Here is a 72,089-nt window from a genome sequence, read left to right as displayed (position 1 = left end):
CCGAGAATATACCACATGCTGGGTCACAAATCAGGTCTCAAACGATACCAAAAGATTGAGATTCTCCCCTGCATATTTTCAGACCACAGTGCTTTGAAACTAGAACTCAACCACAAGAAGAAATGTGGAAGGAATTCAAGCACTTGGAAGTTAAAGACCATCTTTCTAAAGAAGGATTGGGTTAACCAGGAAAGTAAAGAAGAATTGAAAAAATTCATGGAAACTAATGAGAATGAAAACACATTGGTCCAAACCCTGTGGGATAATGCAAAGGTGGTCCTAAGAGGGAAATACATAACTAACCAAGTCTCTCTCAGAAAACTGGAAAAATGCTAAATTCACCAATTAACCTTACACCTAAAGAACCTGGTGAAAAAAGAGTAAATAAGGCCTAAACAAAGCAGGAGAAGAGAAATAATAAAGAATACAGCAAAAATCAATGAAATAGAAACCAGAAAAACTGTAGAACAGATCAACGAAGCTAGAAGCTGTTTCTTTGAAAGAAGTCATAAGATTGATAAACCGCTGGGAGACTTATCAAAAAAAAGGGGGGGTGGGGGAAGGACCCAAAATAACAAAATCATGAATGGAAGAAGAGAGATCACAATTAAGACAAAAGAACTAGAAACAATTATTAAAAATCATTACCAGCAACTCTATGCCAAAAAATTAAGCAAATCTTTGCAGATGACATGATACTTTTTGCTGAAAATCCAAAACACTACACCCCCAGGTTATTAGAACTCATACAGCAATTCAGTTATGTGGCAGGATACAAAATCAATGCACAGAAATCAGTTGCTTTTCTATACACTAACAATGTAAGTGAAGAAAGACAAATTAAAGAATCAATTCCATTTAAAATAGCACCAAAAATCATAAATATCTAGGAATAAACCTAACCAAAGAAGTAAAGGATCTCTACTCTAGAAACTACAGAGCATTTATGAAGGAAATGGAGGAAGACACAAAGAAATGGATAAATATTCCATGCTCATGGATTGGAAGAATAAACATTGTGAAAATGTCTATGCTGCCCAGAGCAATTTACACTTTCAATGTAATCCCTATCAAAATACCACTGACATTTTTCACACAGCTTGAACAAAAAATCCTAAAATATGTATGGAACCAGAAAAGACCCAGAATTGCCAGGAGAATGTTGAAAAAGAAAACCAAAGCTGGGGGCATGACAATGCCTGACTCCAAGCTATATTACAAAGCCGTAGTCATCAAGACAGTATGGTATTGGCACAAAAACAGACACATAAATCAATGGAACAGAATAGACAGCCCAGAATTGGACCATAAACTCTATGGTCAACTAATCTTTGATAAAGTAGGAAAGAATATCCCATGGATAAAAGACAGTCTCTTCAATAAATAGTGCTGGGAAAACTGTACAACCACATGCAGAAGAATGAAACTCGATCATTCTCTTAGACCATACACAATGATAAACTCAAAATGGATGAAAGAACTCAATGTGAGACAGGAATCCATCAAAAGCCTAGAGAAGAACATAAGCAGTAACCTCTTCAACATTTGCCACAGCGACTTCATTTCAAGATACGTCTCTAAAGGCAAGGGAAGCAAAAGCAAAAATGAACATTGGGGAGTTCATCAGAATTAAAAAAAAATACTTTTGCATAGCAAAGGAAACTGTCAACAAAACTGAGAAGCAATCCACGGAGTGGGAGAAGATACTTGCAAATGACATTTCAGATAAAGGGGTGGTATCCAAGATCTATAAAGAACTTATCAAACTCAACACCCAAAAAACAAATGATCCAGTCAATAAATGTTCAGAAGACATAGACACTTCTCCAACGAAGCATACAAATGACTAATAGACACATGAAAAAATGTTCAACATCACTAGCCATCAGAGAATTACAAATCAAAACCACAATGAGATACAACCTTACACCTGTTAGAAAGGCCAAAATTAACAAGACAGGAAACAACATGTGTTGGCAAGGATGTGGAGAAAGGAGACACTCTTATACTGTTGGTGGGAATGCAAGCTGGTACAGCCACTCTGGAAAACAGTATGGAGGGTCCTCAAGACGTTAAAAATAGAGCTACCCTATGACCCAGCAATAGCACTACTGGTTATTTACCCCAAAGATACAGATGCAGTGAAAAGTGGGGGAACATATACCGCAATGTCCATAATAGCCCAAACTTTGAAAGGAGCCAAGATGTCCTTCAACAGATGAATGGATAAAGAAGATGTAGTATATATATGCAATGGAATATTACTCAGCCATCAGAAAGGATGAATACCTACCATTTACATTGACATGGATGGAACTGGAGATATGCTGAGTGGATTATGTTAAGTGAAATAAGTAAAGCAGAGAAAGGCAATTATCTTATGGTTTCACTCATATGTGGAACATAAGGAATAGAGCAGAGGACCAAAGGGGAAGGGAGGGAGAATGGAATGGGAAGAAATCAGACAGGAGACAAGCCATGAGAGACTCTGGATTCTGGGAAACAAACTGAAGGTTACAGAAGGGAGGGGGTGGGGGAAAGTATAACTGGCTGATGGGTTAAGGAGGCCACGTGTTGGGAAGAACACTGTGTGTTATATGCAACTAATGTATCGTTGAACACTACATCAAAAACTTATGATGTACTATATGCTGGCTAACTGATCATAATAAAAAAAAAAAGAAAGTTAACATCCAAAAAAAAAAAAAAAAGGAAGTCCCATCCATATGCTATTTACAAGAGACTCACTTCAGACATAAAAACACCTCCAGACTGAAAGTGAAGGAGTAGAGAACAATTTACCATAGTAATGGACTTCAAAAGAAAGCTGCGGTGGAATCCTCATATCAGACAAATTAGATTAAAAAAAAAAAAAAAAGACCGTAGTAAGAAATGAACACAGACACCGTATCATACTTAAAGGTATCTACCCAACAGGAACATCTAAGAATTATAAATATTTATGCTCCTACCTTGGGAGCAGCCAATTGTATCCACCAATTAATAACCAAATTGGAGAAATACATAGATACCAATATAATATTAGTAGGGGACTTCAACACCCCATTCAGCAAAGGACAGATCAATTAAGCAGAAGATCAATAAGGAAACAAGGGCTTTGAATGACAAACGGGACCAGATGGACATCACAGATATATATAGAACTTTCCATCCTAAAACACCAGAATACTCATTCTTCTCATGTGCACATGGAACTTTCTCCAGAATAGATCACACACTGAGTCAAAAATCAGGTCTCAACTAAAAGATACATCCAGACTGAAAGTGAAGGGATGGAGATCCATCTTCCATGGCAGCAGACCTCAAAAGAAAGCTGGGGTAGCAATTCTTATATCAGACAAATTGGATTTTAAACTAAAGACTGTAGTTAGGAACACAGAAGGACACTATATCATTCTTAAAGGGTCTGTCCAACAAGAAGATTTAACAATTGTAAATATCTATGCTCCCAACATGGGAGCAGCCATCTACATAAGCCAACTGTTAACCAAAATAGTCATATTGATAACAATACGTTAACTATAGGAAACCTCAATACTCCACTGTCAGTAATAGATAGATCATCTAAGCAGCAAATCAACAAAGAAATAAGAGCTTTGAATGACACACTGGACCAGGTGGACCTCATAGCTATATACAGAACATTCCCCCCTAAAACAACAGAACGCTCATTCTTCTCAAGTGTACATGGAACTTTCTCCAGAATAGACCATATACTGGGTCACAAATCAGGTCTCAACTGATACCGAAAAATTGAGATTATTCCCTGAATATTCTCAGACCACAATGATTTAAAAATGGAACTCAATCACGAGAAAAAATTTGGCAGAAATTCAAATACTTGGAAGCTAAAGACCACTCTGCTCAAGAATGTTTGGGTCAACCAGAAATCAAAGAAGAACTTAAAAATTCATGGAAACCAATGAGAATGAAAACACATTGATCCAAAACCTATGGGATACTGAAAGGCGGTCCTAAGGGGGAAATACATAGCCATTCAAGCCTCACTCAAAAAAATAGAAAAATCCCGAATTGACCAACTAACTCTACTCCTTAAAGAACTAGAGAAAAAGCAAAAAGTGATGCCTAAACCACACATTAGAAGAGAAATAATTAAGATTAGAGAAGAGATCAATAAATTAGAAACCAGAAATACAGTAGATCAGATCAACGAAACTAGAAGCTGATTCTTTGAAAAAATTAATAAGATCGATAAACCACTGGCCAGACATATCCAAAAGAAAAGAGAAAGGACCCAAATTAATAAAAGTATGAATGAAAGGGGAGAGATCACGACTAACACCAAGGGAATAGAAACAATTATTAGAAATTATTATCAACAGTTGTATGCCAATAAACTGAGCAACCTGAAATAAATGGATGCCTTCCTGGAAACTTATAAGCTGCCAAGACTGAAACAGGGAGAACTGACAACCTAAATAGGCCAATAACCAGTAACAAGATTGAAGCAGTGACCAAAACTTCCCCAAAAACAGGAGTCCAGGGCCTGATGGCTTCCCTGGGGAATTCTACCAAACATTCAAAGAAGAAATAATACCTATTCTCCCAAAGCTGTTTCCAAAAATAGAAACAGAAGGAAAGCTTCCAGACTCATTCTATGAGGCCAGCATTACCTTAATCCCCAAACCAGGCAAAGACCCCATCAAAAAGGAGAATTTCAGACTGATACCCCTGATGAATATGGATTCCAAAATTCTCAACAAAACCCTAGCTATTAGGATCCAACAATACATTAAAAGGGTCATCCACCACGACCAAGAGGGATTTATCCCTGGGATGCAAGGGTGGTTCAACATTCGCAAATCAATCAATGTGATAGAACGCATTAATAAGAGGGGAGAGAAGAACCATATGGTCCTCTCAATTGATGCAGAAAAAGCATTTCACAAAACCCAGCATCCTTTCCTGATTAAAACTCTTTATAGTATAAGGATGGAGGGAACATTCCTCAAGTTCATAAAATCCCTCTATGAAAAACCCACAGCGAATATCATCCTTAATGGCGAAAAGCTGAGAGACTTTCCCTTAAGATCAGGAACATGTCAAGGATGCCCACTCTCACAACTATTGTTCAATGTAGTACTAGAAGTCCTAGCAACAGCAATCAGACAACAAAAAGAAATAAAAAGTATTCAAATTGGCAAAGAAGTCAAACTCTCTTTTCGCAGACGACATGATACTTTATGTGGAAAAGGCAAAAGACTCCACCTCCAAGTTACTAGAACTCATACAGCAATTCAGTAATGTGGAAGGATACAAAATCAATCCACGGAAACCCCCCATTCCTTTCTTATACACTAACAATGCAAATGTAGAAAGAAAAATACTGAAACGATTCCATTTAGAATAGCACCAAAAACCATAAGATACCTCGGAATAAAGCTAACCAAAGAGGTAAAGGATCTATACTCTAGGAACTACAGAACACTCATGAAAGAAATTGAAGAAGACACAGAACGATGGAAAAACATTCCATGCACATGGATCAGAAGAATAAACCTTGTTAAAATGTTTAGACTACACAGTGCATACTCTACCTTCAATATCATCCCAATCAAAATTCCAATGACATTTTTTCAAAGTGCTGGAACAAACAATCTTAAAATTCGTATGGAATCAGAAAAGACCCTGGATCACCAAGGAAATGTTGAAAAAGAAAAACAAAGCTAGGGGCATCATGTTGACTGATTTCAAGCTATATTACAAAGCAGTGATCACCAAGACAGCATGGTACTGGCACAAAAACAGACATATTGACCAATGGAACAGAATAGAGAACCCAGATATGGACCCTCAACTCTATGGTCAAATAATCGACAAAGCAGGAAAAAATATGCAATGGAAAAAAGACAGTCTCTTCAATAAATGGTGCTGTGAAAATTGGACAGCCACATGCAGAAGAATGAAACTCGACCATTCTCTAACACCATACACAAAGATAAACTTAAAATGGATGAAAGACCTCAGTGCAAGACAGAAATCCATCAAAATCCTAGAAGAGAACATAGGCAGTAACCTCTTTGACATCGGCCACAGCAACTTCTTTCAAGATACATCTCCAAAGGCTAGTGAAACAAAAGCAAAAATGAACTTTTGGGACTTCATCAAGATAAAAATCTTCTGCACAGCAAAGGAAACAGTCAACAAAACAAAAAGGCAACCCAAGAATGGGAGAAAATATTTGCAAATGATACTACAGATAAAGGGCTGGTATCCAAGATCTATAAAGAACTTCTCAAACTCAACACCCAAGAAACAAATAATCACGTCAAAAAATGGGCAGAAGACATGAAAAGACACTTCTCTGAGGAAGACATACAAATGGCTAACAGACACATGAAAAAATGTGCATCATCATTAGCCATCAGGGAAATTCAAATCAAAACCACATTGAGATACCACCTTACACCAGTTAGAATGGCAAAAATGGAGGGCAAGAAACAACAAATGTTGGAGAGGTTGTGGAGAAAGGGGAACCGTCTTACACTATTGGTAGGAATGCAAGTTGGTACAGCCACTTTGGAAAACAGTGTGGAGGTGTCTCGAAAAATTAAAAATGGAGCTACCCTATGACCCAGCAATTGCATACATATTTTCAGACCAAAATGCTTTGAAACTTGAACTCAGTCACAAGAGGAAATTGGAAGGAATTCAACCACATGGAGGTTAAGAAGCATCCTACAAAAGAATGAATGGGTCATGCAGGAAATTAAAGAATAATTAAAAATATTCATGGAAACAAATGAAAATGAAAATAGAGTTGTTTAAACCTTTGGAATGACACAATGGTGGCCGTAAGAGGGAAGTACATTGCAATTCAAGCCTTGCTCAAAAAAACTCGAAAAATCTCAAATACCCAAGCTAACCTTACACTTAAAGGAGCTGGAGAAAGAAGAGCAAATAAAGCCTAAACCAACAAGAAGAAGAGGAATAATAAAGATGAGAACAGAAATCAATGAAATAGAAACCAGAACAGTAAAACAGATCAATGTAACAAGAAGCGGGTTCTTTGAAAGAATTAATAGGATAGATAAACCCCTAGCCAGACTTGTCAACAAGAAAAGAGAAAGGACCCAAATTAATAAAATCATGAATGAAAGAGGAGACATCACGACCAACACCAAGGAAATACAAACAATTATAAGAACATAGTATAAGCAACTCTATGCCAACAAATTAAGCAATCTGGAAGAAATGGATGCATTCTTGGAAACTTATAAACAACCAAAACTGAAACAGGAAGAAATAGAAGATCTGAACAGAACCATAACCAGCTAGAAAATTGAAGCAGTAATCAAAAACTTCCCAAAAAATAAGAGTCCAGGGTAGATGGCCTCCCAGGGGAATTCTAAGTAACATTAAGGAAGAAGTAGTACGTATTCTACTGAAGCTGTTTCAAAAAATAGAAATGGAAAGGAAACTTCCAAACTCGTTCTATTAAGACAGCATTATCTTTTTTAAAAAATATTTTATTTATTTATTTGACAGAGAGAGAGAGAGAGAACATGTAGGCAGAGAGGCAGGCAGAGGGAGAGGGAGAAGCAGGCTCCCCGCTGAGCGGGGAGCCCGATGCGGGACTTGATCCCAGGACCCTAGGATCATGACCTGAGCCAAAGGCAGCCGCTTAGCCGACTGAGCCACCCAGGCACCCAAGACAGCATTATCTTGATCCCAAAACAAGACAAAGACTCCATCAAAAAGGAGAACTACAGACCAATATCCCTGATGACCATGGATATCAAAATACTCACCATGATACTAGTCTTGGGATCCAACAGTACATTTAAAGGATGATACACCATAACCAAGTGGGATTTATTCCTGCGCTGTATGCGTGTTTCAACATTATCAAATCAATCAACATGATAGAGCACATTAATAAAAAAGGAGAAGAATCATATGATCCTCTCAATGGATGCATAGAAAGCATTTGACAAAATACATCATTTCTTGATTAAAACTCTGCACAGTGTATGGATAGAGGGAACATACCTCAATATCATAAAACCCATCTATGAAAATCACACAACGAATAGCATTCCAAGTGGGAAAAAACTTAGAGCTTTTTGTCTAAGGTCAGGAAGACGACAGGGATGTCCACTCTCACCACTGTTGTTCAACATAGTACTAGAAGTTCTAGCCTCATCAACCAGACAACAGAAATAAATAAATGGCATTCAAATTGGCAAACAAGTCAAGCTCTCACTCTTCCCAGAAGATATGATACTTTATGTGGACAACCCAAAGACTCCACCCCAAAATTAGTGGAACTCATATAGGAATGTAGCAATGTGGCAGGATACAAAATCAATGCACAGAAATCACTTGCATTTATATACACTAATGATAAGACTGAAGAAAGAGAAATTAAGGAATCAGTCCTATTTCCAATTGCACCAAAACCAAGGATACCTAGGAATAAACCTAACCAAAGAAGTAAAGGATCTGTACTTTAAAAACTACAAAACATTTATAAAGGAAATTGAGGAAGACACAAAGAGATGGAAAAATATCCCATGCTTATGGATTGGAAGAACAAACATTTTTAAATGTCTATGCTACCCTGAGCAATTTATACATTCAATGAAATCCCTACCAAAATACCAATGACATTTTCACAAAGCTGAAAAAAAAAACAATCTTAAAATTTGTATGGAACCTGAAAAGACCCCAAATCAGCAGGGGAATGTTGAAAAAGAAAACCCAAGCTGTGGGCCTCACAATGTCTGACTTCAAGCTATATTACAAAGCTGTAATAAACAAGACAGCATGATATTGGCAAATAAACAGACACATAGATCAATGGAACAGAATAGAGAGCCCAGAAATGGACTCTCAACTCTATGGTCAACTAATCTTTGACAAATTTGGAAAGAATATCCAATGGTAAAACGACAGTCTCTTCAACAAATGGTACTGGGAAAATTGGACAGCCACGTACAGAAAGATGAAACTGGACCATTCTCTTACACCATACACAAAGATAAACTCAAAATGGATGAAAGAGCTCAATGTGAGACAGGAATCCATCAAAATCCTACAGGAGAACACAGGCAGAAATCTCTTCGACATCAGTCACACCAACTTCTTGCTGCCTTCCAAAGGCAAGGGATACAAAAGCAAAAATGAACTATTGGGACTTCATCAAGACAAAAAGCTTATGCACAGCAAAGGAAACAGTCAACAAAAGTAAAATGCAACCTACAGAATGGGAGAAGACATTTGTAAATGGTATATCAGATAAATGGGTGGTATCTAAGATCTATAAAGAACTTATCAAAGTCAACACCCAAAACCAAAGAATCTAGTCAAGTCATGGGCAGAAGAGTTAAACAGACCTTTCTCCAAAGAAGACATATAAATGGGCAACAGACACATGAAAAATGCTCCACATACCTTGTCATCAGGGAAATACAAATCAAAACTACAATGAGATACCACCTTACGCCAGTCAGAATGGCTCAAATTAAGAAGACAAGAAACAACTAGTGTTGGCAAGGATGTGGAGAAAGGGGAACCCTCTTACATTGTTGGTGGGAATGCAAGCTGGTACAGCAACTCTGGAAAACAGTGTGGAAGTTCCACAGGAAGTTAAAAATAGAGCTACCCTATGACCCAGCAAATGCACTACTGGGTATTTACCCCAAACATACAGATGTAGTGAAACAAAGGGGCACCTGCACTGCAATGTTCATAGCAGCAATGTCCACAATAGCCAAACTGTGGAAGGACCCGAGATGTCTTTCCAGAAATGAATGGGTAAAGATGTGGTATATATATACCACATCCTTACGTATTCATCTCTGGAATATATATATATACATATATATATTCCAGATGGCTGGAATATTACTCAGCCATCAGAAATGATGATTACTTACAGTTTACATCCACTTGGATGGAACTGTAGGCTATTACACTGAGCAAAATACGTCATTCAGGGAAAGACAATTATCATACGGTTTCACTCATATGTGGAATATAAGAAACAGTACAGACGATCATAGAGGAAGGAATGGAAAACTGAATGGAAAGTAATCAGAGAGGGAGACAAACCAAGGAGTCTCTTAACTATAGGAAATAAACCAAGGGTTCTGGAGGAGACTTGGTTTCGGGGGATGGAGTAACTGGATGATGGCCATTAAGGAAGGTAGGAGATGTGATAAGCACAGGGTCTTATACTCAACTGATGGATTGTTGAACACTGCATATGAAACTAATGAAGTTCTATGTGTTGGCTAATTGAATTTAAATTTAAAAAAATAAAAGAAAAATAAAAGAACAAGGATGGATGAACAAAGGAGGGAGTCAGTGATATAGAAGATAAAATTATGGAAAATAAAGAAGCTGAAAAGAAAAAGGAAAGAAAGGTAATGGAGCATGAAGTTAGACATAGGGAAACCAGCAACTTATTAAATGTGATAACATTCATATCATAGGAGTCCCAGAAGATGAAGAGAGAGAAAAAGGGGCAGAAGCTTTATTTGAACAAATTATAACTGAAAACTCCCTTAATCTGGTAAGGACACAACATCGAAATCCAAGAAGCAGAGAGAATTCCCATTAAATTCAATAAAAACCAACCATCACCAAGTCTTATCATAGTCAAATTCACTAAATACACAGACAAGGAAAGAATCATGGAAGCAGGAAGGGGAAAAAAGTACTTATCCTACAAGGGAAAACAGATCAGGTTGGCAGCAGATCTGTCCACTGAAACCTTGCAGGCTAGAAGAGTGTGGCATGATATATTCAACATGCTGCATGAGAAAAATACACAGCCAAGAATTCTTTATCCAGCAAGGCTGTCATTCAGAATAGAGGGAGAGCTAAAGAGTTTCCCAGGTAAATATTAAAGAATTTCATGACCACTACACCAGCCCTGAAAGATATTTTAAGGGGGACATTTTAAGTGTAAAAAAAGAGAAAGAAAGAAAAAACCCGGGCACCTGGGTGGCTTAGTTGGTTAAGCAACTGCTTTTGGCTTGGGTCATGATCCCGGGGTCCTGGGATCAAGTCCCACATCTGGCTCCCCCTGCTCTGCGAGGAGCCTGTTTCTCCCTCTGCCTCCACCTGCCACTCCCCCTGCTTGTGCACGCATGCTCTCTCTCTCTGTCAAATAAATAAAATCTTTAAAAGGAAAAGACCTTTTGGTCTTACAGGGAACAAAATGGCACTACATTCATATCTTTCAATAATCACTCTGAACATAAATGGACTCGATGGTCCATTCAAAAGACATAGGGTAAGAGAACAGATTAAAAAAAAAAAAGACCATCTATATGCTGCCTACCAGAGACTCATTTTAGACCTAAAGATACCTACAAACTAAAAGAGAGGGAATGGGGAACCATCTATCATGCTAATGGACATCAAAAGAACGCTGAGATAGCCATACATATATCAGACAAATTAGATGTTAAAAGACTACAAGAGATGAAGAAGGGCATTATATCCTAATTAAGGGGCCTAATCACCAGGAAGATCTAACAATTGAAAATATTTATGCCCCCAAATTCAGAGAACACAATATATAAATCAATTAATAATAAACATAAAGAAACTCATTCATAATAATAAAATAATAGTAGGGGACTTTAATACCCCACTTACAGCAATGGACAGATCATCTAGTAGAAGATCAATAAGGAAACAATGGCTTTGAATGGCATATTGGACTGGATAGACTTAACAGATATATTCAGAATATTTCATCATAAAACATCAGAATACACATTCTTTTCAAATGCACATGGAACATGCTCCAGAATAGATCACATACCAGGTCACTAATCAGCCCTCAACAAGTACAAAAATATCGACTTCATGCCATGCGTATTTTTAAACCACAATTCAATGAAACTTGGAGTCAACTACAAGAAAAAATTTGGAAAGACTTCATATACATGTAGATTAAAGAACATCCTAGGAAGGAATGAATGGGATAACCAGGAAATTATAGAAGAAATTTAAAAAAATACATGGAAGCAAATGTAAATGAAAACATGACAGTCCAAAACTTTTGGGATGAAGCAAAGGAAGTCATAAGAGGGAAGTATTTTGGAATACAGGCCTACTCCAAGAAGGCCTGTCTCAAATACACAACTTAATCTTACAACTAAGGAAGCTAGAAAAGAAGGAACAAATAAAGCCTAAAGCCAGCTGAACAAGGGAAATAATAAAAAAATAGTACAGAAATAAATGATATAGAACCAAAAAACCCCATAGAATGGATTAATGAAACTAAGCTCTGGTTCCTTGAAAAAATTAATAAAATTGATAGACCCCTAACTAGACTTATCAAAAAGAAAAGAGAAAGGACTCAAATAGATAAAATCATGAATTAAAGAGGACATATCACAAACAACACCACACAAATGCAACAATTATAAGAGAATGCTATGAAAAGTTATATGCCAAAAAACTGGCCAACCTGGAAGAAATGGACAAATTCCTACAGACCTACAAACTACTGAAATTGAAAGGAAGAAAGAGAAATTTTGAACAGACCCATAACCAGCAAAGAAATTGAATCAGTAATCAAATTCTCCCAACAAACAAAAGTCCAGGGTGGGATGGATGCCCAGGGCAACTCTACCAGACATTTAAAGAAAAGTTAAAACCTATTCTCCTCAATCTGTTCCAAAACAGAAATGGTAAGAAATTTTATAAATTCATTCTACGAAGTCAACATTACTTTGATTTCCAAAACCAGACAAAGGCCCCAATAAAAAGGAGTACAGGCCAATATCCCCAATGAACATGGATGCAAAAATTATCAATAAAATACTAGCAAATCATATTCAATAGTACATGAAAAGAATTACTCACCATGATCAAGTGGGATTTATTCCTGGCCTGCAGGGGTGGTTCAATATTTGCAAATAAATCAACATGATACACCACATTAATAAAAGAAACAATAAGAACCATATGATTCTTTCAATAGTTGCAGAAAAGGCATTTGACAAAATGCAGCATTCTTTCTTGAAAAAAACCCTCAAAAAAAGTAGGGATAGATGGAACATACCTCAACATCATAAAGGCCATATGTGAATGTCCCACAGTTAATATCATCCTCAATGGGGAAAAACTAAGGGCTTTTCTTGTTCCCTTATCAGGAACAAGACAAGGATGTCCACTCTCACCTATAATATTTAACATATTACTGGAAGTCTTAACCTCAGCAATCAGAAAAAAATAATAAAAGTCATCTAAATCAGCAAGGAAGAAGTTAAACTTTCACATTTTGCAGATGACATGATACTCCATGTAGAAAACCTGAAAAAGTCCACCAAAATTACTAGAACTAATACATGAATTCAGCAAAGTCATGGGATATAAAATTAATGGGCAGAAATCTGTTGCATTTCTATATATCAATAACAAAGTAGCAGAAAGAGAAATCAAGGAATCAATCCCATTTACAATTGCAACAAAACCAATAAGATGGGGAAGTAAACCTAACAGAAAGGTAAAAGATCTATACTCTGAAAACTACAACACTTATGGAAGAAACTGAGGAGGGCACAAAGAAATGGAAAACGTTTCCATGTTCACGGTTTGGAAGAACAAATATTGTTAAAATGTCTATGCTACCCAAAGCAATCTATGCATTTAATGTTATCTCTATCAAAATACCAGCAGCATTTTTCACAGAGCTGGAACAAATAATCCTAAAATTTCTATGGAACCACAAAAGACACAGAATAGCCAAAGCAATTCTGAAAAAGAAACATAAAACTAAAGGCATCAAGATTCTGGATTTCAAGCCATATTACAAAACTGTAGTCATCAAGACAGTGTGGTACTGCCACAAAAACAAATACATAGATCAATGGAACAGAATAGAGAACCTAGAAATGGACCCTCAACTCTATGGTCAAACTAATCTTCGACGAAGGAGGAAAGAATATCCAACAGGAAAAAGACAGTCTCTTCAACAAATGGTGTTGAGAAAACTGTACAGCAAAATGCAAAAGAATGAAACTGGAACCCTTTTTACACTGTACACAAAAATAAATTCAAAATGGGTGAAATACCTAAATGTGAGACAGGAAACCATCAAAATCCTAGAGAAGAACACAGGCAGAAACCTCTTTAACCTACCTCCATCATAACAACTTCTTATCAGACACATCACCAGATGCAAGGGAAACAAAAGTAAAAATGAACTATTGGGACTTCATCATGATAAAAAGCTTCTGCACAGTGAAGGAAGCAATCAACGAAACTGAAAGGCAACTGATGGAATGGAGAATATATTTGCAAATGACATATCTGATAAAGGGTTAGGAACCAACATCTATAAAGAACTTATCAAACTCAACACCCAAAAAACAAATAATCCAGTTTAAAAATGTGAATAAGACGTGAAAAGACAGTTTTTGAAAGAAGACATCCAGATGGCTAACAGACACATGAAAAGATGCTCCACATCACTTATCATCACGGAAATACAAATCAAAACCATGATGAGTTACCACCTCACACCTGTCCAAATGGCTAAAATTAACCATACAATAAGCATAGGTGTTGGTGCAGATGTGGAAAAAGGGGAACCCTCTTGCACCATTGGTGGAAATGCAAACTGGTGTAGCCACTCTGGACAACAATTTGGAGGGTCCTCAAAAAGCTAAAAATAGAACTACCCTACAATACAGCAATTGCACTATTAGGGATTTACCCAAAGAATACAAAAATAGAGATTTGAAGGGGTACATACACCCTGATGTTTAAACCAGCATTATCAACAAGAGCGAAACTATGGAGAGAGTCCAAATGTCTATCAACTGATGAATGGATAAAGAAGATGTGTATATATAGTTGGAATATTATTCAGCCATCAAAAAGAATGAAATCTTGCCATTTGCAATGACATGGATGGAGGTAGAGTGTATTATGCTAAGTAAAATAAGTTAGAGAAAGACAAATACCATATGATCTCACTCATATGTGGAATTTAAGAAAAAAAAAACAAATGAACATATGGGTAGGGGGGAAAAAGGAGAGAGGGAAACAAGCCATAAGAGACTCTTAATGATAGAGAATAAACTGAAAGTTGATGGAGGGAGGTGGGTGGGAGATTGACTACATGGGTCATGGGTATTAAATAGGCACTTATGATGAGCACTGAGTGCTGTATATAAGTGATGAGTCACTGAATTCTACTCCAGAAACCAATATTGCACTGCATGCTAACTACATAAAATATAAGTTAAAAAATACCTATGTTATGGAGGAAAAACTTAAAGGGGACTATTCTAAAGCGACTTAAAAAATGAGAGTATATTCATTGAAATCTGGTTTAAAAATTATATTCTGGGAACATAATGGGGAAAATTTAAGTGCTGACTGGCATATGAATTATTGTTAATGTTCTGTACTGTGAGGATAGTATTAGCATTAATAAGGGAATATCTTTTTTTAAAAGCACTTCATGCTAGTGTATTTATGGGTAAAGTGTCATGATATCTGCAACCTAAAATGGCTCAACCAAAATTCAAATATATACACAAAGTAAAATTTCTCAGAAAATCTTTGTGGATAATACGGAAAACACTAGACAACATTATGGTTTAGTGAATTTAGCTGGTTAAACAACCATATCTAAAGGGAGTTCAACAGACAAATGAAAACCAACAATATGTAATCCAAAAAGAATAAGGTGAAATCTTGAACTTGTTTTTAAAATAAATCAATTGTGCAATTACAAAATGAGGAATACCTGACTTAACAGAATCTCAGGAAGAAAACAAAGAATGCAAATCTAGGCTCTTTACAAAAATAAACACACAAACATACAGTCAACTAAATCTCAACAAAGGTGCCAAGAATATATAATGGAGAAAGCATAGTTTTGTTCAATAAGTGGTGTTGGAAAACTTGATATGCATTTTTTTAAATTTTATTATGTTATCTTAGTCACCATACAATACATCATTAGTTTTTGATGTGGTGATCCATGATCCATTGTTTTCATATAACACCCAGTGCTCCATGCAGTATGTGCCCTCCTCAATACCCATCACTGGGCTAACCAATTCCCCTCCCCTCTAAAACCCTGTTTGTTTCTCAGAGTACATAAGTCTCTCATGGTTCATCTCTCCCTCCAATTCCCAACCCCTTCATTTTCCCTTCCTTCTCCTAATGTCCTCCATGCTATCCCTTATGTTCCACAAATAAGTGAAACCAGATGATAACATTTTCTGCTTGACTCATTTCACTTAGCATAATCTCCTCCAGTTCCATCCATGTTGATGTAAAAGTTGGGTATTCATCCTTTCTGATGGCTGAGTAATATTCCACTGTATATATGGACCACATCTTGTTTATCCATTCATCTGTTGAAGGGCATCTCGGCTCTTTCCACAGTTTGGCTATGGCGGACATTGCTGCTATGAACATTGGGGTGCATATGGCCCTTCTTTTCACTACATCTGTGTCTTTGGGGTAAATACCCAATAGTGCAATTGCTGGGTCATATGGTAGCTCTATTTTTAAATATTTGAGGCACCTCCACACTGTTTTCCAAAGTGGCTGTACCAACTTGCATTCCCACCAACAGTGTAAGAAGGTTCCCTTTCTCCACAACCTCTCCAACATTTGTTGTTTCTTGGCCAGTCCATTTTTGCCATTCTAACTGGTGTAAGGTGGTATCTCAGTGTGGTTCACAGGCAACATGACAATTAATTCATATCTTTCAATAATCACTCTCAACGTGAATGGCCTAAATGCTCCCATAAAATGGCACCACATTGAAAACTTGATATTCATATGCAAAAGAACGAAATCTTACAAAATACACAAAAGTCAACCTAACATGTAGTAAAGACTTGGTAAAACCTGAAAACATAAAACTCCTAGAAGAAAACATAGGGTAAAATCTCCTTATCATTGGTATTGAGAGTGAATTTTTGGAATTGACTGAAAACACAGGCAACCAAAGCAAACAAACAAGTGGAACTACATCAAATTAAAAAGCCTCTGCACTGCAAAGGAAACCATCAAAACAATGAAAAGGCAATCTATGGAGTGGGAGAAAATGGTTGTAAATTATATATCTGATAAGAGCTTAACATTCAAAATATATAAGGAACTCATACAACTCAATAGCAGAAATCAAATAACTCAACTTTAAAAATGGGCAAAGTCCCAAAAGTTCATTTTTGCTTTTGCTTCACTAGCCTTTGGAGATGTATCTTGAAAGAAGTTGTTGTGGCTGATGTCAAAGAGGTTACTGCCTATGTTCTTCTCTAGGATTTTGATGGATTCCTGTCTCACATTGAGGTCTTTCATCCATTTTGAGTTTATCTTTGTGTATGGTGTTAGAGAATAGTCGAGTTTCATTCTGCTGCATGTGGCTGTCCAATTTTCCCAGCACAATTTATTAAAGAGATTGTCTTTTTTTCCATTGCATGTTTTTTCCTGATTTGTTGAATAGAGTTGAGGGTCCATATCTGGGCTCTCTATTCTGTTCCATTGGTCTATATGTCTGTTTTTGTGCTGGTACCATGCTGTCTTGGTGATCACAGCTTTGTCATATAGCTTGAAATCGGGCAACATCATGCCCCCAGCTTTGTTTTTCTTTTTCAACATTTCCTTGGTGATTCGGAGTCTTTTCTGATTCCATACAAATTTTAGTCTTTTTGTTCCCGCACTTTGAAAAATGTCATTGGAATTTTGATCGGGATGTCATTGAAGGTCTAGATTGCTCTGGACAGCATAGACATTTTAACAATGTTTATTCTTCCAATCCATGAGCATGGAATATTTTTCCATCTTTTAATGTCTTTTCAAATTCTTTCATGAGTGTTCTGTAGTTCCTAGAGTATAGATCCTTTACCTCTTCAGTTAGGTTTATTCTGAGGTATTTTATGGTTTTGGGTGCTATTGTAAATGGAATCGTTTCCCTAATTTTCTTTCTACAATTACATTGTTAGTGTATAAGAAAGCAACTGATTTCTGTGCATTGATTTTGTACCTCCACATTACTGAATTGTTGTATGAGTTCTAGTAATTTGGGGGTGGAGTCTTTTGGATTTTCACATAAAGTATCATGTGATCTGTGAAGAGAGAGATGTTTTGTTGACTGTTTCCAAAGTCATCTTCTTTGCCAATTTGAATACTTTTTATTTCTTTCTGTTGTCTGACTGCTTAGGCTAGGACTTCTAGTACTATGTTGAACAATAGTGGCAAGAGTGGGTATCCTTGATGTGTTCCTGATCTTAAGGGAAAGGCTCTCAGCTTTTCCCCATTGAGGAAGATACTTGCTGTGGGTTTTTCATAGAGGGATTTTATGAACTTGAGGAATGTTCCCTCTATCCCTATACTCCGAAGAGTTTTAATCAGGAAAGGATGCTGTATTTTGTCAAATGGTTTTTTTTTTTTTTGCATCAATTGAGAGGACCATATGGTTCTTCTCTCTCTTCTTATTAATGTGTTCTGTCACATTGACTGATTTGTGAATGTTGAACCACCCTTGCATCCCCGAGATAAATCCCACTTGGTTGTGGTGGATGACCCTTTTAATGTATTGTTGGATCCTATTAGCTAGGATATTGTTGAGGATTTTGGAATCCATATTCATCAGGGATATTGGTCCGAAATTCTCCTTTTTGATGGGGTCTTTGACTGGTTTTGGGATTAAGGTAATGCTGGCTTCATAGAATGAGTCTGGAAGCTTTCCTTCTGTTTCTATTTTTGGAAACAGCTTCAGGAGAATAGATATTATTTCTTCTTTGAATGTTTGGTAGAATTCCCGAGGGAATCCATGAGGCCCTGGACTCTTGTTTTTTGGGAGGTTTTTGATCACTCCTTACTGGTTATTGGCCTATTCAGGTTGTCAATTTCTTCCTGTTTCACTCTTGGGAGTTTATGGGTTCCCAGGAAGACATCCATTTCATCCAGTTTGCCCAGCTTATTGGCATATATTTGTTGATAATAATTTCTAATAATTGTTTCTATTTCTTTGGTGTTAGTCGTGATCTCTCCCTTTTCATTCATAATTTAATTAATTTGTGTCTTTCTCTTTTCTTTTGGATAAGTCTGGCCAGTGGTTTATCGATCTTATTAATTCTTTCAAAGAATCAGCTTCTAGTTTCGTTGATCTGATATACTGTGTTTCTCGTTTCTAATTCATTGATGTCTGCTCTAATCTTAATTATTTCTGTTCTAATGTGTGGCTTAGGCACCGTTTGTTGCTTTTTCTCTAGTTCATTAAGGTGTAGAGTTGATGAATTCGGGATTTTTCTATTTTTTTGAGTGAGGCTTGGATGGCCAGGTATTTCCCCCTTCGGACCTCCTTTGCAATATCCCAAGGGTTTTGGACAGATGTGTTTTTATTCCCATTCGTTTCCATGAATTGTTTAAGTTCTTCTTTGATTTCCTGGTTGACCCTAACATTCTTGAGCAGAGTGGTCTTTAGCTTCCAAGTGCTTGAATTTCTTCAAAACTTTTTTGTTGTGACTGAGTTCCAGTTTTAAAGCACTATGGTCTGAAAATATGCAGGGAATAATCTCCATCTTTTGGTATCAGTTGAGACCTGATTTGTGACCCAATATGTGTCCTAGTCTGGAGAAAGTTCCATGTGCACTTGAGAAGAATGAGTATTCTGTTGTTTTAGGGTGGAATGTTCTGTATATATCTATGAGGTTCACCTGTTCCAGTGTGTCATTCAAAGCTCTTGTTTCTTTGTTGATTTTCTGCTTAGATGATCTGTGTATTGCTGAGAGTGGAGTATTGAGGTCTCCTACAATTAACGTATTGTTATCAATATGACTATTTTGGTTAACAATTGGCTTATGTAGATGGCTGTTCCCATGTTGGGGGCATAGATATTTACAGTTGTTAGATCTTCTTGTTGGATAGACCCTTTAAGAATGATATAGTGTTGAGCTTTTGTTCCCTGCAAGCTTTCCCTACAGCTTTGGAGGATGAGAGAGAAAATGGCAGCCTCCCAATCTCCACCCCTGAGGAGCTAAGAACTTGGGGCCCCGCTCCTCAGTGCACCCCCAGAGAAAAGCAGTCAGTCATTCCCGTCTCCCCGGTCTCCAGCCACACTCCGTACTCACCCGGCCTGTGACCGAGCGTTTCTGTCTCTGGCTCACGACCCCGTGTGGAGTCTCCAAACCCAGCAGATTCCTGCGGGAAGGAAGGTACTGTGCTATTTGCTAGGAATATACACATGAAAAGACCTGATCCCTGCCCACCATTTAACCAGGAGGTGTCTGGATGGCAGATCGTTCAACCTTCTCTTTCTTGAGTTGTCTGCTCTGCCATTATCTTCCACTCAATTTTGCTTCATCTTGTGATTCATTGATAGAAAGTGAAGTGAAGTCAATTAAAATCCCCTCAACACAGTGCAATTATACATTAAGGATTGTAATATAAAAAGCATCACATAAAATGAGAAGGATCGTCCAAGGCTAAGTTTATTCAATCTCTCCTCTAATTGTATCAGGACTTTGCCAAATGATGTTCTTCAACATCTGAAAGAGAAATGCCTAAAAGAGCTTCCAGGATTACTTTTTAACAAAACCCTAAAAGGAATTACATTTGTATGCACCTGTGAATTCATTAAGGGCTCCCCCATATCACTAAACAACAGTGCTTGTGCAGAAATGTTGAAAAGCTGAGGAAATACATCAGTGGCCACTTCAATAGGAATTTCCCTTCTTTTCCTCTTGTTGATCTGTGGAATTGGGTGTGTTTGGTGTTGGAAACATGCTAATCCAGTGCAGTTTACCTTGCCAAGGGTCTTGCAAAGGAGAAGCAGCAGGAGAAAAGACTATACTAAGACACTCTCAAGTCTCCTCGCTATCAGCTCAAGGAATAAAATCTCATTTCAGAACCAAGACTGCAGATCTTCTGGGAGAGGGACTAACACACATGGCAGCTATGAAAATGTGGAAAGTGCTGCTCCCAAACATAAAGAAGAAACTGATAAAGAACTATATGAGAACACTCAGCAGACCAGTTTCGAGGAGCATATCTATGGAAATGAGATGCCATTCCAATATTATAACTTCCAGAAGCCTAGTACTTCTGAAGTCTCTCAAGATGAAAACATATACATTCTTCCAGATTCATAATAACTTTTGAAAATATCGGGTTTAGTTATCAGAGGATAAATACTCACTGGGACTTTTATTTTACTGATGTCATTGTTAATCATGTTCTTTGGATGAAACTCAATGATCTTTCATCTGTCTCCACCCTTCTGAACCTTCTGTCTGTGTATCACTGCAGTTTAAATCCTCTTCACTTACCTTTCCCTAGATTAATTCTACACTATGTTATATTGAATCTTCCTTCTGAATGTTACCTGTTACCCTTCTTCTCTTATTTCTATCTCCACCATCTTTTTCTGGCTCAAGATTGTGTCAGTCTTCTAACTTGTCTTTCTGGCTCCAGTTTCTATACATTCAGTCAGTTCCCATGATGCTGCCAAATTTACCTTCAGAAAATATTCCCGATGCCACACCACTCCTTTGCTTGAGAACTATTAATGCCTCCTCTTTGCAAAAGACATACTACTTAAAATTCTAACTCCAGAATTTAGGATTTCCCACACTTTTTTCCAGTTAACTTTTCCAGTGACTTCTACTAATTTCTCACTCCTCTGCTTTCATCAGAATCATCTGAAAACCTGCCAGACTCATCCCTCCTCCTTGGCTTTGCTTGTCTGCCCCATCTCAAGCCTGCCCCAGATGGCAACTTCTTCCACAAGTCTTCTGAATTATTCCAAACCTACCTTTACCTTTTCCTTTTCTGATCATCTGTAGATCTGAAACCCGGAACAGCGGGGCTGTGTGTGTGAACTGGGGGCGACTGGCAGTTTTAGAAGCACAAAGGGTGCAGATGTGCCCCTGTGCCCCATCCTGGAGGTGAGGACTGGGAGCACCGCTAAGGGGCACACAACCCAGGACCCTGCAGTTTATAGCAGCACAGACAGAAATGGAGATAGTGTGGCCTGGAGAGCTCACTGAAGAACAGACTGTGATCTGTCTGCTCTGAGGCAGAGTGTTGGAAATGATCTCTTCTGCTCTGACTCTTGGAAGAGACGTGGAAAGCCACAAGGGAAAACTGCCAGGGAAATAAAGCCCCCCAAAATCGGTTATCACAGAGACCATCCCCCCCCACACACAGAGGGCATGGCAACTCTGCCCAAACAGGATTGCCTGAGTAACAGTGTGGCAAGCCCCTCCCCCAGAAGACAGGCTGTGAGAACAAGAGACCGGCAACCTTAAGGTCCCTATAAAACAGGTGCGTCTTGCTTGGGTTGTGGTCAGTAATTTGGACTCAGTACATTCCCTCAACCACCCCTCAATAGAATCACTAGGAGGAGGAATGCCCAAAATAAGAAAGACTCAGACTGTGACTTCTGCCACAGAATTACAAATGGATACAGATATAACCAAGATGTTGGAAATGGAATGCAAGGTAGAAGTTATGAAGTCAATAGCTAGAAAGGAGAAATCAATTAATGGCAACACAGCATCTCTAAGGGCAGAAATGAAAGATAAAATGGCAGAATTTAAGAATGCTATCAGTGAGATCCAACCTAATCTAGATAATCTAACAGCTAGGGTAAGCGAGGCAGAAGAATGAATCAGTGATCTAGAAGACCAACTAATGGCAGCATCCTTTCTCTATAAAAACTTTCCACCATGTATTGATAAAAGCAACATACCTCAATGTGATAAAAGCCATATATGAAAAGCCCACAGTGAATATCATCCTCAATGTGGAAAAACTGAGAACTTTTCCCCTAAGGTCAGGAACACAACAGGAATGTCTTACTCTCATCACTGTTGTTCCACATAGTACTAAAACACTCAGCAATCAGAAAAAGAAAAAGGTGCAAAATCAGCAAAGAAGAAGTCAAACATTCACTGTTCTCAGACCACATGATATTCTATGTAGAAAACCCAAAAGACTACACCAAAAGATTGCTAGAACTCATACAAAAATTCAGCAAAGTTGCAGGATATAAAATCAAAGCAGAGAAGTCAGTTGTATTTCTGTACACTAACAATGAGGCAGAAGAAAGAGAAATCAAGGAATCCATTCCATTTACAATTGCACCAAAAACCATAAGATACTTAGGAATAAACCAAGCTAAAGTGGTGAAGTATCTGTACCCTGAAAATTATAGAACATTTATAAAAGAAATTGATGAAAACACAAAGGAATGGAAAAATATTCCACGTTCATGGATTGGAAGAATAAATATTGTGAAAATTTCTATGCTACCCAGAGCAACTTATACTGGACTGCAGTGCTTATCAAAATACCATCCACATTATTCACAGAGGTGAAACAAAAAATCCTCAAATTTGTATGGAACCACAAAAGACCCATAGTAGCCAGAGGAATGGTGTAAATGAAAACCGAACATGAAAGCAACAGGATTATGTACTTAAAGCTATATTACAAGGCTGTAATCATCATGACATTATGGTAATAGCATAAAAACAGACACATTTATCAATGGAACAGAATAGAGAACCCAAAAATGGACACTCAATGCTATGGTCAACTAACTTTCAACAAAGCGGGAAGAATATCTAATGGAATAAGGACAATCTCTTCCACAAATGGTGTTGCGAAAATTGAACAGCTACATGTGGAAGAATGAATCTGGACTGTTTTCTTGCACCATAAACAAAAATAATCTGAAAATGGATGAAAGATCTAAATGTGAGACAGGAATACGTCAAATCCTAAGCAGAACACAGGCAGCAACTTCTTTTTTTTTCTTTATAACTTCAATAAGCCAACATCATTAATTTCAGATGTACAGTTCAGTAATTCATCAGTTGCATATAACACACAGTGCTTATCACATCATGTGCTCTACTTAATGCACATCACAGTTACCCTATCCCCCAACACACTCAGTTTGTTTACTAAAGTCTCTCATGATTTGCCCCACTTTTTTTTCTTAAGATTTCATTATGTGTCAGAGAGAGAGAGTGAGAGCACAAGCAGGGTGAGCAGGCAGAAGGAGAAGCAGGCTCCCAGCTGAGCAAAGACCCTGATGCAGGACTCGATCCCAGGACCCTGGTATCATGACCTGAGCCAAAGGCAGATGCTTAACTGACAGAGCCACCCAGGTATCCCTATCTCCCTTTCTGATGATTTCCCATTCAGTTTTCCCTCCCTTCCCCTATGAGACTCTGTGCTATTTCTTATATTCCACATATGAGTAAAATAATACGATACTTGTCTTTCTCGGACTGACTTATTTCACTCAGCATATTACCCTTCAGTTCCACCCCCATTGATGAATAAGGTAAGATTCTATACCTTTTGATGGCTGAGGAAATTTCCATCATATATATATATATATATATATATATATATATATATGTACATACACACACACACACACACACACACACATACACCACATTTTATTTTGTTTTACTTTATTTTATTTTTATTTTTTATTATGTTAAGTTAGCTACCTGTAAGTACATCATTAGTTTTTTAAGTAATATGTAATGATTCATTAGTTTCATATAAAACTAAAAAAAAAAGTTGTTCATCACAACACATGTCCTCCTTAATACCCATCAACCAGTTACCACATCCCCCAACACCACTCCCTTCTGTAACCCTCAGTTTGTTTCCTGAAGTCAAGAGTCTCTCATGGTTTGTCTCCCTCTCTGATTTCTTCCCATTCAGTTTTCCCATCCATCCCCAATGATCCTCTGTGCTATTCCTTATATTCCACATATGAGTGAATCCATATCATAATTGTCTTTCTCTGATTGACTTCTTTCACTTACTGTAATACCCTCCAGTTCAATCCATGTCAGTGCAAATGGTGGGTATTCATCCTTTCTGATGGCTGAGTAATATCCCATTGTATATATGAACCATAACTTCTTTCTCCATTCTTCTGTTGAAGGGCATCTCATCTCCTTCCACAGTTCGGCTATTGTGGACATTGCTGCTATGAATATTGGGTTGCAGGTGCCCTTTCCTTTCATAAAAACTGTTTCTTTGGGGTAAATACACAGTAGTGCAAATGCTAGGTTGTAGGGTGGTTCTATTTTTAACATCTTGAGAAACCTCCATACTGTTTTCCAGAGTGGCTGTACTAGCTTGTATTCCCACCATCAGTGTAAGAGGGTTCCCCTTTCTCCAAATCCTCACCAACCCTGGTTGTTTCCTGTCTTGTTAATTTTAGCCATTCTAACTGGTGGAAGGTGGTATCTCATTGTGGTTTTGATTTGTATTTCCCTGATGGCTAGTGATGGTGAACATTTTTTCATATGTCCGTTAGCCATTTAAATGTCTTCTCTGGGGAAGTGTTTGTTCATGACTTCTGCACATTTCTTGACTGGATTATTTGTTCTTTGGACATTGAGTTTGAGAAGTTCCTTATATATCACAGGTACCAGCCCTTTATCTATAACGTCATTTGCAAATATTTCTCCCATTCCGTGGGTTATCTCTTAGTTTTGTTGACTGTTTCCTTTGCTGTGCAGAAACATTTTATCTTGATGAAGTCCCAAAAGTTCATTTTTGCTTTTTTTCCCTGTGGCCGATGTCAAAGTTGTTACTGCCTATGTTCTCCTCTAGGATTTTGATGGATTCCTGGCTCACATTTAGGACTTTCATCCATTTTGAGTTTATTTTTGTGTATGGTTTAAGAGAATGATCCAGTCTGATTCTTCTGCGGGTGGCTGTCCAATTTTCCCAACACCATTTATTGAAGAGACTGTCTTTTTCCATTGGATGTTCTTTCTTGCTTTGTTGAGGATTAGTTGACCATAGAGGTGAGGGTCCATTTCTGTATTCTCTATTCTTATTCTTTTCCATTGGCCTACGTGTCTGTTTGTGTGTCAATACCATGCTGTCCTGGTGATCACAGTTTGTAATATAGCTTGAAGCCAGGGAATGTGATGCCCCCAGCTTTGTTTTTCTTTTTCAATATTCCCTTGGCAGTTCAGGGTCTTTTCTGATTCCATACAAATTTTAGGATTGTTCTAGCTTCTTGAAAAATGGCAATGGTATTTTAATAGGGATGGCATTGAGAAGTGTAGATTGCTCTGGGCAGCACAGACATTTTCGCAATGTTTATTCTTCCAATCCCTGAGCATGGAATGTTTTTCTATCACTTTGTGTCTTCCTCAATTTCTTTCATAAGTTCTATAGTTTCTAGAGTACAGAACCTTTACCTCTTTGGTTAGGTTTCTTCCTAGTATCTTATGGTTTTTGGTGCCATTGTAAATGGAATTGATTCCTTAATTTCTCTTTCTTCAGTCACATTGTTAGTTTATAGAAATGCAACTGACCTATGCATTGATTTTGTATCCTGCCACGTTGCTGAATTGATATATGAGTTTTAGCAATATTGGGGTGGTCTTTTGGGTTTTCCACATAAAGTATCATGTCACCTGCAAAGAGAGAAATTTTGACTTCTTCTTTGACAATTTGAATGCCTTTTATTTCTTTTTGTTCTCTGACTGCTAAGGCTAGGACTTCTCGTACTATGTTGAACACCAGTGGTGAGAGTGGGTATCTCTGTTGTGTTCCTGACCTTAAGGTAAAAGCTCTCAGTTTTTCCCCATTGAGAATGATATTCGTCATGGGCTTTTCATAGATGGCTCTTATGATATTGAGGTATGTTCCCTCTATCCCTATACTTGGAAGAGTTTTAATCAGGAAAGGGTGCTGTATTTTGTCAAGTGCTTTTTTTGCATCAGTTGAGAGGATCATATGGTTCTTGTTTCTTCTTTTGTTAATGTAATCTATTACGTTGATTGGTTTGCAAATGTTGAACCACACTTGCATCCCAGGAATAAATCCCACATGGTCGTGGTCAATAATCCTTTCAATGTACTGTTGGATCCTATTGACTGGGATCTTGTTGAGTATTTTGGCATCCATATTCATCAGGGATATTGGTCTGTAATTTTCCTTTTTGATGGGGTCTTTTGGACTCATGAAATGAGTTTAGAGGTTTTCCTTCGGTTTCTACTTTTTGAAACAGCTTCAGTAGTTTAGGTATTATTTCTTCTTTAAATGTTTGGTAGAATTGTACTGGGAAGCCATCTGGCCCTTGACTTGTTCTTTGGGAAGTTTTTGATTACTGCTTCAATTTCCTTGCTGGTTATGGGTCTGTTCAGATTGCCTGCCTCTTCCGATTTCAGTCTTGGTAGGTTATAAGTTTCCAGGAATGCATCCTTTTCTTCCTGATTGCCTAATTTTTTGGCATATAGCTGCTGGTAATAAGTTCTAACAACTGTCTCTATTTCCTTGGTATTAGTCATGACCTCTCCACTTTCATTCATAATTTTATTAATTTGTGTCCTTTCTCTGTTCTTTTGGGTAAGTCTGGCCAGAGGTTTATTGATCTTATTAGTTCTTTCAAAGAACCAACTTCTAGTTTTACTAGTTCTACTGTTTTTCTAGTCTCTATTTCATTGATTTCTGCTCTAATCTTTATTATTTCTCTTCTGCTTGGTTTAGGCTTTATTTGCTGTTCTTTCTTCAGGTCCTTTAGGTGTAAGTTTAACTTGTGCATTTGGCATTTTTCTGATTTTTTGAGAGATACTTGGATGACTTTGTACTTCCCTCTTAGGATCGCCTTTGCTGTTTCCCAGAGGTTTTGGACCAATTTCTTTTCATTTCCATTGGTTTCAATGAATTGTTTAAGTTTTTCTTTAATTTCCTGGTTGACCCATTCATTCTTTAGCAGGATGCTCTCAAACTCCAAGTGTTTGATTTCCTTCCAAATTTCTTCTTGTCATTGAGTTCCTGTTTCAAAGCATTGTGGTCTTAAAATATGCAGGGAATAATCTCGATCTTTTGCTATCTTTCGAGACCTGACTTGTGTCCCAGTATGTGATCTATTCTGGAGAAAGTTCCATGTGCACTCGAGAAGAATGAGTATTCTGTTTTCTTAGGATAGAATGTTCTGTATATAACTACAAAGTCCATCAGGTCCAATTTGTCATTCAAAGCTCTTGTCTCTTTGTTGATCTTCTGCTTAGATGATCTGTCTATTGCTGTGAGTGAAGTGTTGAAGTCTCCTACTATTAATGTCTTATTATCTATAGGTTTCTTTATTTTGGTTATTAGTTGGTTTATGTAATTGGTTGCTCCCATGTTGGGGTCATAGATATTTACCATTGTTAGATCTTCTTGTTGGGTAGACCCTTTCAGTATGATATAGTGTCCTTCTACTTTTACTAGTCTTTGGTTTAATATCTAATTTGTCTGATACGAGGATTGTTATCCCAGCTTTCTTTTGAAGTCCATTGGCATTGTAAATTGTTCTCCATCAAACTCACTTTCAATCTGGAGGGGCTTTTAGGTTCAAAATGAGTCTCTTGTTGACATAATATAGATGGGTGCTGCTTTTTTATTTAATCTGAAACCCTGTGTCTTTTCATGGGAGCATTCAGCCCATTTTCATTTGGAGTAACTATTGAAAGACATGAACTTAGTGCCTTTGTATTGCCTGTAAAGATCCTGTTTCTGTAGCTTGTCTCCATTACTTTCTGTTTTATATTATTCTTGGGGTCTCTCTTTGCATACAGAATCTCCCTTAATATTTCTTGCAGGGCTGGCTTGGTGGTCACGACTTCTTTCAGTTTCTGCCTTTCCTGGAAGCTTTATATCTCTCCATCCTTTCTGAATGACAGCCTTACTAGACAAAGTATTCTTGGATGCATGTTCTTCTCATTTAATATCCTGAATATGTCTTGCCAGCCCTTTCTGACTTGCCAGGTTTCTGTGGATAGGTCTCAGGTTATTCTGATGTTCCTCCCTCCATACATAAGGAACCTCCTTTCCCTACTCTCAGGATAGTTTCTTTGGCTGTAAGATTTGCAAGCTTCACTATTATATGTCAGGGTGTTGGTGTATTTTTATTGATTTGAGAGGGATCCTCTCTAACTCTTGGACATGAATGCTTGTTTCCTTCCCCAAATTAGGGAAGTTCTCAGCTATGATTTGCCCAAATATACCTTCTAGCCTCCTCTCTCCCTCCACCCCCTCAGGGATCCCAATAATTCTGACATTAGAACTTTTCATGGAATCAATCTCTCCAAGCCTTTCTTCACGGGCTATTGGCTGTCTATTTCTGTTTTCCTCAACTTCTTTCCTTTACATCAGCTTATCTTCTAGATCACTTTTTCGCTCTTCTGCCTTATTGACCCTAGCTGTTAGATTATCCAGTTTAGATTGGATCTCATTCATAGCATTTTTAAGTTCAGCCTGATTAGATCTCATTTCTGCCCTTGGAGATTCTATATTGTCACTTATGCTTTTTAAAGCCTAGCTATTAATTTTATGATTTCTATCCTGAATTCTATCTCTGACACCATATTTACATTCATATCAATTAACTCTGTGGCAGAGAACACTGCCTCTGCTTCTTTTTTGTTTAAGTTTCTTCCTCTTGTCATTCTGTCCAGAGAACGATGTGTGGGTGAATGAACAGAGTCCAAAATATCAACCATGACCCAAACAAGATGGGCCCTAGCAAAATCTTGAGTGGTTGGAAACTACCACAGAAAAACAAAGCCAAAATGAAACACAAGAATAATTTTTTTTAAAAAAAGGGGGGGAGGGAAGAGGGACTATAATCTGGCTATTTGGACAAAGTGGGGTCTTCCACTTGTTCCTGAGTGAATTTTGGTCCCTGTCTTAGAAGACACTACATCCCAAAATTGCAAGGAAAGTAAAACACACACACACATATATATATAAAGATAAAATTGAAAAGAATGAAAAAAGGACTAAAATCAAGCATATATCTATAAAAAAGTATAGATGTGAAAAAATACAAGTTAAAAAGTGACTATGAAACATAAGTTGGTATAATAGGCAGCTAGTTGAAATGAGAAAAGGGTAAAAGGATAAAAAGCATAAGAAAAAGGAAAAAAGAAAAGAAGAATTTTATCTGAAAAATAAATGAGTCTTGAGGGTACACCTGGAGCTCAATATACAATTTTCCCCTGGCATTGGAATTTTACAGTCTTGTGGGATCCATAGGTTTGTTTTCCATCTGTTCTTCCAGACTGTCTTCTCGAGGAGGGGCCTGCTGCAGTGTTTCTCCAGTATCCCTGCCTGGGGGGAGTTGTCCCACCCCCTTTCAGGGGGATGGGCTCCGTGCAAACTGGTCCCCCCATGTAGCTTTTGTTCCCTAGAGGCTTTGCGTGCCTCTTCAGAGGATCAGAGCAAAAATGGCTGTGCCCAAGCTTCTGGCCCAGAGCAGAAAGATGCCCTTCTTTAATAAACCCTCCAGGACAGTCTTCTCTTCTGTATGTGCCAAAAACTGCAGCCTCCCAAAGTGCACTCCCACTGCAACTCTCTCAGAGGTAGTCCCAGGGGCCTGGGAGTGCCACTGCCCTTTGTGACTCTAGAACTGTAAGGGGTCATAGGCTTGTAGTCTTACCTGAAGCTCCTGGATCATGTCTGGGTGCCGCCCTAATGTCCTTTCTGGGCCGCTACTGCCCTGAGAGCTTTTGCCCAGTCACAGGCGCAGGTTTCAGTCTTTTTCATGCTGCTCAGGACAAGAGCAATTACCAACTGGCCCTGACCTTGGTTTATGGTGACCTAAGCTGAGAGTCACTTCCTGGGCTCTCTGACCATAACCCATTTCCTGGCTCCACTGATTGGGCACTGTACTGGTTCAGGCATCCCCATTCAATCTGTGACTCCTCAAATGTGGAGACCACAATGCCCTACCTAGAATTCAGCCTTTTCATTCCCAGATCCCCTTTCAGAGAGGGATGTCTCTCACTAGAGCAGATTTCTAAGGTTTCCAATTTTGTGCTCTAGTGTTCTATCACTTTCCAGGAGCCAGTTTATGAAGGCTCCCTCCCACTTCTGTTTATCTTTCCATATCTCCTCACAGACTCATGACTCTGCATGTCCTACCTTGCAAAAAGCAGTCACTTTTCTGCTTGTAGAGATCTAGATATGTATTCTTAAATCTCAGGCTGATTTTGTGGGTGTGCAAAATGGTTTTATAGATATCCAGTTAAATTCAGGGGACCAGTTGAAACAGGGTCCCCTACTCCTCTGTCATCTTGCCTCCCTATACAACAACTTCTTTATCCATTCATCTTTTGATGGACATCTGGGCTTTTTCCATAATTTGGCTATTGTGGACACTGCTGCTATAGACACTGAGGTGCAGGTGCCCCTTCTTTTCACTACCTCGGTACCTTTGGGGTAAATACCCAGTAATGCAATTGCTAGGCCATAAAGCAGCTCTATTTTTAATGTCTTGAGGAACCGCCATACTGTTTTCCAGAGTGGCTGTACCAGCTTGCATTCCCACCAGCAGTGTAAGAGGGCCGCCTTCTCTGCATCCTTGCCAACATTTGTTGTTTCCTGACTTACTAATTTTAGCCATTCTTACTGGTGTGAGGTGATATCTCATTGTGATTTTGATTTGTATTTCCCTAATGTCAAATGATGTTGAGCGTTTTTTCGTGTGTCTTTTAGCCATCTGAATGTCTTCTTTGGAAAAATGTTCTGCCCATTTCCTAACTGGATTATTCAATTTTTTAGGTGTTGAGTTTGATAAGTACTTTGAAGATTTTGGATACTAGCACTGTATCTGATAAGACATTTGCAAGTATCTTCTCCCATTCCACAGGTTGCCTTTTATTTTTGTTGACTGTTTCCTCTCCTATGCAAAAGGTTTTTATCTTGATGAATTCCCAATAGTTCATTTTTGCTTTTGTTTCCATTGTCTTTGGAAAAGGGTCTAGCAAGAAGTTGCTGTGGCCAAGGTCAAAGATGTTGCCTGTATTCTCTTCTAGGATTCTGATTGATTCCTGGCTCACGTTTAGGTCTTCTATTATGAATTTATTTTTGTGTATTGTGTAAGAAAATGGTCCAGTTTCATTCTTTTGCATGTAGCTGTCCAATTTTCCTAACACCATTTGTTGAAGAGACAGTCTTTTTTCCATTCGATATTCTTTCCTTTTTGTGAAGGATTAGTTGGCCATACAGTTGAGAGTCCATTTCTGGGTTCTCTATTCTGTTCCCTTGATCTTTGTGTCTGTTTTTGTGCCAGTACCATGTTGCTTTGATGATCAGAGCTTTGTAATGCAACTTGAAGTCCGGAATTGTGAAGATGTCAGCTTTGATTTTCTTTTTCAATGTTCCTTTGGCTAATATGGGTCTTTTCTGGTTCCATAAAAATTTTAGGATTATTTGTTCAGCTCTGTGAAAAATGTCAATCATCTTTTGATAGGGATTGCATTAAATGTGTGGATTGTTTTGGGTAGCATAGACATTTTCACAGTATTTGTTTCTCCAATCCATGAGCATGGAATTTTTTCCCCATTTCTTTGTGTCTTCCTCGATTTCTTTCATAAATGTCCTATAGTTTTCAGAGTACAGATCCTTTACCTTACAGACTTATTTTAGAACTAAAGACACCTGCAGATTGAAAGTGAAGGAATGGAGAATCATCTCTCATGCTAATGGACCTCGGAAAAAAAACCTGAGTAACAATACTTATATCAGACAAACTATATTTTAAAGCAAAGACTGTAACAAGAAATGAAGAAGGACATTATATCATAATTAAGATATCTGTCCACCAAGATCTAACAATTGTAAATATTTATGCCCCTAACTTGAGAGCACCCAAATATATAAGTCAACTAATAACAAACTTAAGGAAACTCATCAACAATAATACAATAATAGTAGGGGATTTTAACACCCCAGTTTTAGCAATAGAAGATCTCATTATCTCATGGTCTCATCTCAGGTGAAAACAACAAGGAAACAAAGGCTTTGAATGACACCCTGGACCAGATTGACCTAACAAATATATTCAGAACATTTTATCCTGAAGCAGCAGAATACACATTCTTTTCAAATGCACATGAAACATGCTCCAGAGTAGATCACATACTGGGTCACAAATCAGCCCTCAAAAGTACAGAAAGATTAACATTATGCCATGTATATTCTCAAACCAAAACACTATGAAGCATGAAAACAACCATAAGAATAAAATTTAGAAATAACACAAATACATGGATGTTAAAGAACCTCCTATTAAGTAATGAATGGGTTAACCAGGAAATTAAAGAAATTTATTTTTTTAAGATTTTATTTATTTTTTTGACAGAGAGAGACACAGTGAGAGAGGGAACACAAGTGGGGTAGTGGGAGAGGGAGAAGCAGGCTTCCTGACAAGCAGGAAGCCTGATGCAGGACTCAATCAACAGGACCCTGGGACCATGACCTGAGCCAAAGGCAGATGCTTAATGACTGAGCCACCCAGGTGCCCTAAAGAAGAAATTTAAAACGTATATTGAAGTAAATGAAAATGAAAACATAACAGCCCGATACCTTTGGGATGCAACAGAGGCAGTCATAAGAGAGAGGTATATTGTAATACAAGTCTACCTCAACAAAAGATAATTCTCAAATACGCATTAACCTTACCTGTAAAGGAACTAGGAAAGGAACAGCAAATAAAGCCTAAAGCCAGCAGAAGAATGGAAACAGTAAAAATTAGAGCAGAAAAAAATGATATAAAAACAAAACAAATAGTAGAATGAATTAATGAAACTAAGAACTGGTTCTATGAAAGAATTAGTAAAATCAATAAACCCTTAGCCAGAGTTATGAAAAAGAAAAGAGAAGGAACCAAAATAGTTAGATCAGGAATGAAAGTGGAGCGTTCACAACAAACAGCACAGAAAAACAAACAATTATAAGAGAATACTATGAACAATTATATACCAACAAACTGGGCAAACTGGAAGAAATGGGTAAATTCCTAGAAACCTACAGACTACCAAAACTAAAACAGGTGGAAATAAAAAATTTGAACAGACCATTACCAGCAAAGAAATTGACTCAGTAATCAAAACTCTCCCAATAAACAAAAGTCCACTGTCAGATACCCAGGGGAATACTACCAGACATTTAAAGAGTTAATGCCTATTATCCTCAAAATGTTCCAAAACATAGAAATGGAAGGAAATATTCCAAATTCATTTTGCAAAGGCAGCATTACCATGATTCTAAAACCAGACAAAAACCCCACTAAAAAGGAGAATGACATGAATGCAAAAATTATCAATAAAATACTAGAAAATCAAACTCAACAGTACATTAAAAGAATTATTCAACACGATTAAGTGGGAGTTATTCCTGGGCTGCAGGGTTGGTTCAACATTTGCAAATATATCAACGTGATACACCAGATTAATAAAAGAAATGTTAAGAACCGTATGTTCCCCTCAATCACTGACATGTTCCCCTCAATCCCTTCACTGACAAAATACAGCATCCTTTCCTGATGAAATCCCTCTAAAATGTAGGGATAAATGGAATATATTTCAACATCATAAAGGCCATATACAAAAGACTCACAGCTAATAACATCCTCAATGGTGAAAAACTGAGAACCTTTCCCCTATGGTCAGGAGGAATACAAGGATGTTTACTCTCACCATTACTATTTTACATAATACTTGAAGACTTAGCCTCAGCAGCCAGACAACAAAAAGAAATAAAAGGCTTTCAAATTGGCAAGGAAGAAGTCAAACTTTCACTCTTTTCAGATGACATGGTACTTTATGTATAAAACCCAAAAGACTCCACCAAATAATTGCTAGAGGTAATACATGGATTTAGCAATATTGCAGGATATAAAATCAATGTTCAGAAATCTGTTGCATTTCTATACAACAATTACGAAACAGAAAAAAAAGATATTAAGGACTCTATCCCATTCACAAGTGAACTGAAAACCATAAGATACCTAGGAATAAACCTAAATAAAGAGGTAAAAGATCTGTATTCTTAAAAATATAGAACACTTATGAAAGAAATTGAAGAGGATACAATGAAATGGAAAACATTCCATGCTCATGAATTGGAAGAAAAAACATTGTGTAAAATGTCTATACTACCCAAAGCAATCTACACATTTAATACAATCCTTAGTAAAATACCACCAGCATTTTTCACAGAACTAGAACAAACAATCCTAAAACTAGTATGGAACCAGAAAAGACCCCAAATAGCCAAAGCAATCCTGCAAAAGAAAAAACTGGAGACATCACAATTCCAGACTTCAAGCTATATTACAAAACTGTAATCATAGAGACAGTATGGTACTGGCACAAAAACAGACACATAGATCAATGGAACAGAATAGAGAACCCAGAAATGGACCCACAACTATATGGTCAACTAATCTTCAACACAGCAGGAAAGAATATCCAGTGGAAAAAAGACAGTGTCTTCAACAAATGGTGTTGGGAAAATTGGACAGCCACATGCAGAAACATGAAACGTTCTTACACCACACACACACACACAAACCCTCAAAATGGATGAAAGACCTAAATGTGAGACAGGAAACCATCAAAATCCTAGAGGAGAACATGGGGAGAATCTTCTTTGACCTCTGCCATAGCAACTACTTATTAGAAACGTTGTTGGCGGCAAAAAGGGAAACAAAAGCAAATATAAACTATTGAGACTTCAAGATGAAAAGCTTCTGCACAGTGAAAGCCAAAAGGCAAACTATGGAATGGGAGAAGATATTCGTAAATGACATATGATAAAGGGTTGGTTAGTATCCAAAATCTATAATGAACTTACTCCAAAAAAAATAATAATAATAACCCAGTTAATAAATGGGCAGAATACATGAATAAACATTTTTCAAAAGAAGACATCAGATAGCTAACAGATACATGGAAAGGTGCTCAACATCACTCATCATTAGGGAAATATAAATCAAAACCATGATGAGATACCACCTCACACCTGTCAAATGGCTAAAATTAACTCTACAATAAACAACAGGTGTTGGTGAGGGTATGGAGAAAGGGGAACCTTTTTTCACTGTTGGGAATACAAACTGGTACAGTCACTCTGGAGAACAGTTTGGAGGTTCCTCAACAAGTTAAAAATAGAACTACCCTACAATCCAGCAATTACACTACTAGGCATTTACCCAAAGGATACAAAAATACTGATATGAAATGATACACGCACCTCATGTTTATAGCAGCATTATCAACAATAGCCAAACCATGGAGAGAGCCCAAATGTCCATTGACTGATGAATGGATAAAGAAGAGCTGGTATAGAGAGGTAAGGCAAGACAGAGGAAGAGTAGGGGACCTCATTTCATCCAGTCCCTTGAATTTAGCTGGATATCTATCAAACCATGATGAATACACATGAATTCAGCCTGAGATTTAAGAAAATATATATGAACTCTATGAGAAGAAAAGTGACCCCTTTTTGCAAGCTAGGAGGTGTGGAGTCATGAATCTGCAAGGAGATATCAGAAGATAAATGGAAGGGGGAGGGAACTTCCATAAGCTGGTAACTGGAAAGTGATGTAACACCGGAGCACAAAATTGGAACCCTTAGAAAACTGCTCGAGTGAGAGACATCCCTTTCAGAAAGGGGCTCAGGGGATGAAAAAGGCAGATTTTAGGTGGGTCTTATAATCCCAGGAGACACAGAAAGAAGGGGCTTGACTGAACTGATAGAGTGCCCAAGCAGTGGAGTTGCAAAACTGGTGATGGTCAGCCAGCCCACAAGGGACTCTCAGCTTGGGTCACCATAAAGGGTGAGACAGGCCAGTTGGGTGACCAACCTGCCTGAGCACCCTGAAAAGGACTGGAACGTGTGGGCCATTTACCATCCCCTTGGAGGAGCGAAATGACTGTGCCCATGACCAGGCAACAACTCTCAGGAAAAAACAGTAGGGTGGCACCCAGCCATGAACCGGGAGCAGTGCAGCAGGATGCATGCACAACCCCACAACCACTCGCAGTTGCTAAGACACAAAGGGCAGTGACACTTGCAGGTCCCTGGGACTCACCCCAAGAGGATTGCAGTGGGCTTGAACCCCAAGAGTCAGCAGAGTTTGGAACACACAAAATTGAAAACGGTTTGTCCCAGAGGGTTTATTGAAGAGGGGGGACCTCAAACTCCCACCTCTGGGCCAGAGATCCAGGCTCAGTGAATTTTGCTCTGATCCTCTGAGGAGGCACGGAAAGCCTCCAGGGAGCAAAAGTCACATAGAGGACCAGCTTCCACTGAGCCCATCCCCTGACAAGAGGTGGGGCAACCCACCCAGGAAAAGACCCCTGAGAAGAAGCACAGCAGGCCCCTCCCCCAGAAGAGAGACTGGAAGAACAGGTGGACCACAGGCTTATGGATACCGCAAGACTGTAAAACTCCAGCATCAGGGGAAAATAGTATATTGAGCTCCAGGTGTTCTTTCACGACTCATATCTTTCAGTCTAAAATTTTCCATTTATTTATTGTTAACTTTTTCCCATTTCAACTAGATTTTTATTTTACCAACTTATGTTTTTAAGTCACTTTTAACTTTTATTTTTTACATCTACATTTTATTGATATATGCTTCATTTTAGTCCTTTTGTGACTCTACTCTCTGTGTGTGTGTGTGTGCGTGTGTGTGTGTGTTTTGCCTTCTTTGCAATTTTAGGATATAGTGTCTTCTAACACAGAGACCAAAATTCAATCAGGAACAAGTGGATCACCCTCCTTTGTCCCTCATGCAAGATTATAGTCCCTCTTTCCCCCTCTTTTTTCATTGTTTTGTTTCATTTTGGTTTTGTTTGCTTTTCTATGGTGGCTTCTGAACAGGTTGGATTAACTAGGGTGTATTTTGCTTAACTAGGGTGTATTTTGCTTGGGTCGTGATTGATATTGTGGACTCTGCTCATTTGCTCACCTATCCTTATCTGGGTAAAATGATTAGAAGGAGGAATTCACAGCAAAAGAAAGAACCAGAGGCAATATTTTCTGCCACAGAGCTAATCAATATGGATATAAGTAAGATGTCAGAAATGGAATTCAGGATAGCAATTATAAATTGCTTGAAATAGGCTTGAAATAAGTATAAATGACAATACAGAATCTCTAAGGCAAGAAATGAGATTTAATCAGGCTGAACTTAAAAATACTATGAATGAGCTGCAGTCTAAATTGAATGCTCTAACAGATAGGGTCAATGAGGCAGAAGAGAGAAAAAGTGATCTAGAGGACAGACTGATGGAGAGGAAGGAAGTTGAGGAAAAGAGAGAAAGACAATAACCCATGAAGAAAGGATTTCAGCAATTAATGATGCCATGAAACGAACCGATGTCAGAATCATTAGGGTGCCTGAGGGGGTGGAGAGAGAGAGAGAGAGAGTGCCAGAAGGCATATTTGAGAAAATCATAGCTGAGAACTTCCCTAATCTGGGGAAGGAAATAAACACTCACATCCAAGAGGCAGGGAGGACTCCTCCCAAAATAAATAAAAATAGATCAACACCCCAACATATAATAGTGAAGCTTGCAAACATAAGAGCCAAAGACAATGTAAAGCCTGGTAAAATTTGTCAGAATCAACTTTTTCAGAACATAAGAAGTTAATCAAAGGTTTTCAGCAACTCTTGTTTGATGATGTTTATTCAAGCAATACAACCGAATCTCATTAAGAATAGTGAGCTTTGTGGTACTTTAATTTTTCCTTGTCTTTATGGAGGGACAAATTTTTGCAGGTCCTTACTGCCCACCCTTTTAACTGACATTATCCTATGCAATTACCCTTTAAATTGGTTAAGAGAGGAAAAAATAAACAAATATGTAATTATGGTCTCTATTATCATTACCAACATAATTACATTTACTGGCGCTGTTAATTTTTTCATGTGGATTCTAATTAGTATCTGGTGTCACTCTTTTTTCAGCCTGAAGAACTTCCCTTTGTATTTTTTGTAAGGGATGTCTTCAAGCAATAAATTATCTCCGTTTTTGTTTATCTGGGAATGTCTTAATTTCTCCTTCATTTTTGAAGGATAAGTTTATCATATATACAATCTTGTTTGGCAGTTAATTTTCTTTGTTTATGGAAGTCTAAATTAGCATACAATGTTATATTAGTTTCAGGTGTATGACATATTGATTCACAACACTATACATTATTTTCTTTCTGCATTTTGACTATGTCATACTACTGCCCCTATTGTTTCTCTAAGTCAGCTGTTAACCTTGCGATTTGCTTGTATGTGATGAGTCATTTTTCTTTTGCTCTTTTCAAGAGGCTTTGTCTTTATTTTTGGAAGTTTTATTACAATATGTTTAGACTTTTTAAAAATTTATTATACATGAAGTTCATTGATCATCTTGGATGTACAGATTAATGTTTTTATCAAAATTAGGACAATTTCAGCTATTATTTTTTTCAAATATTCTTTCTTTTCCTTTCTCTTTCTCTTTCTCTTTCTCTTTGTCTTTGTCTTCTGGGACTCCAATTATGTATACCCTTGATGGTGTCCCATAGGCCTCTTTATTCTTCATTCTTTTTTCTTCCTGTTTCTCAGACTGGACAATCCCAATTGATGTATCTTCAAGTTTGTTCTCTCTTCTGTCAGTTCAAATCTTCCTCTGAGCACCACTAATAAATTTTTCATTTCAGTTATATAACTTTTCAACTCCAGAATTTTTATTTTGTTCTTTATTAGACTTTAATTCTCTTTATCAATAGTCTCTATTTAGTGTGACATTGTTCTAATACATTGTTTTTTAGTTATGTGAACATATTTAAAATAGCTTATTTTAACTCTTTGGCTAATAAGTCCAAATTCTTCCTCAGGGACAATTTCTATTAAACACTTTTTTCTTTGTATAGATCATACTTGGTCTTTTTGGTCTTTTTGTTTTTTGCTTTTTCTTTTTTTTCTGCATGAGTCATATTTTTTTGTCAAAAAAATGGCCTTTTAACTAATACAATGTGGCAACTCTGGAAATCAGATTTTCTCTCTTTTCTAGGGTTTGTTGTTATAGTTGTTGTGTTTTTGTTGTTGTTATTGTTTTAACTGGCTTTCTTCAACTAACTTCTTTGATATACATGGCTATTGAGGTCTCTGCACGGCTAACTTAATGGTCAGCTAATTATTGGATAGAGATTTCCTTAAATGCCTGGAACTAATTTGTTTTCCAGCTGTCGCCAAAGATCTCAGTGTATATGTTGGAGGGAGCCATCAACACTTAGGCAGGCAGTTTTCAATTCTGCCTTAGTTTTCATGTTCAGCTTGTGAAAAGCCTCAAAGTCAGCCGAAGTGAGAGATTAAGGCATTCTAATGTCTTTCTGCTCAAATAAAGAATACAGCATAAATAAACGAAACATAAAACAAACAAAATCAATAGAGGAAATCAACAAAACCCAAAGGTTGTTCCTTGAAAAGTTCAAGAAAATTGGCAAACCTTTACCTCAAGTGACTAAAAAAAAAAGAAAACTCAAATTACTAAAATTAGGAATAAAAGAGGGGACATTAATACCAATTTTACAGAAATAAAAAGAATTATAAGGGAATACTATGAAAAATTGTATGCCAAAAAATTAGATGACCTAGATGAAATGGACAAATTTCCATGAAGACACAAAGTACTGAAAATGATGCAAGAAAAAATAGAAAATCCTAATAGACATGTAAAGAGATTGAATTAATAATCTAAAGTCTTATTACAAAGAAAAGCCTAGAATGATATGACTTCCTTAGTGAATTCTACCAAAAGTTTAAAGAAGAATTAACATCAGTTCTTCAAAAACTCTTCCAAAAAATGGAAGGGGACCCCCCCTCAACTCATTTTATGAGGCCAATACTACTATGATACAAAACCTAGGTAAAGGCATTGCAAGAAAATACAAATACAGATGAATTTCTCTTATGAAAATAAACACAAAAATTCTCATCAAAATACTAGCAAGCAAAATCTAGCAGCTTATAAAAAGGTTTAGACATCATGACAAAAGTGGAATTTATTCTAGAAATGAGGGGTTAGTTTAACATACAAAAATCAGTCAATGCAATACACTATATAATAAAAGACAAAAGCTATCAAATGATCATCTCATAAACACAGAAAAAAAACCTGACAAAATCCAATACTCTTTCATGACAAAAATATTCAATGAATTAGGAATAGAAAGAGACTTTCTCAACATGATATAAAGGGTGTCTAGCAAAAACCCAGCTAACATCATACTCAATGGCCTGCCAAGGAAACAGTTAAAACATCTAGTATATAGAGTGTTGAGAACTGGGACGAAGAAAAGGTTGGAGCCATAAGATATAAGGCTTTGAATGCCAGGTTGAGAAAATTAGTCTTGATTTCATAAATAGTGACTTCACGAGAGGCATAGCCTGAGCAGTTGGGTGAGTTCTAAAGAACATTCTGGTGGCTTCAGCTGAGAGAGGAGGCATGGAGTTCAGTGGAGGCTAGGGATGAAGGCCTGATCTGGGACCATGGCAGTTGAGATGGGTAGGAGGGGATGGATTCAAGAGATATTAAAGAGATAGAATCAACAGAATTCGGTAACTGATTAGATGTAGATTCTGAGCAAGAGTCAAGAGTCAATGACAACTCCATTTAAGAGCCTGGTTGGCTGGTAATGCCATTAACTAAAAGGTTGAATTCTTCTAGCTTCAGGAAATAGAAAAAGGAAGTATAGCATCCTCTGCATATCAATCTCTTGAGACATGAATACTATTATTCTTTTGACAGGCAAATTTATTTTCTCAAGGCAAAATTCCTTCCACCTTTCCTCATTGATTTTATTTCCAACTGTTATAATCATTTTCTTTTGCTCTCTTCTGGATATGTTCTCATTTCTGTCACTTTCAGAATGTAAGATATGAACAGAGTGGTGAGGGCAGAGTTGTAGGTTTGGCCAGCAAACCCCGAGGTGGTGAATGAAAAGATTACTCCAGACACCTTAGTAGGAGAAAGGAGAGGGCGTGGGGACCAGATGCTCTAGTGGAGAAAGGTCCAGAGCCAAGCTCTGTCTCCACTTTTATTGTGAACATTATCAATACATCAAGGGAATAAGAAAAACAAAAAGGAGTGCGAAGTTTTAATAATCAGGACAGTAACATAGAGAGTATACTGTGATTAGAACAAGCTATGCTTGTGACTCACATGCAGGCAGGGAGTACGTGACCACCAAAGATAAATGTTTCTCCTAAGCATCTACTCCCCAGATGAGTGCACTGAGCTGCTACAAGGATCCAGCTGTTCAACCCAGAAACTGCAAAGGAGGCCCAGTTTTCCAGACATGTCTTCTTTGCTTTTCAATTAGTCTCACCCAGGGAGGCATATATTTATTAAATCTTATCTAGCCAGGCATTATGAATTCCCACAGGTTTGGAGAGAAAGAGAGCCAGAGTGAAGGAAAGAGAAAGTATGCTCAGACAGTGAGGCCACAGCATAAGGATACGGCCTGAAGTTTAACCATTAACTCAGAGAAGACAATGAGACGAACAACCTGTGGCTATCTTAGCCCATCTATACTATGGTTCTCATGTCAGAGTTTTCTCTATTTTGACAAGGAATCAAAGGCAATAAAGTGGTTTTGGAGCCTTTAGGGTTAAGACAAGGACCTAGTAGTTTGCGGTCCTAACTCTAGCTCAGTCTTATATCATCTAAGGGGTCTTGGGAAATCCTTTTCCATTCCAGGTACTCTTTCCTGCTACAGATGACATTCCATTAGGTTCAAACTTATGAAATTGTTAATACTTGGCTATTTTGACTGGCACAAATAGCAATATCACATGGTTCAACTTAGTACTTTTATCTATTATAATCACATGTTTGCTTACTTAACACGTTTCCATAGCATGTATGCATGTGCATGCATACACACACACACACACACACACACACACCGCTGATAGATTGGCAGCTCCTTTACGGCTGAAACAGTTCTGGATATCTGATGGGAATTACTCTCACCATTGCCAGTTTTGTCTACCAATGTGATGTCACTGAATGTGGAGTTGAAAAAAGATGTGCACAACTGACTCTTGAAAGCTGGTACAAGCTGGCTCTAGCAAACCACTGCTTATCTCTACTTCCCCTACAGCACTAAATGCAGAATCTCAGACTTAGCATGAGGGGGTAATTGTTTGTCAATTTGAAGGTACAATCTCCTTCTGAAGAGTCCAAGCTGCACAGAGAATGGCAGTAATAATGGCAACCATTTTGCCACCTACCTTTACAGTTTTCCAAATATTTTTATATCCATTTCACAGAAGTGATACAGGGCAGGAATTAATATTCTTACCTGATGGATGAAGAAGCTGAGGCCGAGAATTGAGGGAAGTGCCCAAGGTCACACAGTCATCAGCAGGCCAAAACCAGAAAGGCAGGTCTCTGATATAACTCCCAGGAGGGCAGGCAGACACCCTGGATTGGACTATGCTGGACTCTACTTGCTGAAGCTCAAGTCCACCTTGAGCTATAGAGAAGATACTCCCTGATTCTTGAGCCAGGGGATGGAAAACTACAGACCATTTCTATCAGCTGGCCACAATTACTCTGAATAATTGTTGCTGCCATGAACATAACCAGATAAGGCGGAAGCCACATGAAGCCATCTGTACTCTGTATGGTCCTCTGCCAAAGCCATGAACATGCTCAGCCTTGGTATTAAGAAAGAAAGAGAGAGACAGAGAGACAGAGAAAGAGAAAGAGAGAGAGAAAGGCCAACAGAGAGAAAGAGATAAAAAAATTGAGAGATTGAGAGAAGGAAACTGAGATTGATGAGCTGGGAGGATTAAAAGAGTGAATTCCTTTAAGTATGGCAATTTTTAAAAATCCTAAAACACATACACACATCAAAAATAACTCTAAAGTCACTGTGTCTAATAGCTGGGTTGTCACAGTGTAGAGTCTTGCTGTTGGCAAGTAAAAATGGCTTTTGACAAGGACTTGGCAGACAACCAGTGCCAAAACATTTGAGTAATACTACCACCTTGCATTTTTATAGCCTTTTACGATTTTTAAAATGTACTCTCATATGTAGTATTTACTGAATTTTCTAGTAGGAAAAATGAAGATGGTCTCCATTGGAGCACAGGATTGGTGGGAGGGAGGCTGAGTAGGTATTACTGGTCCCAATTAGCAGATGGGAAAATATTCTCAGAGCTGGGGACAGACCAATCCAGGTTATAAAAACTTGCCTGTTACACATTGGCTGCTTCCAGCACAGGCCTGCCCCAAGCCATTTTTTCAACTTCCAGGTGAGTAGAGTTCTTTTTCAGTCTAGCCTACCACTAAGCCTTGCCCCAGAGATGACGTTATAAATACCCTAAAAACGCTTGGCTTTAAGGCTGGGCTACCCTGAAAGCATCCCTCAAGGTGGGGACCCTGAGGAAAGAATTTGATGAGTCCTCTTTTTACAACTTGTAGGCAGATAAATCTCACTTACCAACACAAAAAGCTGCTGGAAACTCATAAAAGCCCAGCCAGACACCAAGGATGAGCCACTGTTATCTCCTTTCCACTCATTTGTTTGATCCCACTGTTCCTCATTTTCCTCCTCATTTTGCACCTGGGCTTCTCATAGCACTTTAGCCTCCTTACTTGGATGATGGTTTTACTCCTGATTATGCATCTCATACCTTAATCTCCTTGTCCAGGTACAGACTGATACAGGTATCCTGTTTCCAGGTGTTTCCAATTTCTGATAAAAGAAACACTTGCCACCCATTCTCTCTGAAGTCTCCATTCCCACCTCTTCTTGGGGTGAAACATTGGACCGCAAGCCTGGATGCTGACAGCTTTGGCTCTCCTGGAATCCTTGTGTGCAGCCACTAACAGGCAATCACATAGCTCAGTGGGAAAATCATGATGGGGTTTTCCCAGTTGCTGAGGTCCTCTACACAGGGAGACCAGGTTGACTAGATTTTCTCCCACTACAGGTCCACACCTACTAAGAATCCAAAGTGAGGCTGCCTATGTGCCAGGGATACAAGGCACAATGACTGCTAAGATTGTCTATCATCTGCATGGGCCAGACACTAGACAGAGAGGCTTTATACATATCATTGGTAATTCCCACAAGGTACAAAAATATTTTTTCCATTTTACAGATGAAGATACTGAGGCTTAGAGAACATCTCACTTATCCATGGTCACATAGCTGGTAGGTCTGGAGCTAAGAATAGGACCCAGATCTGTTTGACTTCAAAACTCATAATACCACTCAGCCTCTAACAGATTTTCAAGAGTAATGACAAAGGACCTGTTAATTTGTCCAAAGTGTTCATACTTGGCAAGTTAAAATGAATGGAATTACCTGATCTATGGTGATAACTTTTTAATCTCTGTTAAAGATTTTATTCCTAAAATATTGTCAGTGTTAAGAGGGTATTAGAGGACATCAAGCAAGGCAACAGCTCCACATCCCTCTGCCTAGATTAGGCCACCCTTGAGAGATTGTGTCTTGTTCTGGGACCCACACTTGAAGAGGGCCACAAACACTGGAGTGTGACCAGGAGGGAGCGAGAAGGCTGGGGAGTGGGCTGAGACCCAGAACACTGAGGAAAGTTGGAAGTACCTGGAACTGTTTAGCCTGGAATGAGTGGACCTCAGGTGACATAAGACAGGTCATGTCATTCTCCACTCCCATCTAATTCAGGACAAGAGCCAAAGTCTTTATGATAGTCTACAAGGCCCTTTCCCATCTCCCCAACCCCAACATTACCTCTGTGACCTCATCTCCCATGATGTTCTCCTCACTAATTCCATTTTATCCACACTGGGCTCCTGGCTGCTCCTGGTATACATTATCTGCTCTTGCCTCAGGACTTTATTTATCTCCTCTCTCAAATGTGACCTGCTCAGTGAGTCCTCTCTTGACCACTTTATTTTAAATTGTAATCTCCTGTCTCTCCCCCTCTATTTCTCTCCATTGTACCTATCACCATCTGACATACTATATGTTTTGTTTATTTATTTGGTTTTTTGTCTGCCCACCCTCCTGCAAAACGGTTATGCCTCACTTTCTTGTACACTGATGCACACTCAGCACCTAGAACAGAACCTGGAATATAATAGCTACTCAATGTTTGCTGAACCAAAGAACACCATCTTTGCCTTCAGATCTGGAAGGGTTGTTATAGGACAGAGAGTAGATAGCAGAAATGATCAAGGAACTAAGATAGGTCAATAGCAGCTTAAAGAACATCTTAGTGGATGGTTACATACAAAAGAATGAAACTGGACCACTTTTTAACACCATACATAAAAATAAACTCAAAATGGATTAAATACCTAAATGTGAGACCTGAAACCACAAAAATCCTAGAAAAGAACATAGGCAGTAATTTCTCTAACACTGGCCATGGCAACCTTTCTCTAGATATATCTAAGGCAAGGGAAACAAAAGCAAAACTAAACTATTGGGACTGTGTCAAAAAAAAAAAAAACAACTTTTGCACAAAGAAACCATTAACAAAACAAAAGGCAATCAGTATACTGAATGGGAGAGGATATTTACAAATGATATATCCAATAAGGGGTTAATACCCCCAAAATATAAAGAACTTTCACAACTCAACACGGGAAAACAAGCAATCCAATTAAAAAATGGGCAGAAGAATGAATAGACTTTTTTTTCCAAAGAAGACATACAGATGGCTAACAGACACATGAAAAGATGTTCAACATCACTCATCATCAGGGAATTGCAAACAAAACCACAATGAGGTATCACCTCACACCTGTCATAATGGCTTAAATCAACAACACAAGAAATAACAAGTGTTGGAGAGGATATAGAGAAAAAGGAGCTCTTGTGCACTGTTGGTGGGAATATAAATCGGTACAGCCACTGTGGAAACAGTATAGAGGTTCCTCAAAAATTAAAAATAGAGAAATCATATGATCCAGTAATTGTAGTACTAGATATTTAGCAAAAGAAAATGAAAACTCTAATTTGAAAAGTTTTATGCACCTCCATGTTTATTGCAGTATTATTTACAATAGCCAAGATAAGGAAGTAACTTATGTGTCACTGATAGGTAAATGGATAAAGATGCAGTGTATATATACAATGGGATATTATGCAACCACAAAAAAGGATGAGTTCTTGCCATTTGTGACAACGTGGATGGACCTAGAGGGTATTATGTAAAGTGAAATAAGTCAGATTGAGTAAGACAAATACCATATGATTTTACTTATATGTGGAATCTAAAACAAAACAAAACAAAACAAATTAGTAAAAACACAAAAAACAGAATCAGACCAGTAAATATGGAGAACAAACTGATGGCTGCAAGAGGGAAAGCGGGTAGGAGAATGGGTAAAATGGGTGAAGAGGAGTGGGAGATAAGGCTTCCAGTTTGGAATAAATGAGGCATGGGAATAAAAGTTATAGCATAGGGAATATAGTCAATGATATTGTGATAGTGTTGTATGGCAACAAATGGTAGTTACACTTGTGGTGAGCATAGCATAACATATAAAGATGTTGAATTGCTCTGTTTATACCTGAAACTAACATTGTCGGTCAATTATAATCAAATAAAGAAAAATTAATTTAAAAAAGAAGGCACGTCTTGGGCATTAAAACTACCCCAGGAATCTAATGCCCGTGGAGGCGAGCAGGAAAAGGACATGTGGTGTAGGAAGAATTTAAGCATCAAAAGTGGAAGGTTAAGAAAAGGACTGCAGCTTGAGATTCTGTTCCCCAGCTTCCTCATTTACAGATGAATAAACTGAGGCTCTGAGAAATCACCCAAACTTCCATCAGTTGCAGGCAGAGCAGGGACTAATATCATGGTGTCCTGCATTTTAGGACAGTGATTTTTTTTTCAATAAGGCTGTATTTTTGTGGCAGCGTGATTTCTAGAAATATTCACATTTGTTTGTGTCTGTTCTCCTTCTATGTCCTTCCCCATTCCCCTGCTTCTTGGAGGTAACCAAGCCCTTGACAGACCTCTTGCAAGAGGGATTTCACAGTGCAGAAAGCAGAAGCAGCCTGAAGTGACCAAATCTATCATTCTCTTATAAAAGTCTGAAAATCCCATTTATTACATACTGTCATAAAGGAAAAGGAAGAGGCACTGGAAAGCCCAAAGAGAAAAAAATAAGAGAGATCCTTATCTCTCCCAGCCCCACCTAGAAAGGAAGAGTTCCTGATTTGGGGGCAGTAGGAACTCAAGCACCGCTTCACTGCAGATCCTTAAGGATGGGGAGGAGATGGCTCTAAGGTACCTAGAGGGAGGTAGAATTTAAGTCCCTAGGGCTCTCAGCTTTCCCTTTCCCACTGCTGGCATGGAAAATGAGGGTGTTAGTGGTGACTGGAATAGGTTAGAGATTAGTTGCCCTTGCCCTAATTTCTGTGTACCATAAGTGTCCCCTGAATTCCAGCGCCACCCTTGAAGGGGGCCCCCAGTCATGACTGACATGGAATTTTTGCTTCCCTGTTAGGATGGGGGGCTTGAAGTCAGAATTTAGCTACAAAACAAAACAAAAAAGGACTATTTATTACATACCCACATCTGAATTTGTGGACAGAGATAGATGCCCATTCCATTTTTGTTTTCTTGAAGAACATAACATTAATTTTAACCCTAGCATTTGTGGCCAGGCAGAGCAGCCACTTCCTGTTAGCAATGGGTGCTGCACAGGAGCTCGGGGAAAACCTCATCAGATGCTCCATGTACTGGGAGAACAATGTGGAAAATATGCTCGGGCATCCAGAGAGAGAAAGTGGAAAAGCAGGAAAGAAACTGAAGGAGCAGAGGAGAGCAGCCTTCAAGAGCCCATAAGACAGCAGTTATTCTCCCAGAGAATGAGACTGTTTCCCACTGTGGCTATTAAGTGATTTACAATTAAATACCTCTTCATGAGGTGGTGCTCCAATTGATGGTCTGAGTGGTGGGAGGCCTGTTCTCCAGGCATAAAGTGCTCATGTTTATTGACTCACTCTGCTATTCATCATGTTTCCCAGGCCACTTATTAGCAGGATTAAGTGGGCCTACCTGGCTGGGAACAATTCCCAGAGATCCAAGGCTGGGGGTGGAAGTGGGGGAAGGAAGTCCTTCCCTGGGCTGACAAGGGCCTCTGATCTGGGCTTGGGGCTGGGAGAGTGGGCTGGGCCCAGTGGAATAAGGAGGCAGCCACAGTTCCTTTTTAGTTTTAGGATGCTCTCATTTTGGGCCTGCTGCTGGGGTCATTGCTGGGATTTACTGTTAGCATCCCTAAGGTGCAACTAACCAGAAGCTTCACTACTAGTATGATAGAAAAATGTAGGAGATTTAGACTCCACTTATCTGTCTGTGTGAACTTTGGCAAGGGCCTTAACCTTTCTGAGGCTCGGTTTTCTCATCTTAAAATGTACATAACAACGTTAACCTTGTAGAGTTAAGGTAAGGATTACACAAGATAATGTGGTTAAAGTGTCTAGTGCCTGCACATATCAATGATATTTTTCATTCAGGGCTTGAGGAATTATTAGCAGTACTCTTTCTTTTCCACCACATCTTCCACCCCTACCTGCCCACTCTGTTTCTCACTTTAACTTACAGTCAATGTTCTGTATTATCATGAGCAAGTCGTTTCACTTTTCCATGGCTCCTTTCCCACCTCTGTAAAGTGGGGATGAGATCATCTGCTCTACCCACCTGCTTCAGGGGCCTTTTAAAAGATAATGGAGATGGAAGTTTGCAGACTAGAAGGTGCTACCCTCAGGTCGCTTGCTTTTATTGGCCAGGTCGGGATCCCAGAAGCCATGCAGCCCATCTAAAGTGTAGGAATTATCCAAAGTAAGAACATGGTCGGTAAGGCCCAGAGCCCAGTGAGGGTGGGGGCAGTGGGGAGCTAGCAGCTTACCCACAGCATCCTCCAAAAGATCTGTACAAAGGTATCTTATCTGTCGTGTTTACTTCTGCTCTAAACAAACACTGGGAACAAAGGCAGCCCGTTCACCAGGCACAACCCCAGTCCTTAAGCAGACCAGAGAACAGCATTGGAGCTAACCAAAGTGGTTTCCTTGGTGATCTAAGGAAAGTCTTAGGAGGTTCCCTCTACTAACATCCCCTTCCAGTAATGCAAAGGACTCCCCAGAGGGTCACAGTGAAGGCAGCCATCAGCCACAGCAGAATAAGAAGAGCTCTTACCACTTGTCTTATCCAGCAGGTACAATGCACCAGTCATGTGGGATCCACACCACAGAAAAGAACTCCACCCCAGGCCAACTGAGTCAGAAAGGGGTAGGGAGTGCTGGATTTAGGCAGTTGAAAAAGTTCCAAGGGTTACTCGGTGGTAGCCCAGTCTTCTGACTTGCATATGGAAACTAGTCTAGTCAAATCTATGCCCATGCCACCCATATATTATTGATGCGGAAACTGAAACCCAGAAGAAGGGATTTTCCCAAGCCCAACTGATTAATGAGGGATGAAAACTACACAACCCCTTGAATTCCCAATGGATGTAATAAGACCTTCCTAGAAGGTCTTGCTCCAAAAGCTCTCTGAGTAACCGTGACCCTCTTCCTTCCATGAACAGTCCCTGGCAGATAACTCAATATCTATGAATTATTAACTTCCCTCCCAGGAGCTTCTCTCTTTTCTCTCTCATTAAATTGCTTTTATTTTGCTTTGCTTGATTCATGAGGTGTTGGGGGCCACCAAACTTCTTTGCTAATCTGGGAAGGGACCCCAGGGAGTTTACCTATGTGTCTGTGGCAGTACTATCTACAGTCTATAGCAGTTTCAAGTAGCTACTATTTCAGGCCTTCTGGCTTGGGCATGGCAATTGGGAAGAACTCAAGGGAGCCCACTAGCAGGTGTTAGAAGCCCTTGCTTATCAGGAGCCAATGGTAAAACACATGTTTCCCTCTCAACCCCACAGCTGAATAGGTGGAGCAGGCAGCTGCCCAGGAAGCATCTCTGCCCATAAACCCGGGTGAAGAATGCCATTCCTGCAGCTTGGCTGGAGAGTCCCACTATCAGTACTATCCTTTAGATGGAGCCATCAGTAGGAAGTCCACACCTCTGCCTCCTGGCTGGTGGGGAGGTCAGCACACTTGCATGAACTGAGTCTAATTTTAGAAGTGCTAACCAGCCCCTGGCCGTTCTCAAAATGTGAAAAGTGTGATGGAGAGTTTACCAACACTGCATCAGACAGATGCAGGGCATGACTTGGACAAAGAACCGAAGTTTCCCCTACTTTACTTTCAGCTCTGGCTTCTGTTTCCTCAGTGGGTGATCCCCAACCCCTGCCAACCTCCTTGCTTTCTCCATTTCCCTTCAAGGGCAAACCCAACAACCATGGGTCACAGGCATGCTGCTGTGGAACAGACCACAAGAATGCACTTTTGTGATGGGGGGAGGGGTCCTTCTTGAACCCAGTTTATTAGCATTCAGCAAAAGAAATATATGTTGTAACAAATAGGCAATGCATCAAGATATCCAGTGAGAGCTAGGATTGGACAATTATGTGATGTCTCAGGGATAAGGAAGGGGAAGCTAGGGCACATCCAGGGACCATGCTCCCCATTTTACACTGGGAGAGAAAAAACTCTTACACCTGGGGTGGGTATGTACTGCAGTTACCGATTTCTTCCCTCTGTCCTCCAGCCATTTTATTCAATATGAGCTAAATATACATTCCTCATTTCTTCTCCACCCCGCCCCCATACACAGCAGGGAAAACAAGCACCAATACTAACAAGAATAATAATTAAAGCCCCGCCTCTCAGTAGGCCCAACCCTCATACATATACATGCCATGTGGATTTTCTTCTTTGGAGTGACTGTAGGATAGAAAAGTGGGAATCAGACCAGCAAGACATTACCCTGATAGTCACTGTTCCCCCTTAATACCATTCGTATGTGAACGGGAGCAGGACAAGGCAGGAGAAATGGCGGTAGGGGGAGAGATACCCCCAAAGCAGCAAGAGGGGTCAAGGAGTTCTCCAACATCTCTTCTGGGCAAATGTCAACTGAGTTCTTGGAAAGTCCCATGCAAGGGTTTCCCCAGTGAGATGGCCAATTCATGGTGGTTGAAGCATCACTGCTATCTGTCTCTTTAGCTTCTTAGGGAAAAGGGACATGATAGAAACTCCATGTCCTCCTCACTGGGTTGAGAACGCCCCCAAAATGCTCCTTTGGAGAAACTCAGCATGACAAATAGCACAACATGGGGACTCATTTCAAAATGAAAGCACAAAACATAAAAAGGGGGGGGGGAGAGGAGAGATGGGTATTTCCAGAAGGTCTACACATGGGGAAGGGGCAGGGCCCAAAAGAAAAAAATAAAGCCATAAACAACATGCTATCTACCAGGTTCTCCATGCCTGAGTCACCTGGCATTTGTCATAGTACCTGGGCATCTTTTGCTGTCCCTATCATGGAGGGAGGGGATGGATAGTAAGATACATTGGGATGAAGAGAGGGGAAAGAGTGAGGACCCTAGGCGGTTGAGATGCCAGCCCTCTGCACAAGCAGCAGCAATTTTTGTGTCATCTTTGTTTTGTTTAAAACTGTAAACAGCACCACTTAAAAATAAAATATATCAGAAAAGAACAATTGATAAACATTGTTTTCCATGAATATAAAATGCAAACAATACAAAAATAGATAATTGACTTTTGATATATATATATATATATATATATATTAAAAACAACTTGGATGTAACATACACATGGGTAAACTTGAAGTCTCCCTGCTAAATCCCCCATGCCTCCCTCTAGCAACTGGGCCCAGGGGCCGAGGGTGGGTGGGGTGGTGGCACTGGCAAGGGTGGGAAAGTTGCTAGCAACAGGATGAGAGGAATACACCCTGGGTGTAGGAAGCTACTTCCCTGCTTGGTACAGCATTGAGGAGGAAGAGAGAACAGTGTTGACCAAAGCCTTTGGCCCAGGAGGCTTATGAACAGGTGCCCAAGCTGAGTGCCCCAAGGCAGGGCTTCCTTGAAGGTGCTAAAGCACTGAGAAACTGGTAGCCCTGAAAGAAGCCTGCTAGTTGGCCTTCTCTATCCATAGTCACTGGTTCCCCATGGACTGCTCTCATCCGAGAATTCTCAGGATCAGAGCTGTCTGGTACTGAATAAGCCTGCTGGGTAGCAAGATGATGGCAGACACCCCCTCTCAAGTCCTATCTTCCCTTGAAATCACACCCACAAGCATTATTCCAGGACCTTGCAATGCAGACATGGTGTTCGTCTGGTCACAGCCTAAGATATGTGGGCTTGACATCAATACCTTTAGTAGACCGGGGCATGTCTGGTGCCAGCTAAGCAAGCACTGGCTGTCTTTGGGGAGAGGCCTGGAGATTAGTTGGCTCTCCCAATGACAGCCTGTGCTGCCATCAACACGTCTCCAGCTAGATCTTCCTTCCTCTTCCAGGCTGCTGGTGGGATTCGGCCATCAACTGCTTGGATATAGAGACCCAAAGGAGCCTGGCTTCTGTAGCCATTCACCCTGAGACTGTCCCACTTCTGGTGGTGAGGATCCTGTCCTTGGGCTGGTAAGGACATTGAAAGAACTTGCAGGCAGCAATGATGTCCAAACCATGAGATGTTGCTCAGTTCTAGGCCTTACTCTGTATTTGACCTTCCAAAGCCCAGCAAAGTGTATTAGGATGATTGATGACTTCCCCTCAGGGGCAGCACCTCTCTTATTGTCTTCTTTTCACTGAGAGTTGATTATAATCTGCCCTTGGCCAAAGGCTGACCATCTACTTTTTCTCTTCTGATAGGCTGGAGGCTCAGCAGGCTCTGGAGGCTGGTGATGGCTCTACTACCTGCTGTGGCTGGCACAGTCCATATACAGATAGGAGCTTTAACTGCCCTGAAGGACAAGCAGAGACAGAGGAGGCAAGTAGTGGGGTTTCCCCTGTTGTAAAGGCATTTGGTGTTTACTTCCTGCCAAACAGCCAGGCCTATTTCAGCCCCACCCTCCCAGGGCAGCTTTGGTAAGAGGCCAGATGGTCAGAATTTGGGCACTTCTCTCCTGGAATGCTGTGCTTGGGGTGAGGAGGGCCTTCCTCATGCTTTTTCTTTCTCCAACTCCATGACTTAGGTATTTCACAATGCAGACAGAATGAGCCTGGAGAGTTGGTCTGGGTCCCCTGAACAGTGGTGTTAGTGTCACGCAAATTCATGTGGTACTTCCAGGGGTGAAGCTTTTATCAGACAGGTTTGCTCTTTGTGGGAAGGATCGCTGCCAACCCCAATCTGAGAAATGGTGATAAAAACCAGCACAGATACATTCTCTGGCCAAGAGGAAGTTTGCCATAAAGTTTGCCCCCTTGACTCAGGGAGCCAACAGCCTCTGTTCCCAAGAGCCCGGTTGACCTCTTCTCTTAACAGGCATGGAGATAAGTGGGTTAAGGGACAGGGGCAGGAAGGCAAGGTTTATAATTTGGGTCAACACACCCAGGCAAAAAATGTTCCATATTCTATTTCCAATCAAGAAATTAAAAGGAACCCTCTCTTATTGGTGATTCATAAGAGGTTGAGCCAGGTTAGATTAGCCTGTTGCAATGTCTTCCTGACAGCAACTGTTCTTCACCAGTATTTCCAAGATAGTTTAACATGAAAACTGTGGAGAAGTGAGTGTACCATTCACCCCATAAAAGGCTGCAACTGCCATGCAATCAGAATCCTGCAGCTTGGCAGAATGAGGGCAGGTCACAGACTGTCCTCTCAAGAAGGCTGATCCTTTGAGGATGCTAAGGACTTGGCTAATTAGAAGATGAAAGCTCTTTAGAGAACCAGAACAGCAGCCTAGAATGCCTTTGGTATCCTGTCTCTTGGGAGTGCTAGCCTGGTGTCTCTGGAGCCTCTTTACAGCATCCAAATGGAGGGGTGGGCAAGGATTAGGAAGTTTTTGCTTTTGGGGGAGAAACAATTTTCTCTTCTAAGAAGCTGGGTTACTTTGAGCTATGCAATGTATAAAATTCTCTCCTGCCAGCAGGGACAAATGGACCTCTCTCTCCTATCCTTCCCCTGCAACCCGCAAAAACCCTGACCCCGTTATAGCCAAGCCTAATTTAGGCTGCTTCTCTTCTTGTATCTCAATTAAAAGAATATGTTCCTTGTGATGAGATTATGAAAGTTTCCTTTAGAGTTAAAGAAAAATTCAAAAGTGTCTGTAACTCAGACGTCACAAGCTTAAGAGAGGAAGAAGGAAAAAACTCTTATCATTCCACAACTCAAGCCTTATGGCAGTATCTACAATACAACCCTATTTTGTCTTCTGTTTGCAACTGAATTTGATCACGCCATTAAGGGGACAGCATTTTTGTCTTTAACCCAAGCTATGGCAGACCAGGTTAAAGGGCCCCCATCTGGTTACAATGCCAAAGTCCACAGCAATAGGCAGTGAGACACATGCTACTTGATCCTAAGGACAGTTAGCTGGGGTAAATGGATTATAATCATCTGATGTAATGGTGACAGCTATGCCAAGACTGAAGGGAGTGGGGATGGGGAGGATCTGTACCAGTATTTCACATTGTCAACAGCAAACAAGCCCCCTGTCCTCAAGTGGGAAGCAGTGCAGACCTGGCTGTTCATCAGTGGTTCATTATTCACTGTGTGTAGGGGTGTGGCAGGGGTACTAAAGGTTCAGCTTGTGTCAAGGAGGCATGCTATATATATAATCACTAACTGGGCAACTGGAATAGGCACAAAAGTACAGCATCCCAAACCCTGTGTGGGTAACAAGAAAACCCAAAAGTAAAAGCTGGAGCAACAGAGCAGCAGCAGCCTCCTGGGGCAGATGTACTCAAGCTGAATGTGACCACAGATTGGCAGAAGAGGGAAGTGGGAAAACAAAGGCAAAAACTCATAGGATCTTTCCTTGGCCAAAAGGATTTTCAAGTTAAATAGCAATCCCCATCCCCCCACCCCTCTGCCCAACCCCTCATCCCCATTCACATGCTCAGGCCCCATGCCCCTACTCCAGAATAGATGATGACTACTCAGCTAGCTTTCCATTCACAGCAGTGGAGGAGTAGCTGGTGGGGAGGGGGAGAGAGGCACCTTGCTCAGCCATCTCCTTTGACAGGTCAAGGCTGGAAGCCCTGTAGTGAATGGGTTGAGACTGCTGGGGATCAGGCTGGACCCTGGGCAGCTGAGGGATGCCATGAGTGATGCCCACAGGCTTGGCCTGGGACAGAGGACTGGGGCTGAAGCTTCCAAAACTGGAGGAGCAACTGGGCTCATCAACAGGCAGCAGCATATCTTGAGGCCTGGCCCTCACACTCTGAGAAGCCTGTGGCTGCAGGTTATAACAAGGGACCATGGGAAGGGGTAGGTGTGAAGGCCGAGATAACTGAGGCCTGGATATCCCAGGTACCCTTGGCTCTGGACCTGGTACTGACAGCAACATTGACATGGCCACAGGAGGTATGCAACAGGCTGTCTGCCCATATGGAGACTGGCCAGAAGACCCATCCAACTGGCTGGGACTTATCCAGGCAGGGCCTGGGCCCACTGGAAGAGGACAGGGAGCCCAGGCAGGCCAGTCATAGGCCCCTGGTGGTTCAGTATAAAGGGACAAAGGACTGTCTCGGCCCCATTCTTCCTCCTCCTCTTCTTCTTCATTTGAATCTTCCTGCTGAGCCTGAAGCTCACCAGACACTGTGTATTCCTGGGCAAGGTGGGAATTGGAGAGCTCCAGTTCCAAGGTTTCCGCAGTGTCCAGGGAGCGACTCCTCCTGTTGAGGGCCATAGCAGCAGGTGGAGGCCGAGGGTGCATGCCAGGCAATCCCAAGTAGCGAGGGAGACTGCTCACACCCCAGGGCAGACCTTGGTAGAATCGGCTATGGTAGTTGTTGAATGTGTGTTTCTGGTAGTAGCCCAGCTCAAAAGCTTCCAAGGAGGCTGCAAGGTCTTCATCATTGTGGAACTCAGGATTCTCTTCACACTTGCCTTCCCCATCCCGTTCCACATCAGCGATATCAAAAGTCACCATAGGGGGCAGTTCAGGGAGGTTTTGAGTGAAGGATGAGTCAGAGTCAGAGCTGCAGGACATGCTGGAGAAGAGGTTCCCGCTGCTGGTGAACTCCACAAGGGCCTGTGAGAAACTCACAGTGGCATTCCCTTCCTTCTCAACCTCCTCTTCCTCTGGCTCCTCAGGGGGTGAATAAGTAGGGTAGGCCCTCCTGGGAGATCCTCCAAAGTTTGCTTCTTGCATGTCTGGCTCAAACATAGCATCACTTTGGAAGAGCTGCATCAGACAGGTACTTTGATCCTTCTTGGAGCAGATTCCCTCAAAACGCTTCTCTAGAGGACGGAAGTCCCTCCAGTCTGGCTCACTGCTTGCAGTGGCAGGGAAAGCTGAGGTGGTTCCCCGGTGGGAAGTCTGAGAGGCCCCTGATACCCCTGCTACCAGGCCCATCACTGATGGGCCTAAGGGCCTCATCTGATATTCCATGATGGGCTTCTCTTGCCAAGTCTGAACCTCTCGGACTTGAGCCTCTTGAGCATGGTCCTCTCGGGCCTGGGCTTCCCTGGCATAGGCCTCTCGGGCTTGGGCCTCTCTGACATGAATTTCTCGGGCATGAGTTTCTTGGGTATAGGTCTCCCTGCTGTGAGCTTCTCGGGCACGTGCCTCCTGCGCCTCTCGGGCCTCAAGCTGCTCTCGCCGAAGCTCCCAAAACAACAACTGTTTCTGGATGGTCACTAGCCGTTCTTCCTCTGTCTCCATTGCCCCAGGTGGCCGAGAGGAAGAAAAGGGGTCAAAGTTCAAGAAGGGATGAAATATCTCAGAGCTGTGACCATGGAGGTCATAAAGACAGTCATCTACAGGTGGGGAGGTCTCAAGACTATCATCTGGCTCATAGAACTCATACAGGGCATCTCCACTGTAGCTGTCTCGGGGCAGGCAATCCCTCCGGACAAGCCCCAAGGCCTCACCTGAATCATCCTCAAATCCAGGTGTTGTGGAATCATAATAACCCTCATCACTATTGGGGGCAGACTCTTGCTGGTCACTCTGAGGAGTCAAAAGGTCCCCAGGGTTTAAGCCAGGATAAGATTGAACTGAGTCAAGAAGCATATAGCCATGGTGGCCTGGAGATGTGATGGGATGGTAGCCCAAATTCAGATTGGACCTTGGGTACATCTGGGCACTTGCCCACAGATATTCTAAGTCATATTCTTCTTCCTCCTTGACATCCTCTTCTTCCTCCTCTAATTCCACCTCCTCCTCCTCCTCTTCCTCATCATCATCATCTGGCAAGGCCATCTCCTCCCCACCTCCTTGGTAGGTCACCAGGCAGGAACTTCGTTTGGTCCCATCTCGATTGGCCCTCTGGCCTCCAGAGGCCATGCTGTCTGTCATACTGTCCATGTCTTGCTCTGCTATAATGTCACCACAACCTGTCAGTGAGTCAAAACTTTTCAGGGATGTGACATCCCCAAACAAGAGGCTTAGCTGGTCCCCAACAGGGCCATTTGGTGGATTTACCTCTTCTGCCACCACCTTCTCCCCTGTTTCTGGACTGTGGGGCTCCTCTGGGCCACTGGCTTCAGAGGCAGGCTTGGGCTGCAGAAGTACTGAGGCATAGGCCTCCTTGGGTTTTTCTGGATCTTTACAGGCTGTCTTCTCAGTGACTACTGGAGAAGGCTCTGGTACTAAAGAAACTTTTGGCCCAGGAGCATCTTGGGGTTTGGCATTTTCTTTTCTGGAGGCTTGGAGGATATCCTCATTATGGGGCAGAATGGCTGAGTTCACATATTCATGAGGCCTGGCTCTGGTCCCTTCAGGCCCCTTGGGCCCTAGCTCACTTTGTTCAGCCCCAGAGACCTTGCTTTTCCGGTGACGGCGGATACTGCTGAAAAAACCTTTCAGGCCTTTCTTTGGCTTGGGCACAGAGGGAGCCTTCTCAGCCCCAGCTTTCTCTGTGGCTCTAGCCACAGATGTCTTGCATCTGGAGCTGCTCTCCAAAACCCCATGGGCACTCTGGGAACTGGGAAGTTGGCAGGGCGATTCAGGCAAGAGTAAGGCAAAGCTGGTTCCTTCACTGACAATGTCTTCAGGGCCACAGGCTGCTTCAGTCAGGCCATCGTGGGTCTTGCTCTTGCTAAGACCCTTCTTGGAGATGCTTTTCCCAGAACTTTTGCTTCGGCCCCCTCCAAAGAAACTAGGCAAGGTACAGATGCCCTTCTTGCCACCAAAAAGTTTCATGGCAGTTTTCCTCAGCCTACCTGGGCCAGATGAGGGTGGCTCCAACACTAGCCCTTCTGTTATCTCAGCTGCCTTGTTCTTGGCTCCTTTCTCTGCCCCTTGGTCCTGGGTGTCCATAGAGGCTACTGCTCCCTTGGTCTGAGAAGCTTCATCCTTTCCACTCTCCATGGTGATGGGGACAACTCAGGTATGTTCAGCTGAAAAAGCAGCCTTCTGGCTTCCAAGCACTGTTATAACATCATCAGTCAGGAAGCATCCCAGTTGGGTCTAGAGGAGATGAGAGAAACAAAGATAGAGTATACTGGTAAGCAAGAAGCCAGGCTGGGTTTGTTTTCACAGGTGTCTGTTAGTTCAGGCTTGAGTGGAACCAGAAAGAAAGTAAAAGAAAATGTAGGGAAAACCTTAATGCATTCCATATGGTTGGCTTGCTGGGCCAGTCTCCTCTGGGCCCCAAGGCAACAAAACCCTACATTGAACAATTAGACAGCCATCACCCCAGCCCCTCATTGGGTTCACTCCCTTCAGTAGCATACCCTAGGCCAGAACACTGGGCAGGGGAAACTGCAGATGTGGGAAATGCTCAGTTGTGCTACTGACTACAGGAGGAATTATCAAAGGGGGTAAGATAGGGGGAGGCAGGAAAGGCAGCAGGGAGGTAAGCTCCGATGACACAGAATTTTTGGTTTTTTTTAATTTTATTTATTTGAGAGAGAGAGAATGAGAGATAGAGAGCACGAGAGGGAAGAGGGTCAGAGGGAGAAGCAGACTCCCTGCTGAGCAGGGAGCTCGATGTGGGACTCGATCCCGGGACTCCAGGATCATGACCTGAGCCGAAGGCAGTCGCTTAACCAACTGAGCCACCCAGGCGCCCCGACACAGAATTTTTGAAAATCATCTGGTAAAACAGCCCATTGAGTCCTCACTGGGCTCTGCAAGATCCAGGCCTCAATTTCACCTTAGTCTGGGTTCTCACTGACATTTTTCCTGGGGCTAGAAAGAAAAGTAGACCCGAAGTTTCATCTCTTCCCCACAGGCTACCTAGATTGCCTACCTGCACATGCTCAGAAGTTCAGAATAGGAGCTTCACAGATCCACCTTGCAGAGCTGCAATCCAGGATCTGCTAAAAGCGCATGGTGGCCTTGGGGCAAGGCACTCTCTAGACTTCGGTATCCTTGGTCCAAGAAGCCTAGCAATACTTCCCCCTCTAGTGGTTATGTGAGGGGTAGGTCTAGGTCAGACTCTATTGACTGTTTTACTGGGAAAATTTTTTAATGTGGCTCTTGGCAACTGGAACCCCCCATGTTCCACTTTAGAACTGTGAGGCAAACTATTTCTTCTCATTATTTTGGCCCTCTTTTAGCTCCCTATCTAGAAAGGGAGCTCCCTGAAGGCATAACTCCATATGATTCATGTTCCTGGCCTAGAAGTTAGGCTCTCAACAGCTATTAAATTAATAAACCTGGTACAAAGCACACCGTTCTGGTTTAGGCTTCCAATCCTCCAAACATCCAAATGCTACAGAGATAGAATAAAAATGACTATCCATCACCCATCCCAACACATGTCCTCCACCCCAAGTCTGATATATTCATTCTAGTGACTACAGTTGGTTGACAGATGGATCAGTGACCAGCCTGCTAAAACCCGATGACCTATCCCTGGAAAGTTCCTCACCACCGTGGCCCCTCTCTGTAGGGTAGCTACCAGCAGCCAGGGAGCTAGGGTAAAGAAAGGAGGAAAAACAACTGCTGGGAGCCAGAAAGAGACAGACAAACCCTGCTGGTGTCCCTGGAGTAGTTTGCCAACACATCAACCCTATAATTGGTGGCAACAGTAATAAGACACATATTCACTCGCAGTGGAAGATTATGGACCAGTACTGGGGGTGGAGAGAGACTGGCAGCTAACTAGCCCCTGACCTAATTGGAGGAACCCTCCTGGAGCCCCTGATCCTGTTCTGCAAACATTAATTTTGTGCCTTGTGCCTTGTGCCTTGCTTGGCTTGACACTTGAATCATCAGTGTGACCAGGCTTCCATCAGGAGCACTCTGCATAACTGAATATTAAACTTGGAGCAAGATAATGGCTGGTTATCCAGAAAATAAAAGAGAAAAGATATCATCTGATCCCTTCTCTGCAGAGATATGTAATGTCATTTGCTCAGGCTAGGTTTTTCTTTTTTTTCTGGATGACATATTTTTACATGATATTGTTTCAGCTCAGCTCCCCCTCCCTGACAAGAGTTATCCCTACAGTAAACAGTGCCACCACCACCCTGAAATACACAATCATGCACACACACATAACCACTCAGAGTTCCCTCCTCAGGAATCAGATGGGAATAGGGGCTCTATCATCTATCTGAATTCCCCACTTTTCAAAACAGAGATGTTTTTATTTCAACCCTGAAAATATTGACAGTGTTGTCATTTATGGTGCTAGACATGGGAGAGATGGGATAGCAGTAGTGGAGTTGTTTATGAAATTGTATTCCCCCCTGTGGAATTTATGAAACAAACCTCTCCTGAACATTTGGTAAGTGATGGACATTAAACTCAGTTCTACAAGGTAGGCCAAGAAGCGGGAACCCCAGCTAGTGCTTTTGAGGAAGTTCCTAGGCTAATAGGGAGAGGGTCTTATATATAGGATACAACATAATACAAGTCTTAAAGAGGAGCTCCCATCTTAAGATGCATGGTGGAGTATCAGTCTTCATACCTTGTTATCATATCCCAGGATAAATCTGAAAAGCAGAAAGACACCCCCTAGGTTCAGAAAAGCTGCCTTGAGGAGAAGGCATTCAATCTGGGCCTTGTCAGACAGGAGTTAGTAGAAATGGCAATGATTTAGGTGAAGGGATGATTGAGACTAGTAAGTATGGCTGGGCATCAGGAAGACCAAGGGCCAAGTGAAAAACCTCATGAGCCTAAACATCCTTGTGGGTAGAAGGCTGAATTCCCCTGCTGGGTTTGGGGATGGAGTTCCTATGAACAGAGGGATTAGGCAAATTGAATCTTAAAGAGGGTCGTTTTCGAGAACCTTGATACCCTGGCTGGAAGGCAGTTCCTATGGGCCTTCTCTTTCCCTTGCTCCTGTGCGCCACTGGGGTAAAAGCCAGCCCACTACTTTCTACATTGTCCCCCTCCCTGCCACAGGAATCTGCAGTGTGTTGTGGAAGGAGCCATGAGCTGCAGGGCTGGGTTCCAGGCCATGCTAGGGGACCCTGAACAAGCCAAGGCACCCTTCTTAGGCTTGAGCACTTATGAAATGGAGATCACTAGAGTGGTGTGAGAATTAGATCAGATAATGGACACCATACACACTTTGTAAAATGTAAAGTGCAGTGCAAATGAGAAAGATTAACATTACTGTTATTCTTACCACCTTCCAAGTCAGATCCCAGTTTCTTAGGAAGTAGCGAACATGTGTAAAAGGCCACTTATTTGGGAAAGGTATTCACTGTGGGGAGCCCAAGGGACTAGCTGCCTTGGCCATACTGAGGAAGAGCCAGGTGTGAGGGAATTTTAAAAGCAAGAGTGTGAATTTATACAAAGTCCTCTGCTTAAGGGCAGTTTTAAAAGCGTGTGTGTGGTGAGAGTGGGTGAACTAGGCAGGGGTATCTCTGGGACTGGGATTCTCTTCCCACAACTTCAGGCCCTCCTCCTAACTAGGACCAGGGTCATCTTTGCTGGCAAGGACCAGCCTTGAAACTGTGCTGTCTCCCATTTCCCTACCTTGTCCTTCCCAGGGCCATGTACCTCCCCACAGCCATACATAATGTCTATTATGTCTCCCCAAGACAGTAGAACAGGAGGTGGCAGGGTCACCCATAGCTGGTATCCCTCTAGCCCAGCCCTACCTAGCTACCTCTGGCCCAGATGCCTTCTTCACGCTCCTTGCTACCCTACTTGGTCCCAGTGCTATCCTTCCCCAATGGGCTATGTGCCTTTATTTGGGAACACAGAATTGACTGGCCGAGAGAGTGAAGTGGGGCATAAGGCAAAGGGGACTGCAAGGGACAGACTCTGCAACCTTTTCAGGTTGGAGCTGAGTCCCCTCATGGTTTCTGCCAAGAAAGTGGTCCTGCCAAATGCAGGGCCCCTCAACGCTTGGGTTTCTCAACCTTTGTGGCTAAGTTTCTGGTGGACTGGTGCGTAAGGGAACACTCTAAAGCTACTCTGTGGTCTCTAGCAGGGGCAGTTTGTTGCAGCTGCTGCTATCATGGCAGGGAGTGGGATGTGGCCATCTCTGCTCCCAGGACCAGCCTCAGGCCATGCTGGGACCAGTGAAAGGCTGGCTACTAGGACAGAGCTTTTGTTTTCCTCCCTTCCTCTCAAAACACAAGCAGGAGAGGAGCCACAAACTTGCCCCAGGAACCCTTCTTAGTGAGGAGGAAACATCTGCAGCCTGAGCCTTACATATTTTACTCCCAGCTCAGCTTCCTGGGGCCAGTTCAGCCAAGTTAGAGTTCAGGGAAGAAGTGTATGGATTTATGCAGTAGCTCCAGAGGCATCACCTCAACCAGGCATAGTTCCCTAGATCTCCACCAAGCAGTCTTCCTGGGGACAAGCCTACTCTGGGCCCATCTTGCCCTTGTGTATGGGGGCATGGTAACTAAGGAAGCACTGGTGAGGATAGGAAGCCCTCTCCCCAACAAGAGGCAGTCAGTTCTGCACTATAATCAGTTCTGCCTACCTGGGGGAAATCTAGCAAGTTCTTTCAGTTTCCTTAACTGGAAAATGAGGGTATTGAGAGTGCCTACCTCTTAAAAATATTGTAAGGAACAAAACCAATGTATATATGTATACCAAATAAAATTCAGTATATAGCAGAGGCTCAAAAACATAGCAACTAATTTTAAAAAATATTTTCTTCAAACTATAGTTGGACAATTTCCAGCAACAAAACTCCTTGGTTTGTGTAAGTCACCAAAACTCCTTGGGCCTCAGTTGCCCCAAATGGTAAATGATGGTGACTACGTTGGTATCTCACAGGAGGCTTTAGCTGCTCTTTTAGCCACCTTTCATATTCAGGGACCTAAAATGTTGCCTCCAGTCAGCTAGTGGCTAGCAGCTCTGGATTAACCAGGTAATTTCAACTAGCCATGTTCTGTAGCCTAGGCCAGAAAGGTCAACAATTCAAATTCACCTAAACGTACCAACATCAAAGGAAATGCAAATCAACAGACGCCCTTCACCCAATGGGGCACTTACCAGTTTACAAAGCACTCCCTACTCCCTCACCTCCCATTTGCCATTCCCAGCAATCCATTAATCAGTCCTGGTGGGAGATGCTAACTCCTTGTCACCTTGTCACAGAAAAGGAAACTATCTAAACTTGGGAAAAGGCTTTACCTCAGTTCACAAAGTTGGATGGTGACAGAGCTACACCAGCCCCCAGGCCGCTGGAGTCCCCATTCCAATGCCATTTTGCTGTACAGGGCTAGCTCCCAGTTGTAGGAGGAAGACTGATAGCAAGGACTGTACAGGTTCCCCTCACACCTGAAAGCCACCATCTCCCCCTCCCCTTGCACCCATGTCCCAGCCCAGCTGAGCTTTCTCTGAAGTACTTCCAGTCCTCACTTGGCTACCACTGTTTTGGTCCTACCTAGCACATTCCAGAAAGCATGCAGACTTGAGAATACAAGGGTTGCCAACCCAGAATGTGGCTGCTCTCCTCATCAGCAACTCCACCACCACCACTCCCAGATTGTGGAACACACTCCTTTACTCTCCTTTTCCTTGGGAGATAATTTTGAGAGGCCAAAAAAGACTCAAACAGAAACTTGCCACTGGGGACAAAGACGCAGAATTTGAGCTATTATTTAAAGGAAATGACCTATGGGGCACCTGGGTGGCTCAGTTGGTTAAGTGTCTGCCTTTGGCTCAGGTCATGATCCCAGTGTCCTGGGATCAAGTCCTGCATTGGGCTCCTTGCTCAGCGGGGAGCCTGCTTCTCCTTCTTCCTGCCACTCTCCCTGCTTGTGCTCTCTCTCTCTGATAAATAAATAAATAAATAAATAAAATCTTTAAAAAAATAATAAAAGAAATGACCTATGAGATTATCTGGAACTGGAATCACCCATTTCTAAAGCCCACAGCCAAAGTCCACTCTCAAAACCATTTGTTCAGGGCCTGAAGGAAGGGCCGCCTGGCTTGGCATCCTTTTGTGAAGCTATACAGACTGCTGGCAGAGCTTTACCCATGCTACTCCTACAACCACATCTCCCCTAACTTGCAGCCTTACCATTAAGGAGCACCTCCTCTCAAGGGGGTATCCCATAACCTCTAGATGCAACACAGACCCCAAAATGGGCCTTCTTGCCTTGCCTCCCATTTGCCCACCACCAGCCCCTCAAATGAGTTAACATACTCAGCCTAGGATAATTCATTCTGGCAGGCCTCGGTCTTTCTGTTCATCTCTCTCAAATGGACCGTCCTTCATGTTATAGTCACTACATACAGCACAGAGCAGGAGCTCAAACAACATTGGTTCAACTGAAATCTAATTCAGCTGGAGTTTGTCAGCCCAGAACTAAAATGCCAGCTTCATCCCTTACAAGTGGGGGGTTTGAGAAATCAGCCTAACCTCCCTGAGACTCAAAACACCTTATCTAGAAAACGAAAAAAATGCTATCATGCAGGATCACTGTAAGAATTAGAGATGATAAATGGAAAGGGTAAATTGCTCTCTAGTTACTGAGCAGATGTTCAATAAAAGAGCCTTGTGATGGGGCCTCTTGCAGCCACCTTCTCTACTCTAGCTCCTCAGCTGCCAGCCCATGTCCTCTGAAGATGACACAAGCCTCTTAGCTGAGCTCCCTCTGGTCCTTCCCTCCTATAACACTGAAATCCCACTCCTTCCCTCTCCTCCATACTCTTGCCAGATTCATTTTTACAACCCTGATTTCAGTGCATCACTCCTCTACTTACGAAATTATTCCACACCGCCTACAAGGTCAGGGTCAAACCCCTTTCCCTGACCTTCAAGATTCACTCTCCCTGCATGCCCCTTGCAGGTTTCCTAGCCTCACTTCTCTACCCTTTAGCCCCAAACACATAGGGACTTCTCCAGTCTAGGAGGTATGGTCACCCAGACATCACTTCTTCCTAGAAATTGGCTTTCCTGGTAAGCCTTTTTGATGCCCCACTTTCTCCTGAGGCTGCTGAAGTTCCCTGCCCAGCTTGCCTGGAATGATGGGGGCTCTGGGAGCCAAGCCATCTATTTGCTACACACCTCTTAGGCTCCCAAACTTCCTTAGAGAAGAATATATCTGAGGTGGGTGCCATGCGTGCCTAGTAAGGCTTCTACTATGTCAATACTAACCCAGCAAGGGTGACATCAAAGACAGGCACCCTCCCCCACCCAGTTCAGATGAAGAATAAGAGGAGCTAACTCCAGGGAAACAGATGTGACAAAGCAGCTAAGGAAAGCCTGAAGAGGAACAGCTGGACCAAATGAACAATGGAGACCCTGAACTTTACCATGTACCCACTTCCCTATATATACCATACCCTATGTGAGAGGCCAGGTAAGGAAACTGAAGCTTGGGAGGGGATCAGAATCAGTGTACCAGCGTACTTAGAGGAAGAAACCTTGAACTGAGGGGCAAGAACTTTATGCTCCTATGTAACCTTGAGCAAATCCCTTCCCTGTTCAGGGCCTCAGTTTCCCTATCTAGAAATGGGAGATTGAACTAGGGGGTCTGCTTGCCCCAGTCTGTGTGAGAAGCTGGGAGAAGGGTAGTCCTGTGCCCAGTTTTCTAGTGGCTGCAGAAAGAGGAGGCATGTGGGGCTCCTGGGTGGCTCAGTTGTTAAGCGTCTGCCTTCGCCTCAGGTCATGATCCCAGGGTCCTGGGATCGAGCCCCACATCTGGCTCCCTGCTCAGCGGGCAGCCTGCTTCTCCCTCTCCCACTCCCCCTACTTGTGTTCCCTCTCTCGCTGTCTCCCTCTCTGTCAAAAAAAAAAAAATCTAAAAAAAAGAAAAAGGAGGCATGTAATTTTGGGGGTCCTAGGCTTCAGTGGGAGGCCTGCATGCCTAAATGGTTGGGCTCAGTCCATCACCGCACTATAGCCCAGCCTCATTTCTCATGCCTCCCTCCACAGAATCCTGCCCAACACTTTACTTTTTCAAAATACACTAGGCCTGGCCTGCAAATATTTCCTATATGTCCAGAGGGGAGGGGGACCAGAACTGGTCTGGTCCAGCCCTCTCTCCCCTGAGTAGCCCCCAGCAGGGAGGGCTGAGTGCTGGGTTGGGTTAGTATCTGTTTGGAAGCACAGCAGGGGAAAAAAAAAGAAAACAACAACTGGAGGAGATGAAAGCACTGAAGGCTCTGCAACAAGAACTGCAGATCAAAAGGTCCCAATGCCCCTGCAGCACCAGTATGCCTGCCTCTGCTGCCACCAAGCCCCCTCCTATTATTTTCATTGTCCATAACTATCCCCTAATCCCAAAAGGGGAGGTGTAGAGAAGCAATGCACCCTCACTCAGCAGGCACCTGCACCTCCTCAGTGGTTTTGGTTTCCCTAACTTTCTTCCTGGAGATATACTTACACATGCACAGGTTTGAAAAATAAGACCAAGGAGAGGAGATGAAAAGCTCTGTGATTATTTAATTCAGAGAAAAGAAGTTGGGAGTGGGGAGAGACGATTTAATGCCCATGAAATCTCCAGTGGTTTGTTAAGCAGGAGCAATGACAGCCAGCTGCCTTCAACCTCACCCCCCAACACTTACACACACACACACACACACACACACACACACACACACACACACACACACACACACACACACACACACACACACACACACACACACACACACACGTTTATGTATAGCATGAGAGGCTCAGATTAGCCCTGAGAAAGAATTTCCTGGCAGTGTGAGATGTGTGACCAAGGAATGAGTGACACAGGGAGGAAATGCCTCATCTGGAGGCTTTACCTTTATCACCTAGTTTATCAGCCTGGATTGATTCAAGTTGGGATAATTGATTCAAGTGATGGAATAACACTGGGGATGCCCTCTTCTAGCCTCAAGTAGCTTATCTGTAAGTGAGGGGGCTGGAAGCCCCTTTTCCCTCTTTGGTTCTACAAGCAAGTCAGTGACCTGCCAGGCTTGCTGCTATTTATTTCCTTATTCCCCTGGACCAGGGGAGCAAGGCTGCCCCCATGCCTCATACACACACTTTCAGAGAGTGTAAATGTTCTTGAGGAATTTTTAACACTTCTATCATACTAAGAGAGAATCATTGGACTTCCAACTTCTTCCAGCTACCTCCCCTCCTTCTGAAACTTTTACCCCCAACAGGCTGCAGACCAAGGCCAAGAAGCAAAATAGACCTGAAAGGGGAGGTAGAGTTCTCCAGATGGGGCCCCCAAGCTAAACCCAGCACCTTCTCACTCTTGAGGAATGGAAGAGGTAAGGAAGGTTAGAGGTTGGTTAATAAGATTTGTATTGAACAGAGGCCACTGGAGACAGTGGGATACAGTGTAAGAGCCCTTGCACATCCCTAAATGCTGTGTGATCTTAAGGAAATCCTTGTTGCTTTCCAGGACTCAGTTTATCCATCTTGTAAGCACAGAAGTCCAAACTGGTGCTCCCTGAAGGCCTGTCCAGTTGGAAGGATGAGGATCAGCAGAGGCCTGGGGGATGCTTAGCCTCCACCACATTGGTATGTAGACTCTAGGCACCCTCCTTCAACTTCACCCCCGGCAAGGCTTAAAGGAAGCCAACATGGTACAACTTCCCTCCAGAAATAGCTGTCCCTCAGTTTTATGTCCAGATCCAAAGGTGACTTCTTACAGTTCCAACTTATAGCATGCTTCCAATCTCTAAGACCCCTTTCTAAAATCCCATATTATTATGGCATATTTGCACCCACACATAGAAGTATCAAAACTTCCCAATTTTCCATTCTTCAATGGCCCCTTCTCCCATTCTCCCAAGATCAAACCCCCATTCCATAGCTTAGCATTTGGGAATGCCCACCACTGGGCACTAACTCCTCTCTACCTTAAATCCAAAAATCTCAACCAGAAAAGACTAAGCCATATTTCTCAGCCTGGCTGCTAACAACCCCTTCCCATTCCTAATTTTGCTTATACCACTACTTTGCCTAGCCAAACCCCTCTACTTTCTGGAAGCTTCCAGGGTGATCATCCTGCAAATACAGATTTCTTCTGTCTCCACAGTAGTTTGTCTCTAGGCTCATGAATTAGCAACCAAAGATATGTGTAGTCTGGGGTCTGGGCAGTACAGATCTTGAGCTTGTTGCTGAAGGGAGACATCATGATTAATTTTTTTTCTTGTCGTTGCAACCCATCGCCTTTCTCCATTCTCATTAGGCATACTCAATAAATATCTGAGCCTTGAGTATCATTTCTCTAATCACTTTCATATGGATCAGGACAAGTGCAACTTGGAGAGGTAAAGGTCTTCTTGAAAGCTCCACAAAGACAGCAAGTCTTTCTAGACCATTCATGAACTGCTATACATTGCTAGGCTTTGAGGGGGTTGTAGCTGAGTTCAAGATTTCATTTACCCCTCTGAGGGGTTTTGAGAGAACCCAAACATCCATGGTATCAGGGAGACAAAGTAGAGGCAGGGAAACTTAATAATAGTTTGACTCCTATTATAATTTAAGCCCCCAAATGGCCAAGGGATGCAGGCAAGCTTGTAGGAGTTCTGAGCAAGGAGAGGTCATTGTAGGTTGCAAGACACAGGCAGAAAAGACACCCAGGAGAAGATGGGCCCAGAGCTGGGGCCTGAGAGGGAAAAGAATTTGCACAGTGCAGTGTGAGTGGATTTGGGTGTGAGAAGGGGAGTTATATAGGGAAGATATATTAGGAGGCTGTTGGTCTGAGGCAGGGCAGAGAGCAGGTCCAGTCCTGAGCTGGAGATACCCAGCTGCAAATAGAGGGTTGGTTTCCTTTGGTGCCTGGTCAAAGTGGCAAGAAGTGACTATAGTGTATTATCTGCAGTCCTGGCTGGTGTCACAAAGGTCCCCAGCTAGCCTTCCCCCAAGTGAGGGATTTACTCCTCTCAAATACCCAGGTTTTGCAGCCCACAGGGTTCTCCACCCTCAGAGGCTGGTCAAAGGTCCAAGAAGAGCCTGCCAGGCCCCTTTGTCACTCCCTCTCTCCTGTTCTTTGGAAAGGCCTAGAGTTTATTGCCAGAGGCAAACCATGGTGCAGTGACTGAGCGGTGGGTGGGGCCGAATGAGGGAAGCTGCACTGGGGGTAGAGGGCTCCGCTAAAATGCCCTCTGGTAGGGCAGGGAATCCAATAACACAGTGCCTTCCACCTAGCCCACATCCATGCCTATGCAGCAGACCGGCAGAGCCACAGAGGGAAATGTTTGTCTGTAGGAGGAGGCTCCCCTTGACCCTGTGGGCCATGACAAGATGAGTCTGACCAAACCGAGGCCAGCTCTGCAGGGCCGGTCCAGCTGCTACCTGGGCACCTGGACTGGGGAGCACATGGAGGGCACAGCCCCTCTTCACCAGGGAACCTGGGCAAAGTCCTGCAGTCAGGTGGTCACCAGTGTCAAAGGTGTCTGCAGTAGACAATGACAGCAGCTCAGCAGGCTGTGTATTTTAAGTAACTGCGAAGTTGGAGGGTTTGGCTGTCTCTCTAGCTCTCTCACAGACCCAAAGGGTGAGTTCCCTACTACAATAATTGCTCCCTTGGCCTCTGGCACAGAAATCCCCCCCACCAACATGAGGCTTATCGCTATTTTTAAACAGGAGGCAGGAAAGAAAAAAGCGGCCAGTGCTCTCCGAGTGGAGGAGGTGAGACGAGTGGGGACAAAGCGGCTTTGCAGATCTAACCCAAGGACTAGCTTGAGCTGCAGCTCTAACCTAAGGTCCAGCAAGAACTCCGTTGCCAGCCCGCCTGCCCGCGGGGTCTGGCGCCAGATGTGCCTGGAGGCCCAGGAGTAGGGGGTACGGCTGGTTGGGGCCCGCAAGGCCGAGGTTCCTAAGTGGGCAGCACACAGGCCCAACTCAGCTCCCTGGGAGAGGAGGCAGACAGTGTGGACAGCCCAATCCACGCCAAAGCCAGTATCCATTGGACCCAGGCCAGCGCGCTGCCTCCATCCGCAGAGGGGAGAAGGAGGCAGGGGATGCGCAGGGGAGGGAAGGGGAGGCAGCTGGGCCGCTGGGGTGAGCAATACCCACGTAACACAGCTGTTCCAGCTAATAATGTGCTACAACAAAGCTGCGGAGCTCCAGGCCTACAAATGCACCGCTGGGGGTGCTGGCTGGCAGCTCCCCTCCGGGATCCGTGCGGTAGCACGTGCGGGGCCTCATCCTCGCCTCTCCCGAGAGCCCGGAGGCATGGCCCAGGCTAGCCTGCTTGCCTGCCCGCCCTCTATAACCCCCTCTAGCCGCGGTCGCCGGCGCCCAGAGGACTCTGCTTTGCCCCTCACCAGCCAGTCCTCAAAGCGGGTTCCCAGGGGGAACGGAGAGCGGCCCGGACGCCCACTGGCCCAGCCCTTGGATTCCCTCTTCAGGCGGCCGGAGCGGAGCACGCGGGACTGCACCGGACGGCGGGCAGGCGGAGGCTCCCGGCTGCGCGCAACGCTTACCCGGCCGGGTCGGGTTTCCAGCCCGGTTATTGTCTGCTGCGCCGCCCGGGCCGGGGCTCGAGCCTAAGGCTGCTGTGGCTGAGATCGCCGCCACTGCTGCTCCCGCCGCCGCCGCCGCCTCCACCGCTCTAGTCACCTCCTGCACTGGGTCCCCTTCCCCAGGCTTGGGGCAGCTTCCCCATACCCCCTCCCCACGGACTCCACAGCCACAGGGTGGGGCGTCCGCGCCCTGATTGGCAGGCGTGTGGCCCAATCACTACGGTGGGAAGGCGTGTCCCGCCCCGCCCACTGTTTTCCTTGGTGCATTGCCCTTTAAATGCAAATAAGCGCGGGCGTGGTGTTTGCAGGAGGCGGAGAGCGTGAAGAACCCCTCGCTGGGACTCCCCATTCCCGCCCCCACACTGGGCGGATCGTGGCTGGGAGACCCAGTGAGCTCGCTGGGCCGGTCCCGCCCG

General features: G+C 41.8%; 1 protein-coding gene and 1 pseudogene across 1 annotated transcript; one reads left to right on the top strand and one right to left on the bottom strand.

Annotated features, from left to right (window-relative positions):
• Positions 1-20,663: 20,663 nt before the first annotated feature.
• LOC113930244 lies at positions 20,664-21,134 on the top strand (annotated as a pseudogene).
• Positions 21,135-55,807: 34,673 nt separating this feature from the next.
• AMER1 (APC membrane recruitment protein 1) lies at positions 55,808-71,811 on the bottom strand. The gene is made up of 2 exons (XM_027608485.1): positions 71,635-71,811; positions 55,808-59,307 (listed from the first exon to the last, which is right to left on the bottom strand). Exon 2 carries the CDS (start codon positions 59,206-59,208, stop codon positions 55,825-55,827), a length of 3,384 nt encoding a protein of 1,127 aa, XP_027464286.1. The 5' UTR covers positions 59,209-59,307; positions 71,635-71,811; the 3' UTR covers positions 55,808-55,824.
• Between the last annotated feature and the right edge of the window lie 278 nt (positions 71,812-72,089).

The sequence above is a fragment of the Zalophus californianus genome, chromosome X (assembly GCF_009762305.2).
Source record: "Zalophus californianus isolate mZalCal1 chromosome X, mZalCal1.pri.v2, whole genome shotgun sequence".
NCBI lineage: Eukaryota > Metazoa > Chordata > Mammalia > Carnivora > Otariidae > Zalophus > Zalophus californianus.
Note: the sequence above shows the minus strand (reverse complement) of the source record. Positions and strands in the feature narration are given on the sequence as shown.

Coding starts and splice junctions, on each gene's coding strand:
- AMER1 (XM_027608485.1), bottom strand. CDS start 59,208: ATGGAGAGTGGAAAGGATGAAGCTTCTCAGACCAAGGGAGCAGTAGCC.